Consider the following 72,089-nt stretch of genomic DNA (forward strand, 5'->3'; position numbering starts at 1 on the left):
CCAGTATGATGCAAGCCAGATATAGATTGATCGAAGAAGGATAGATTTACCATCACTGTGGATAAGAGTCATACGGTAGCTCAGTTGGTTAGAGCATTGCTCGCGAATAGCAAGGTCTCTGGTTCGAGTCCCGGTGGTGTGACTGATGATTTTTTCTTTCTTTCATATCTGGTTTGCAAGTGTTGAGTTTCGGAGAGAAAAGAGCAGTACGTGGCATGTGGCCAGTAATTTCCAAAAAACTTTGAAATTCTCCCTGGGGGAGGGAGAAAGACCCAAGTGCCATCAGTATGTGTGGCACGTGTTGTGAGCTGTCTTTGGAGTGAAAAACTTGTCAGCGCCTTCTAGGTTCAGCCCGGTCCCATAGCTCAGTGGTTAGAGCATTGCTCATGACAAGCAAGGTCCCGGGTTCGAGTCCTGGTGGGTCTGGCGATTTTTTCTCTTTTCAGGCAGTTCACTTCCCCTACTGTTCCTTTGAATTTGAAGTTCTCCCAATCCTTTCATAAATTATTTTTATTATTATTATATATACACAGTTTCCTCTGAGACAAAAATTTTTCTGTTCAGCAAAGTGAATTGCATTATAATCAACCAGCCAAAATGTCCTCTCAAAAAGAGTTTCTATCTGCATGCAGCTAACTTAAAACCTTTTTTTCATCTTTTGTTTGGAGAGGAGCACGCACACAAACTAGTGCTACGCAAGGAGTTCAATCGTTCCTGCTCGAGACGTTAAGAAAACAAAGTACCCCTGATACCTCAGTGAGCAGGTGGAATGAGAGTATGTTACCATGGGAACCTAGTGCCCTTGGTCATGACTGATGCCATCGCGAGCAGGTGGAACGAGTCATAATATTTTGCCATTGGACCTAGAACCTATCCGAAAGAAAACCGCGGCGGTTTGCGACTTGTTATCAGGATGCGACTCGGTGATTTGGTCTGACTGCTATTCGGGAACGTTTTGTAGTATCCCTGCCCGAACAATACGGAAGCAGTACGGAACTAATACGGAGCTTTGCCTGATGTATATTTAGTGTATATCCGTATGTAAGCGTACGGCGTCTGCTGCATAAAAGCGGCTGCGCATTTCTGTTTTGATGAAGATTAGATTAGATAACGACGAAAGATAACTCGAAGAAGAAGTAGTCAACCTCTAGGTGAGCACCGGAGAGATCTTGAATCTTATTTATTTTGCCGCTTCTTCTTTCACTAATAATTATATCTCAGGTGTGTACCTGAAAGTAGAATAAAAGTAGTTCTTGTTGAAGTCACCGCGCCAACCACTCGGCTACCCATTACAGTTTGACTGATCATGGGGATATGACGGGTCATGGGGACGTGACTGGTCATGGGTTGGTGGGTGCACGTATGCCAGATACTGTTGGATCCGTTGCCAACAGGCTCGGCTGCTTGAAAGTGTATCTGTCACCTTTGTTGGTTTCAGGGTTCATATACTTTCTATTTCAAACATACATACCGTACTCGCGCAATCAGGGCACGGATTTTTTCACAGATGGGGCATTATTCAAAAAGAGGTCACTATTCAGGAGATTATTCAAGTGAGGGCACAATTCAAGAGAGGGCACAATTCAAGAGAGGGCACTATTTTCTCAATGGTGGTACATTTGCGTCACCCAGCACACAAACAAAGAGAAGTGGAGCCAAAGTGTATTGTAAACGATCACGACTCGGCAGAAACATCAACAAGAACTGCGATTTTGATCCTAAAAAAACCACTGGAGCAACTGCATGGACAAGACTATTAGCAAAACAACACCACACGTTCACATACGCTTTGTTACAAGACCGGGAGGGGGCACTATCCAAGAGAGGGCTTTAAGTTTTCACTGTCTCTTAGAGACTGGGGCACTATTCAAGAGGGTACAGTACCTGTTGACTGATGGACTACTTCTGGCCAGATCTACTATTGTGTAATCAATGGTGCCAGTGAAGCCTTTGTCGGGTCAACTCTGATTTAGCCACCCACATTAGTAGCAAGTACTACCTTCACTGGGTCAGAGGTGAATGCAGTTGGATCTCGGGACGGATACCTTGATGCCGTCAGTCCCTTTTATGCACCGTGTCCTCGCCCACTTACTGAGGTCTGGTGAGCCCATAAGTGGGACCGGTTTCAAGTCCACCCAGAGTTTGGAGATTTCAGGGGGTGTCGGCCGTTGGGCGGTTCAAAAGCCATTCGAGTCATCTTTTCAAGATTTCTTTTGAATCTCGGTCCCTCTTCGGGGAGACTCGAGTGACCAGGCATGGCAGTGAGCAAATACAAGTACATGATTGTGTGTGTGTGTGTGCGTGTGTGTGTGCGTGCGTGCGTGCGTGTGTGCGAGTGCGCACATGCGTGTGTGCGTGCATGTGTGCATTTGCGTTCAGTGCACGTGCATGTGCGCTTGCATGTAAATATTCGGAGAAGGAAGAAAGGAATGGCAAGACTTACCACTAAGCCTACACAGCGAACCAGTTGATCACGTTGCATTGATTTTGACCAATTAGGATTGTCGGGCTCATACTTCAACTGGAAGGAACAACAGACAGGATGAGAATGATAACACTCATTTTTGATGTTTGCCTGAACTTGTGGAAAGGTGTATGTGGTGTGTGCGCATGTGCGCGCGTGTGTGTGTCCCCAGGTTTCTGGGGGGGGGGGGGGGGTATCAGGCAGGTAGAGCCAGGTGTAGTTCATTAACAAATGAATGTGATTGCACATCGTGCACGACCTGTTACGTTGGTCTGGCATCGCAGACTGTGCGGCTCAACTGGACTGAACCAGCACAAGCTAATGATAGAACACGAGGTCAACGCACTGGATTGTATTCATGGGAAAGGTATGTCACAGCGATCAGCATGGGAAATCCTCCTTATTGGCTACCAGCATGGGCAATTCCCCTCACTCCGTATCAGCAAAGGGAATCCCCCTCATTGGCTATCAGCTTCATTGGCTATCAGCAAAGGAAAGGTTACTACCAGAAACTTAATCCCCCTTGTTGGCCATCAGCATGGAAAATCTCAATCAGCATACAGAATCCCCTCGTTGGCTATCACCATGGGGAATCCCCTCGCTAGCTATCAGCATGGGGAATCCCCCTCGTTGGCTGTCACCATGGGGAATCCCCTCGCTAGCTATCAGCATGGGGAATCCCCCTCGCTGGCTATCAGCATGGGGAATCTCCCTCGTTGGCTATCAGCATGGGAAAGGTACAACACAATCAGCAATGAGAAACCCCTTTATTGGCCATCAACTTGGGGGAATCTCCCTCATTGGCCATCAACATGGGGAATCCCCCTCATTGGCTATCGGCATGGGAAAAGGTACCTGCGAGTTATCAGCAGGAAAACCCTCCTACCGTATTTTCCGGAGTATAGTGCGCACTTTAGATGTGCTATTTTAGGCCCTAAATCGAAGGTGCGCACTATGCTCCGAATATGAAATGCATGCACTTCAATGAAGATTGAAGGGCGCACCTCCAATGAAGATTGGGGGTGCGCGTTATACGAAGGTGCGCACTATACTCCGAAAAATACGGTAATTATAGTAATTGGCTATCAGCAGGGGACAGAGCTGACCGTGGCTGCATTCATACACAGATAAACTAGCATACACAGATAAACTATCCACCGAATGACCCACCCAATGCCTGCACTTACCTGAGAAAATTGATCCAAGATGGTACCATGTACAACAACACGGAAACACACACACACACACACACACACACACACACACACACACACACACACACACACACACACACACACACACACACACACACACACACACACATGCACACACACACACACATGCACACACACACACACACACACACGCGCACACACACACACACACACACATGCACACGCACGCACACACACGCACACACACACACACACACGCACACACACACGCACACACACACCTGCACACACATGCACATGTACACACACACACACTCACACACGCACACACGCACACACACACATGCACACGCACACACGCACACACATGCACACACACACACACACATGCACACACACACACATACACACACACACACACACATGCACACGCACATGTACGTGTGTGCATGCACACGTACACACGCACGCACACGCATATGCGCACACGCATGTGCGCACGCACTCACACACATGCACTCACACGCACGCATGCACGCACACATGCACAAAGACACGCAAAACATGTTAACACCCACGCAATGAGCAACCAGTTTGGGGAATAGGAGGGTTTGTCAATTGCTTTGCAGGCTCCGAGTGAGTGACAGATCTGACAGTTAGAAAACTGAGGCTGAGTGAGCCGTACTAACCCCTTGAGAGTGTCTGATGATGTACTTGAAGCACGTCAGCGGACATACTCAGTACCCCCGCGCATTAACCCATTCAGCACTAAGGACGTATATATAAAATAATACGTCATTGAAACTTACACTCAGGCCCGAGGGACGTATCTATACGTCTTTTTCAATGCCAAATAAGTAGTGCTGAGCCTGGGCGCCATGACCTGAAGCCTTTAATTAAAATGGCGTATTTAAAAGAGACTGAGTGAACCGAGGCTGAGTGAGCCGTATTCAGAGACTGAGTGAACCGAGGCTGAGTGAGCCGTATTAAGAGACTGAGTGAACCGAGGCTGAGTGAGGCGTATTAAAGGGGCACTCCGGCTTCATTTTCGACGCCGAGTTTTCGATGCCAAGACGAAGGTTGGTGAAAGAGAAGACGCCTCGAACAAGAACGAGTCTCCAGAAGCGATCGAGTCGAGCAGGAAGACGACTTTTGAATTTCGCCGAGCGAGCGCTGATGACGTAATGAGGGATTAGCTTGCCAGTGGAAATGCATCTGCGCACATACATTTCGCATACTTTTTGGCCAATTTTCAATCGAAGAGGAGGTTGTTTTCTATGTTCTCTCAACGTCGTGAGCGATCCCGTCTTCTATATCCTTCCAGGTACCCTGAAGGTCCTCCAGAGGAGAATTTATCTCCAGCAAAGCGTTGTTGATCCGCTAAATTCGTCTTGAGACATATTCACCCAGTGCAGTGCTGATAAATGTAGAATGTTGAATCTGTGATAATTGTCGACGATGGAGAAAGAGGTTGATAGCCGCTGTCGCAGGGAAAGTGAAGCTGCTGGAAGTAACAACGGGGAGTTTGTTACCATCACATGAGCATCCAGACTTCAAAGCAGCTTGACGGAATCGGGGAGTACTGACTATTTGTCTCGCCCTCAGTTTAGTGAATTTTATGACCAGGAATTATTCGATCAGGATCCCTTCTACAAGATATGTAGTACAGGTGATTTCTGAACTTGACGATATGGAGACGGACTAGTAGACCTACCAACAACGTGTACCTGCAGGAGATTCACCCAAGGATATTGCTATCCTCTTCAGTGGCTGTTGTTTTTTAGTAAAAATATGTTCACTTCTCTCAACATACTCCTGCATGGCAGCAAGAAGGTGCGCTATGGAATTCAACGCCACAATCTTCGCCCAGCTGTGGATGAAGCATGGTCAAGTCATGGCAGTACGCATACTTGAAACAGATGAGAAATTGAAGTTCATTTGTGATGGGAAGTTTGACAGCCCCAGTGACTGAGTCAAGCATTGTCTTTTGCCGTGGCACAAATTGCTGAAGAATCCGAGATGGTCTTGGAATTATGCACATGGATACTACCAGAAATAATGGTACATGAACCATTGTGGAATGGGACAGCTCACGGAGAATACTGGAATAGCTCAAGTATCTCTAGGTGATTGTAAATCCTGTTCTGGCTGATAGCTTCGGCCTGCTGCGCCCGTCCATGTACAATGATGGTAACATGCATTTCTGTTTTCTACATATTTGCTGGCTACTGTACTGTGGTATTACAGTTGCAGGTCCCTTATATATAGAAATATGTTCACCCCCCCCCCCTCCCCCTCCCACATTATAAATGAACTAACAATTTCACTGTTGGACTTGCCGGCGGCTACAATATATAGAGAGCAAAGGATTAATTTATAGCAAAGAAAAGGACCAGGGGACTACAAGTTACGCTATAATGTCCACGAACAATTTCACTGTATTTGAAATAATTTTGTTTGATACCCTGAGAACTCTGAAACTTTGCAGCACTGTGGATTATATGTGGATACAACATTTATGGAAGGAAAAGTGGAATATTCTAACACATTGTTCAAATAATTATAGCACTGTTGAGATTGTGAGCACATTCAAATCAGCACTCTACATATTTATAAGCGGTGGCAATCGTTAGGAATACGTCATGAGTTGTCAGAGTGCTCTAGTATATGAGAGAATGTTTTGTTTGTCTAATCGACGGCTCGTTTGAAGCCAGAGTTGTTTAAACATGTTTCAGTCGACTTGATTCTAGACCGCAGTCGAAGGAGTACTATGAAGTATACACCAGACGTAGTCCAAAAGGTATCTCGTGAGAATTCCGTCGGTACACATCAGGTATCAGCTTGCAAAGATGGCTCCTCTCTGTTTCTTGAAAGCCTGTATAGTTGGACTGTGGCTCCAGCGATTTCCTTCTCAGAGCAGGTACCATACCCAATACGGTCAATGCATATTGGACAGACCTGTGTGCACAACAGAAATAGTGGAGAGAAATCTCTCAGCTCATGAACACATCAGTGAAGTTTGAACTGCCGTTGTTTGTGGCCATCAGTATAAACCTATCGACTATAAGAATAATGTGCAAGAAAAACCTCGACCGTAAAATCCCGCCAGAGCGCCCCGTCTCTCCCATCCGCCCCTCCCTGACTTCTTGTCAGGGACGTGATTGATTGTATCCTCGTATGACTCTGTCGCAGTCTGTGATGCCGTACTGCACTGCAGACGTGTGCTCGACCCCGTTGGAAATGTATGCAACAGTGCCCACCCTCCTGACCAGGGATCGCACAAACCCTGCGTTTTGTCGGATCTGTTCGACTCCTGGCTCTCAGTGACCTTTGGTCGGTGTATGAGATGCACGAACAGTTTTCGTAGGGCGAGTACTTTTTCATGTGGCACTGAATGCGGCAAGTAGGACTCGCCCATCCGCCCCTCCCCACCTGAAGCGTCGAGGAGGTAGGGGCGCTCTGGCGGGATTTTACGGTATAACTACAGCTGGGGCAATGGAATTATAAAGCATCTAACTTAGGGAACTGCCGATTCTGGTCTGAGTTGCGTTCGAGGCCTGGAATTCATGATGGCTATCGTATGTTGCATTGACCAGAGATCATATAAAACTTCCAAAATGCCACATTGAAACACACACCACTTTCGAGTACTTTGGTATCCCCCACCAAATGGGCATTCGTTCCCGGGGTGACAGGCGTCACCATTCGTTATGCCTGGATCAGATTTCATTGACCCCAACTGTCATGAAGAATCATTAATTTTTACTTTGACTGGATTTCAGTACAAGTTGTAGAACTGCAGAATCAATTTTGTTGTATTTGGGCAACCATTTCTCTACATTTCTCTATTTGGAAACTTATGATAGAATTTTTTTATAAAATACATGTCCAAATTCCATATCTACCCAAATCGGAATACTTGATCACGTATTCAGTACTAAACGGAATGTTTAGAAACCGCCAGGGAATAGGAATGTGCTAACGAGAACTCCAGGCCAGGGTACTAGCATACGAACAAAACAAGATAAAAACTCACCAGTATACTTGTAGTAATTCATGTCGGTGTAATATTCACGATAAGCAACGAGGCGCCCTCCGATTTGGTCAAGCTGCTTCGAAGTCTGGTTGTTCAGATGATACAAACGGGCTCCCCATTGTTACTTCCAGCAGCTTCACTCTCCCTGAGACAGCGGCTATCAGCCTCTCTCTCACTATCGTCGACAATTATCACAGATTCAACATTCTACATTTATCAGCACTGAATATGTCTCGAGACGAATTTAGCGGATCAACAACACTTTGCTGGAGATAAATTCTCGTCTGGAGGACCTTCAGGGTACCTGGAAGGGTAAAGAAGACCGGATCGCTCACAACGTTGGGAGAACATAGCAAACAACCTCCTCTTCGATTGAAAATTGGCCAAAAAGTGTGTAAAATGTATGTGCGCAGGTGCATTTCCACTGGCAAGCTAATCCCTCATTACGTCATCAGCGCTCGCTCGGCCGAAATTCAAAAGTCGTCTTCCTGCTCGACTCGATCGCTTCTGGAGACTCGTTCTTGCTCGAAGGGTCTTCTCTTTCACCTACCTTCGTCTTGGCATCGAAAACTCGGCGTCGAAAATGAAGCCGGAGTGCCACTTTAAGAGACTGAGTGAGGCGCATTAACCCATTCAGCGCTCGCTCGGCGAAATTCAAAAGTCGTCTTCCTGCTCGACTCGATCGCTTCTGGAGACTCGTTCTTGTTCGAGGGGTCTTCTCTTTCACCTACCTTCGTCTTGGCATCGAAAACTCGGCGTCGAAAATGAAGCCGGAGTGCCCCTTTAAGAGACTGAGTGAGGCGCATTAACCCATTCAGCACTAAGGACGTATATATAAATACGTCATTGAAACTTACACTCAGGCCCGAGGGACGTATCTATACGTCTTTTTCAATGCCAAATAAGTAGTGCTGAGCCTGGGTGCCATGACCTGAAGCCTTTAATTAAAATGGGTCCATCTCATCAGGTGATCAGAGGATGGAAGAGCAATTGGATGACGAAACGGTTGGTGAGGAGACAGAGTGGTGAGGAGACAGAGGACGAGGCAGATGATGGTAGTGATGATGATCGTGAGGATGACGAGCGGAACGAGGAAGAGGATGATGAGATGGACGAGGAGGAGTCGGGTGGGAAGGAGCGAGATGAGGCGGATGAATGTGTTGATCATAAGAAGTCAGCTGTGTATCTACACTTGTTATCTCGTCCTGACTGTCTTAGTGTGTATGATGACTCTCATTTTTCTGTACTGTGTCGTGCGCGTTATGTCCAACAGTTGAAAGTCCTCGAGGCAGTTTGTATACGTATTCATAAGCCTGTTTTGTGTAAGCAGAAGGAGCACGTTGTTGCACTGAAGTTGTATTCGTAGGTCGACACTTCGTTTAGTGCCTTCTCGCCTTTGGTCACGTAATCTTGTTACCTTTTTGCGTTTCCTCTAGTGGTTTTATTGCACTTGTATCTTGTTGTTATTTCTAACACCTTTCTATTTACAGTACTTAACTTCAGTTTCTTTGGTTGTATCCTTAGTTCCGTATTTTCCCACTGATGATAGGAACAAGAAAATCGATTATGGGTTTTCAATAATATTTTTGTTATAAAATACACAGTAAATACATGTCAAACAAAGAAACGTAGTTGCGTGATGTCTGCGGCCTTCATCCTATTCATAGTTTTAATATCTCTTTTCCTTTTAGTGATTGGTGTAGCCCAGAGACCGTTTGGAGAGTGAAGATATATGGATAAAATATTATTGCGGAAAATACGCAAAAATAATCACAAATTGCCCAAAAAAGAGAGATTGGCTTTGGCTGGTTTGGTAAGTATTTTGGTAAGTACAATCATGTATAGCCTATGCTAGTATAGTATAGCCTATGCTAGTATAGTATAGCCTATGCTAGTATAGTATAGCCTATGCTAGTATAGTATAGCCTATGCCAGTATAGTATAGCCTATGCTAGTATAGTATAGCCTATGCTAGTATAGTATAGCCTATGCTAGTATAGTATAGCCTATGCTAGTATAGTATAGCCTATGCTAGTATAGTATAGCCTATGCTAGTATAGTATAGCCTATGCTAGTATAGTATAGCCTATGCTAGTATAGTGTAGCCTATGCTAGTATAGTATAGCCTATGCTAGTATAGTATAGCCTATGCCAGTATAGTATAGCCTATGCCAGTATAGTATAGCCTATGCCAGTATAGTATAGCCTATGCTAGTATAGTATAGCCTATGCTAGTATAGTATAGCCTATGCTAGTATAGTATAGCCTATGCTAGTATAGTATAGCCTATGCTAGTATAGTATAGCCTATGCTAGTATAGTATAGCCTATGCTAGTATAGTACAGCCTATGCTAGTATAGTATAGCCTATGCTAGTATAGTATAGCCTATGCTAGTATAGTATAGCCTATGCTAGTATAGTATAGCCTATACTAGTATAGTATAGCCTATGCTAGTATAGTATAGCCTATGCTAGTATAGTATAGCCTATGCTAGTATAGTATAGCCTATGCCAGTATAGTATAGCCTATGCCAGTATAGTATAGCCTATGCTAGTATAGTATAGCCTATGCTAGTATAGTATAGCCTATGCTAGTATAGTATAGCCTATGCTAGTATAGTATAGCCTATGCTAGTATAGTATAGCCTATGCTAGTATAGTATGGCCTATGCTAGTATAGTATAGCCTATGCTAGTATAGTATAGCCTATGCTAGTATAGTATAGCCTATGCTAGTATAGTATAGCCTATGCCAGTATAGTATAGCCTATGCCAGTATAGTATAGCCTATGCTAGTATAGTATAGCCTATGCTAGTATAGTATAGCCTATGCTAGTATAGTATAGCCTATGCTAGTATAGTATAGCCTATGCTAGTATAGTATAGCCTATGCTAGTATAGTATAGCCTATGCTAGTATAGTACAGCCTATGCTAGTATAGTATAGCCTATGCTAGTATAGTATAGCCTATGCTAGTATAGTATAGCCTATGCTAGTATAGTATAGCCTATGCTAGTATAGTATAGCCTATGCTAGTATAGTATAGCCTATGCTAGTATAGTATAGCCTATGCTAGTATAGTATAGCCTATGCTAGTATAGTATAGCCTATGCTAGTATAGTATAGCCTATGCTAGTATAGTATAGCCTATGCTAGTATAGTATAGCCTATGCTAGTATAGTATAGCCTATGCTAGTATAGTATAGCCTATGCTAGTATAGCATAGCCTATGCTAGTATAGTATAGCCTATGCTAGTATAGTATAGCCTATGCTAGTATAGTATAGCCTATGCTAGTATAGTATAGCCTATGCTAGTATAGTATAGCCTATGCTAGTATAGTATAGCCTATGCTAGTATAGTATAGCCTATGCTAGTATAGTATAGCCTATGCTAGTATAGTATAGCCTATGCTAGTATAGTATAGCCTATGCTAGTATAGTATAGCCTATGCTAGTATAGTATAGCCTATGCTAGTATAGTATAGCCTATGCTAGTATAGTATAGCCTATGCTAGTATAGTGTAGCCTATGCTAGTATAGTATAGCCTATGCTAGAATAGTATAGCCTACGCTAGTATAGTATAGCCTATGCTAGTATAGTATAGCCTATGCTAGTATAGTATAGCCTATGCTAGTATAGTATAGCCTATGCTAGTATAGTACAGCCTATGCTAGTATAGTATAGCCTATGCTAGTATAGTATAGCCTATGCTAGTATAGTATAGCCTATGCTAGTATAGTATAGCCTATGCTAGTATAGTATAGCCTATGCTAGTATAGTATAGCCTATGCTAGTATAGTATAGCCTATGCTAGTATAGTATAGCCTATGCTAGTATAGTATAGCCTATGCTAGTATAGTATAGCCTATGCTAGTATAGTATAGCCTATGCTAGTATAGTATAGCCTATGCTAGTATAGTATAGCCTATGCTAGTATAGTATAGCCTATGCCAGTATAGTATAGCCTATGCTAGTATAGTATAGCCTATGCCAGTATAGTATAGCCTATGCTAGTATAGTATAGCCTATGCTAGTATAGTATAGCCTATGCTAGTACATAGTATAGCCTATATTTAGTATGCCTTGCATTCATGCCAGCAATGCTTGACAGGTAGATTTCCGTCATTGACATTGTACTTGTCGCACGGTCCGTGCAGCCAGCATGTCTTGGGCAGTAGCCTGGACAGCTGTGCATGTGTGATTTTACGGTATATGCAGCCTGAGCGGCGCTACGTGTAGCTGTCAAGTTGGCGCATGCATGACCCAAATCTCAAAACTAGTACTAGTACTACACTGAGTCACTGTGTTTACTACTTCTTTGCGTAGCACGCAAAGAGTCGTGAAAACCTGAATGATAAACCCGTACCCATACAAAATGAGCCGAGCATACAGTATGATACTGTATGTAGGTCCTTCTACTTTTTGAGCCGCATGCACTCTGCTCAGCGCTATCGCTGTCGACTCCGTCAGTGCAGTAGCTGCAGTGTCAATACAGAATGAAATAATTATTATTTGATTTTACCCTTCGCCACGGAGTTGCAAAGCGCTGTGTACGTGTATGCATCGTTGTTGGTTCGTCCGCACCTCCGATCAGGCATTAGCCCTACCATACTGATAGCTTGTCACACAGCTCTCAGTTTGTTGCAGAACGAGAGTGTAGGGTCTGGACAGCTCGTTTGTTCGGACACGCGCATCAGCATGCCCTTTGTAGACTACAACTGATTCAATTCGATCGGTGTTGGCAGAGTGTTCTAGGCGATGCACTCAGCCAGCGGTATAGCCAGCGGTCTTGTAACATATTGAGCGGAGAATTGCACCATTGGGAGAAGCCATAAAGTTAGTTTTGCAGCTGGCAGGTGCGCGGTAGTGAACCGCGCGGGAACTACACACCGTGGTCTCCACCTCCTTCGTGATCCACATACTGTTGACGAGGTACGGTCCGAATTTGCCTGTTTTATAATTATAATAATTCCATTCAAATCATGAGATCGGAGTTTATCAGGCAGAGTGTGAATTATTTTGAAGGGGATGAAATGAAACGTTGGCCAGCTTGTCTACAGCAGCGGTGCTTAGTTTATCTATCCCACAAAGTGCATGGTCTGTTGTCCGCGCCATGCACGCTAAAACAATACAAGCATTAGCAGTTGCATGGCTTGTACATGTACATATTTACATGTTTGAAGGATCCGAGTTGTCATGTAGCGCCATCGCACAGCTGTCACGGAGGAGCAAGTTCGGCTGGAAGTTGCGGCTAGTGGCCGATTCGAGCGCATCTGTATTGATGCACGGGTGTTCAACCCTTTCGCGTCTTCGAGTCGTGCCACCTCCCTCGCTGCTAGCTACAGACGCCATGAACAGGAAAAGCGCCGGAAGTACGAAGAGCGAGTACGCGAAGTCGAGCATGCCTCCTTCGTGCCCGTTGTGCTTTCTGCCTCTGGTGGCTATGGCAAGCATGCCAATGCGCTTTTCTCGCGGGTCGACTCTCTCCTGGCTGAGAAGAGCAAGGAACCATACGTGCAGATTATCTTCTTGCTGCGCTGCCGCCTTGGGTTTGCCCTGGTTCGTTGTGGTGCCATGTGCCTGCGTGGCTCAAGGAGCATGTTTGCTCCTGCCGTGCCTGAGTCCCCTGCAGTGCTGGTGGTGGCTGAGGCAGGCATTCAGTGAACCTGCAGTGATCCGTATAATCATTACTATATCCCATGATTCGTTTTCTGCAATTGTGTTCATGCTGCAGAAATGTGTTATTTCGCCCGTACAAGAGGCTCAAGGAGCTCATTCCTAAAACAATTGTCATGTAGTAAGAATGTTGGGATCAAGACCAGCCCAATTCGAAACTTGCATCACTATAAAAAATTTAGGGGTGAAACTATTACACTTTTCAACTATCGGTTAACCTACCCTTGTATCAATTCGACTATCGATTTTTGGACTGAAACAATTATATCGGTTATCCGTCTAATCGATGATTACAACGAAGCGATTTCGATTATGCTGTCTGTTTCGATTACACGATTCTAAAGATAAAAAAAATAATAAAAACACTTGCGCAAGATTGTCATGTACTGTCGCGGATATGGAAATCCAGTCGATTGACCGAGGCCGGTGTCCTCAGGGCGTACAGAACGAAACGTGGCTGCAGGCAGTGCACATGATCCGTTGCGACCAGCGCGCTGCAGCGCATAAATGAATGTGTGAACGGACTCACGGCTACATGAACACCTGTATCTGCAGTAGTAGGATACGATAATTGTTTTTTTACGTACATTTTAGATCAACAGTGCATGTACACATGTGCAATATACCGTATTTTCCGGAGTATAGTGCGCACTTTAGATGTGCTATTTTAGGCCCTAAATCGCAGGTGCACACTAGGTTTCGAATGTGAAATGCATGTACTTCAATGAAGATTGAAGTGCGCACCCCCAATGAAGATTGGGGGTGCGCGTTATACAAAGGTGCGCACTATACTCCGACAAATACGGTACTTTGTCCTTTTCCTCGTTTCTTGTTATGCACATGCTTTCAATTCTAGTAGGGCTGTGTATAGTAAAAAAATAATATAATAATAATAAACTGACTTTCTGCACCCGCACATTTCTAGGATGCAGTAATCGATATCATAATCGATATAGATACAGCTCTAAACTTCTGTCCTTTCCTCCCTCCCTTTCTCCCGACACCTTTCACCATTACAGCTAGCCTACACGCATACACACATTTTTAGCTCCTTTTTTCCACACTCTTCTCATCGCCTTCCTACAGCACCACACTGCATATCTACTCGTTTCAGTTTTTGTTGGCATTAGTTGAATGCTTTCACCCTGAGGATGGGCCATACCCGAAAATTTGGTGAATTCAATTCTTTATTTATCTTGAAGTGACCTGTGCAACGAAGAGATCGTATTTGGAAAGTTCAAGTTGAGGTACCCAATTCTAAAAGTGGTCAATTAAGTTAAGTTAAGGGATGTAGCGGGTTTTGCCTTCCAGCTCTTCACATGTACAGTAATGACCATGATGAGCTCGTGAATTTATCTATCTACATGTGTTCAACAAATACCACATCTGCTGACATGACAACTGACTACCAATAATGACACTGGTAGGTTGGCTGAGAGCCAGTCATGGCAGAATCGAAAGCCATCACAAACCATGGAAAGCGAGAGAGAAAGAAAGAATATAGAGAACAAGATCAATCGGAAAATGGCGTCATTACAAGGAGCAATTGCACGCTTTTTCCAGCTAACGCACAAAACAGCAGTGAATTTGAAAATGAAACTGCCTTGGTTATTGGGTCCTCAGAGCACAGAGGCTGGTAGGAAGCAGTTGTAACATATTGTATGTCTCCTGGTCTTCTGACTGCCATATTTCCTGCTGTCATGGTGTTTCCAGATCTGTGGAAATTGCACCATTGGGAAGTGGCTGATTGGCGTGTCAGATGTCGGGTCAGTAAGCTTTCGGTATGTTCATTAGTGATTTAGTTCAAACTCCACATGCGCATTGTACACCAATTGTATGGCCTTCAAATTATCACTCATGTTGCTAAGAGTCCACGTACGTCGTGCGCATACGCCGTTGCATCATGCATTTTTCAGGTACTGGAAGCCCGCAGCCACGCCCCAAAGATAACTTTTTTTCGATTCTTGATTTTCCTACTGCAATGCATACCTGAAATCCTAGAGCGCACAACTGCTATGTCGTGATTCTAGTCATGTACGACGAAACATCGATGCACATGTAAAACTTGCGTGGTGGCCCCCGTTCTTGTACCTTGTCTGAAGGTGTTTCAGTGAGAATTTTTGGCGATGTTTTGTCTTGACTAATACCTTAAGAAAAGGTTTTCTCGACCAAACGGTCATAGTGGGTGAATGAGGACGACCCAGAGATAAGAGGAGCCAACTTGGAGAGAAAATATAGTTTTTGCCATGTCCGGTAATGCTGGTAGTGTATTGATGTTGTTCAAAATTGAACGGCTGTTTCCTACCAGAATCATGTCAGTCCCGAAAAATGGAAGGATTGAAACACTTTGTAGAAAAGAAAAAGGACCAAGGGACTACAAGTTGCTCTTCAGGTACTCCCTCATTGTAACGAGTCCGGGTGGTACATAAACCCCATTAGTAAATAGAAATCTGAAAGTACGGCTGAAAGTCTCAGCTGTGAAGGACGTTGGCGGATGTTCATGCATGTCAATGACGATACTGGCAAGACCATTGGACAATGTTATCATATAACTTAGAACCGTCCAAGTTGGAAGGCTGTTGGAGTGCGCATCCAAGATGTGTTGGAGCTGTTAGGTAGTTAGTTGTAGAACGTCAGTACAGTCGGTCAGTGTCGTGCAATGTTATCGCATGAGCTGATTGTTTAGTTACTGATGGTGTTAGTGGACATTACAGCGTAACTTGTAGTTCCTTGGTCCTTTTTTCTTTTCAATCAGTTTTCCTTTGCTCTTCATCCGAGTCCATTATCGAAACACACCTTCATAGTTAAACCCTTATTTGAAATTGGACTTGCATGGAGAGCCAAGGATTAATTTATTTAGAAAAAGAGCCAAGGAGCCACAAAGTTACAGATAGCACCAGAAACTCCTGGGCGATCGTTCTCGATTCCCTCCTGGTGTATTGAAATCGCTGGAGTCGCTGTTTCCTGGGTAGAATTTCAGCAAACACATCATGCAGAAACTTGTTCAGCAGCACAAGCATCGCGTCATCCAGTTCGTGGGAACGCCGGGTGAAAAGCCCGACAGCCACCTTTCTCGCAGTTGCACTGCGCGCGGGAGATGCAAAGGCGGTCGTCAAAACCGGGCCTATGGATTGAAAAAATCAAGGAAGGGCAGCATTGCTTGAAGGAGATAAAAGAACTGTCGGTGTTTTGCAGGGTGGCGCAATTGCCGATGCGCACGGAGACACCAGCAGCGATGGAAACTAGAAGGTCCGCCCAAGAGATAATACAGTAGTTATCTATATACCGTTTCTTGGTTGATTTTTTAGTTCTAGTGCTCATTTGTACAAATGCTTGAGTTTTGAAGTGAAGCGCACATTTTAATAAGTCGGACCAAGTAGATGATAAAATCAAAATCAAATCAACGACCCATCAGCATAGATAAATATTTAAGCAATGCTATAGACAGCAAGCTGTTTCGGCCATAAAGGCCTCACCAGTACAGCTACGAGCACCACAGACATTAACCCTTTGCGTGCTGAGTACGAGTTAACTCGCATTTTATGCATGACCTGATCCACTATGTACGAGTTTACTCGCAAAACATTCGCGCGATATATCGCAGTGCATAGACCAGTGTACAAACTTTCGTAACTTCGTCAAACATAAATGCATCGCGACAATCAATACACCGTTGGAAAGGTCTTGACCTCATCTTTCCGGCGATATAACGTTCTTCGCAATAGGATAAGAATTCATTGAGCGGCGACAAGATGAACACGGAAATCACGGCCCAGAGTGAACCTTTGGCACGGCGCATGCGTGATTGACATCAAATGAAGCGCTTGGATCTGAGCTTTGCATTCTTGTTCGGCAAGAAGCCGAACAAGAATGTGAAATTGAGTTGTTGTGCCGTTCCGAGGCAGGGTGGAGTAGTTTGGAGAGGACGTGGAAGTGGCCATGATGTGTCTATGGAGCTGAGAGCTGCCAGGATGGATTCGCTTGGTCCTGATCTTTCCAACGAGCCAAGGACGATGAAAATCCATCAAGGTGGAGTGAAATGAGAATAGATTTCGTTCGGAGCTGTGAGTGCATACTCCACCAAGAGAGTCAGTGCGCTGGAAAGCCAGTGGATTGGAGAAAGGGGGCTCAGCATGCAAAGGGTTAAGAGAGCACGTCTGATTATTATTATTATTATTATTAGTGGTATGCACGGGTAGTCGGGTACCCTTGCTACCCGTGAGGACCTCGGGTAGACGGGTACCGAATCGTACCCGAAAACCTGAAGTCGCAGTTGACATCATGTAGAATGAGTAGAGAGAGAGGTCTACAGTGCACGTGTGTAAATAATTCACGCATGTCTACCCAGTCTGTAAGGGAAGGGGCCGGTGTGCATTGTGGTCTTACCATGGGAACATTACCCGATCGGGTACCCGTGCTACCCGTGCAAAACTACCCGGACCCAATACCCGAGGAAAATGCTACCCGACTCAGCCCTAATTATTATGCTTTTTAGGAATGAGTTTGCTCCCACACTGGAGCTCGCGCTATTCCGCCGACTTGACTTGACACTTGACTGACTCACGACTTCCATCCAGTCCCTTGCTACCCGTGAGGACCTCGGGTAGACGGGTACCGAATCGTACCCGAAAACCCGAAGTCGCAGATGACATCATGTAGAATGAGTAGAGAGAGAGAGAGGTCTACAGTGCACGTGTGTAAATAATTCACGCATGTCTACCCAGCCTGTAAGGGAAGGGGCCGGTGTGCATTGTGGTCTTACCATGGGAACATTACCCGATCGGGTACCCGTGCTACCCGTGCAAAACTACCCGGACCCAATACCCGAGGAAAATGCTACCCGACTCAGCCCTAATTATTATGCTTTTTAGGAATGAGTTTGCTCCCACACTGGAGCTCGCGCTATTCCGCCGACTTGACTTGACACTTGACTGACTCACGCCTTCCATCCAGTCCAGAGCACACGAGAAATCCATCGAACCTTCGACTTGGCAAACCTGCAAGAAAGCATCACTCCCTGCTCAATACACAGTGTTTCGGGGATTTCACCCCTCATCAGTTGAGCTTGAGTAGGCTGAGGAAGATTGTGCCTGAAGAGCACCACTTATTTAGTGCTCTCGAGGCACAAACATCACCAGGGATACAAATTTACAGAGACGCCCCGTTTCCAGCGCGACAAACACTTCGTGAACACCAGATAACAGCGTGAGTCAGTGTCGCTCCTGGAGGGTGAGAACAGACGTAGAGGGCCCTGGACCATTCACAACGCTGTCACCTCCAAATCAGCTAGTCGCCAGCCCGAGCTGGGCACAATACAGTGTAGAAGGAAATAGTGGTTGCGACTTCGGCGATGATAAGTGGTGCTCTTCAGGCACAATCTTCCTCAGCCTACTCAAGCTCAACTGATGAGGGGTGAATTCCCCGAAACACTGGGTATTGAGCAGGGAGTGGTGCTTTCTTGCAGGTTTGCCGAGTCGAAGATTCGATGGATTTCTCGTGTGCTCCGGATGGCAGTCGTGAGTCGTCAGTCAAGTGTCAAGTCAAGTCGGCGGAATAGCGTGAGCTCCAGTGTGGGATCAAACTCATTCCTAAAAAATCGTCGCTGAAGTCGCAACCTCTACTTCATTCTATTATTATGCTTGTTCCCTTTAACATCGCCAAGCCAGCTTGGCTAGCCTTCGCATAAGCCAAATGAACAAAAGAAAAGAGGAACGAGCGAAGCCAATGAGGAGCACACACGCATGCAACTGCAGGATAGGCAAAAGGGAATGAATAAGACAATCCTAAAAACACACCAAATGTCAGCTATTTACTTCAACGAGAGAGCTTGGAAGCTCAGGGCCCTACACTATGCTTTTTTGCCTTGATGACCTAGGCAAAAAAAAAGCATAGGGATGTTATCATTTTTTTCAAGACATAACCTGGGATTCGAAGCCGCACTTTCGCCCTGCATCAGGCATGCATCCCCCGATACACTTCGCATACATACTAATTCTTCCAAGTTGCTTCACGTTATGATCTTGCATTTGAAGGCCCTATTTGAATATCGTGGCCAGCTGTTTGTGGCCAGCCGTTTTTGTTGGTACGGGACAGGTACGGGACAGGGTAATACGACACCGTCTACCACCTTGATGACCTAGGCAAAAAAGTATAGGGATGTTATAAATTTTTCAATTCTCCTATTTTTTTTAAGGCATAACCTGGGATTCTAACCCGCGCTATCGCCCTACATGCATTCCCCATTCATACACATTCTTCCAAGTTGCTTCACGTTATGATCTTGCATTTGAAAGCCCTATTTGAATATTGTGGCCAGCTGTTTGTGGCCAGCTGTGTTTGATGGTACGGTACGGGCCAGATACGGGATAGCGCCAGGCGTGACACAAACAAACAAATACCAAATTAAAGCTGTGTGGACCCTGGTTCGCGCCAGACGTTACTGAAGTAACGTCTTCTGCATAGCTACGGGAATAAATATAACTGGAAATGGCTAACTACAAAATATAAACTATTTGGGCCAGTGCATGCAATACCGTGTCTAAGGGCAAATTTTTGGAATTTTTTTCTTTCTTGAGAATCAATCACAGGGGTCTAGAGAACACCTCTGTGGAAGATAAAGTTGGATATCACATTTGAAAGTACATAGAGACCATGATTTCTATGGCATTGTCCAACATAGAATATGCCTTGTATGTATCTATTATTGCACGATTAAAGAGGTCAATATATGAAATATGGAACGAGTAAAAGACCGAGGTCCCCCGAGGTCTTTTACGAGGTCTATATTTCATATATTGACCGATTATGAGGGCAATAATAGATTTAACACAACATAGCATACCTAAAACTGTTTTTGCTTTGCTATAGGAAGAAAGGAATACTATTGTAATAGTATAATAGTATGTACATATGCCGTTTACATTGGACATTACTTCTGTGTAAACCAAATTTTTCAGTTGTCTCTTGTAGTATGTTCCCCAAGTTCTTTGACTGAGAATCTGACAGTTTGGGTTCAAATCCTAGCATTTGGCTTCAGATTTTTCTTCTTTCAGTTCTGATTTTTTTCTAAGTTGAGGAAAAAGTTCTAAGTCCTCGGGCTAAGTGGTCAATAATAAGTGGTCAATATAAGCGGTCAATATATGCTGATATTTGACCGCTTAGAGATCACAAGTTTCTGTGGGGGTCAATAATAAGAGAGTGATAAAATGCATTATCTACAGTGTCACTGAAAGAAGCAACAGTTTTGCATATCAGCCTTTAGAATTGGCCAAGACATTTCATGAAGGCTGCCGTGTTCTCCAGTCAAAACTGGGCAACATTGTCCAGCAAGTTCTTGTGACGTTGAGCTAACAAGAACTCGCTTTCTTTTTGTGCAAAGACAACATGGTCACGGAGTGGCTCTGTTGCAGAATTCTTTTCATCCTATGCACGAGGCGAACGAATATCGTCCTGGGGCAGCTCACACTTGTTGCACATATCCATCCGTCGAGTCATCAACACGATGGACTTACACTTCTTAGTCCACAGATACAAAAATATACGGTAACCCAAGATTTGCGATTCACCAGACTGCTCGACATGTTCCTAAAGGACAAACTTGTAGGCGACAGATGTAGGTAAGTTTATGGGAGATCCCCCCCCCCCCTCTCCCTCTTGGTGCAGCAGACAGCGGGAGGCTGAACTCTCAGCTGTAGTTCAGAATAAACTGCTTTGCTCTGTTTCCCACTTCTGCACTAAATTTATTCCAAGGCACATTGCCAGATATCCATGTGCACCAGGATTACAGCTATTGTTCTCCTTGTCCACTTGCACACAGTTAGGTTCTGCCAACCACAATCATAGAGCTGAATAAACACTGTTCCACCCACAATGTATCCCATCACAGTTTATCCAAATGTGATGAGCGTCTGTTCCGTTGTGGAAGCTGTCGACTGATGCACGACAGTCGACAGGATCGTCATGAGTGCAGCGCAGCCAGCACACCAATATAAAAAAATGCCGAGGTCCTTGGATTTCATCGTCGTAATGGAGGATTGCGCTCGACGGGAAGCTGCTGAAATGGTAGTTTCGAACGCAGCCACAGCCTTCGAGAATCAGTGAGTCCACAGAGGCAATGCTCTGAAGCGCGTCCTGCTCATCGTCGCTTGCAGAGTCCACAGAATCTCCGCCTAATTCATCCGCTCTCGACTCGCCTTCAACCTCAACGCAGGAGTCTTTCACTCCCGGACGCTTAGCTGGGGCTTCGTCAGAGTCACTGTGAGCAGTACAGCTGCTAGTTTCCCACTGCTCCGACTCACGACTCGCCAAATAAATAATTGTCGTCTTTCTCGTCGACAGTAAACCTTGCCGATGTCTTCGGACGTGCCGACGATAATCACGCGAGCGGCACAGCTCAACCGACGTGCTGCTCGGCGTCTGCCGCGAGTGTGTCTACTCCGAGTCCCTTCCTCAAGTGCTACTTCCAACTCCTCCTGCGCCGCCACGTCCATGATGATTGCTGCAAGTCGATCGCTTGTCGTTTCTCTTGTCGTCTTGAGATCGATTAGGAATGTAGACAAGATCCGCGATCGAGCCACAAAAAAATATAACTCTTCCTTCTGGGCGATTTTCTCAAAATTCTGAAAGAAATCGGTTCCCCCCGAAGACACGTTTTCGCATGCACTGGCCCATTTACCTTTATTTGTTTAAAAACAAATACCACAGGAAAAGGATGTATATAGAATCATTACAGCTGACGGTATATACATGTAGTAGCGCAGTGACCTAATAGTAATACAAGTGTACATGATAATAACTACAGCCGCGAACCATGAAGTGGGGGGGGGGGGGCATTTTAGAGGTAGCTCGTCGCTTTAGCGCCAGAGTGGTCAAACTAAGAAAAGTAGCCGGCAATAAATGCTTTAAAGAGAACATTGATCTGTTTTTGTTCAGGCTCACAGAATGGCATCTTTCCAAAATGAGCTTGTGGACCTGTGCGTACGGGACAAGGCTGAAGAGATAGAGGCCAAGCTTCTTGTGAACGGCCAGGTTATTGATCTTGCTTTCAATGAATACCATCGAAGTTCCAGATATTCCAGAGTGTCATTTCTGGTGAGTATGAAGCATATTCCGTAAATCCGTCCGCAGCCTGCACATTTGCATTTCTTTTCACATGCATTTGTTTTTCTATTGGCAAGAAAGCCAGAGAGCGCATGTGGTGAAGGTGGAATTGCTTTATTGATAAACAGCCCGAAACCTGCTGCTTACCAAGAAAGGACAAATATATAACATTTACTGCAGAAGTTTTCCGTCTGAAGTAGTGTTCAATGGAATACGAGTATGAGGTACGCTATATTTGTTCTCACGAATGAGCCGGATAATCTCTCACTATTACCAGACATGTGCTGAGACTGTCGTCAAGGACATGTGTTGGGGCTGGTGTTGTTAGGTCTGGTTGTGCGTCTTTGAGTGTGTGTGTGTGTGTGCGTGTGTGTGTGCGTGAGAAAGAGAGAGAGAGTGTGTGTGTATGTGTGTGTATGTGTGTGTGTCTGTATGTGCGTGTGTGTGTGTGTGTTTGTGCGTGTGTGTGCGTTTGTGTGTGTGTGTGTGTGTGTGTGTGAGAGAGAGTGAGTGTGTGAGAGAGAGGGAGAGTGTGTGAGTGTGTGGGGGGGGGGGGGAGGGGAGGGGGAGGGTCTGTGTGTATGGGGGTTGGGGTGATATCTATGTACCTCTCTATCTCTCTATCTATCTGTGTATCTCTCTACCTATCCATCTATCTATCTACTTCCTCCGGAAACAAAAACTTTGTGACTTTTTCATTGATTTTCGCTTCTGTTCTGTCGCTCGCTGTGTGGCTATGTCCGCCTGAAACATCAACAGATGACATTTTGGAACAGTAGGAAGGCATGATTCACATCATGTGAAAAAGTCACGAAGTTTTTGTTTCCTGAGGAAGTACAAAGGAGTAATTTTGGCAATTGCTGGCAACCTACCTACCTACCTATCTGCCTGCCGGCCTGCCTGCCTCCCTCCATCCCTCCCCCTCCCTCCATGCATCCATCGAACCATCCATTAATCCCTCCATCTTTCTATCTTTCTATCTACACGGAAAAGAGAAATAGGCCCAGTTTGGATTTGTCGTGACTGAAAGTTTCATGCCACTGCAATCATCAAACGACTGATAATATAAATTTTGAAGAAGGGCTGAGGCTTCCTGCAGCTTCATCTGTGAAAAGAATTCGGGTGGACACACCCATTCCCATAGCCCTGCACACCACATCCAAACCAGTTCCGTTATTTTTACAACGTTTCGGCATTTGGCCATCGTCAGGTAATAACAATGAATACCGTGGAAGCCACACAAGAGCAGTATATACGCAGAGTGTAGCGCCCAAAAAGATGCGAATTATGTCACCTAGTATGCAGAAGGGGGGGGACAGAGAGAGAGAAAAGGCGCAACTAGCACATCACGGAGGAGAAGCAGCAGACGGTAGCGCGCATTGTGCTCTGTGAATGGCGTTACGCAGAGTGTAGCGCCAAAAAAATAAAATGATGCCAGTTTTGTCACCTCTATACAGAGGGGGGGGAGAGAAGGTGCAACTGTGCACATCACGGAGAAGAAGAGCGCGCCGTTGTGCTCTACGAAGTGAGGGTACATGCCAAATAATTATGGTGTTAATTCTAGCACATTACAGGAGGGGAGCACGGAGCCCCATGCGTCAATGCACTATGAGGTTAAACTTCCATGCCAAACTGTTACCACCAGGGACGCGACGAGGCATCAGGAACAGAATGGATTTGAGTGACCTGCCTCATATCATATTTATTCAGTGATATTGAAGTAGCATCAGGGGAAGCTGAGAAAATTCACAATAAATCCCATCCGGTGCTTATGTTCACATGGGGCTTGGCATCACGAATCTCAATCGCCTCGCGCAGTTTGCGACGGGCTTGATCAGGCTCTCTTCCTATTACTTCAACTGCAGAGAATGCACTTTGCCCATAGTTAAGCTTGCATCCAGGGTGAGTGGTACGAAAATGTTGGCCCCATGGCTTGTCGAGTTCCTGTCGTCTTGCCTCATCATTATGTTCTTCCAGGCGAGTTTCCAGAAAGGGACCAGTCTCCCCAACATATTGTTCCGGACATTCTTTGCACTTCAGCTGATATACAACATTCTTCTGCATACATACATCCTGTCCCCCGGATATGCACGAGATACACTGCCCCTTTGGGCGACCTCTCTTTTTCGGTTGTAGCGGATTTGCATCCTTGACACATAGAGGAGGAACGAGGGCGGAGTGACACAATGTGCGCCTCAGGCAACCAGTGTGCTCATATACGACTCTAACCGGAATTATATACTTTCTGATTGCTTTATTCACTGCTTGATGTACTTTGTCTGACTTATATGGAAGCTTTAGAAATGCGCAGCATGGGTTGGCATGGCGACGACGCTTTGGCCTTATGGAGGCAGTGCGTGCCTCTTCAATGATTCTCTCTGGGTAATTGTTCAATCTTAATTGTTCATGAACCCTCGCTTCACTTTCTGCACGCATTCTGGTATTCGATGAGAGCCTCTGAGCTCTTAGGAATTGTGACGAAGCAACTGCCAATTTGATATGGTGGGGAACTGCCGAAGTATAATCAATGAGTAGACCACTAGCACATGCCTTCTGGTACAGCTTGTATGCCAGCTTGCCTTCCTGGATCATAATTGTGATATCCATATAATTTATGGAGCCACTCACCTCGCTGAGCTCATAATTATGTGAAGCTGATACTTGGGTGTGCTGAGTTAAAATGCTGCACAAACCGCATCAAGCTCTCTCTGCCGTGGGTCCATAGCAGAGGGATATCGTCGATGTAGCGTTTGTAGAGGAGCGGTACTAACGGAGGATCCTGCAGAAGCCTGGCCTCAACCGTATGCATGAATAGAATCGCAAATGGGGGTGCAAGATTGTTACCCATTGCAACCCCGTCCACTTGGTGATAGATCTGATGGTCAAATCTGAAATAGTTGTGGCTGAGAACAAACAGCAGCAGATTCCGTACCCCGCTCACACTCAGCCCAAACATGTCGATCCGCTGTGAATACTGCTGCAGCACATCCACCACTGCCTGAACGCCCTCCCGAATAGGTATGCTCGGATATAACCCGACTACATCCATGGACATAACAATGGTGCCATCGGGGGCGTTCAATCCCGGACATGCGTCACAGATGTGGGTTATTGCTTCCGTCGTGTTAGCCAGGTGGGCCGGGACAAATTGAATGAGCTGCTGTAGGATGCGCTCCAATACAATAGATACTCCAGTCGTTGGGCTGTCGCACGCTGCTACCACGGGTCGCAATGGTAAGTTCTGCTTATGGTCCTTTGGAAGACCGTACCACTCGGGGAATTTGGTACTGCTTGGTAGGATTGACTTTAGGAGTTTTGAATCCATGTTCTTGCACTCTGACAGTATTACTTTTCGTGTGTTGGTTTCGTAGGACTCTATGGTCAAATCTACGTTCTCATACATGGTCATATTCGATAATATGTCTTCTGCTTTCTGCAAATACAGCTCCTGTCTCATAGCAACGAGTTTTTTACTTTTATCCGATGGTTGATGATGGTTTCTTGGTCTGTGCGAAGTCGCTTCAGCTCCACCTGCGTCAGATTGGGATTAGAGGGTGTGTGTCTGTCATAAGCCCGTAACACCTCGTCGCGGAAGTTGGCCATGTTCCTTTCGTCTTTGTCGTCCATCTGTGGGGGCTGCTTAAAGCCACGCTTCATCAGCTTCCACAATTTCTTGTCCTGTCTGATCTTTGGCGGTGGGTCCTCCTCTTTGAGGTCCACACCCTGAGGCTGGGGCTGTTGCCACCGGAGGGTGAACGCCATCCTCTCTACCGATGTCTCAACATCTGTTCGTTCTTGCTTGGTGAGCCTCCCCGTCGATGGGACAAAGCTAGGTCCATGTTCCAGCAGACGCCTTGTCTGGTCGGACACACAGTCGTCCACCACCAATGCCCGCTCATGGACTGGCTCAGCATTGGCCGTATGCCCACTGGGTGATGCAACACCAACGGCGGCAACAGGAGTTGGGCCGCGGGGTGAGCTGTTGGTTCCCGCCACACGTTGATCCGCCTCTCGAAGTCCAGAAATCTTCCGATTTAGTCTGGCGTTGGAACTTATTCGTTCTTCGGTAACCACTGCACGTTGAAGAGAACGGATCAATAGGTAGTCCGACTGTGTAAACGTCCACAGTTGCTCTCTGGACTGTTTGTATCGCCTCCCGCGGTAACCTTTCTCTGCGCATTTGTCTTCGATGGCATCGCAGAGAAGGCGGCGGCAGTACTGATGTCTCCTGTGTTCTCTGGTCGTCTTGTGTCTCGTTGATGCTGGCTTCCGCACACAGTTCGAAATGAATCTGGGGATCAATCCCTCTCGCCGGCTCTGCAAAAGAAAAGACAATTGACACTCGCTCCTCTGCAGCTTCCAAGACCATTGTACAAACCGCTAGCTGCCTCGCTTCGGGAAGAGGAGAACCAAGTTTGAAGAAGGGCTGAGGCTTCCTGCAGCTTCATCTGTGAAAAGAATTCGGGTGGACACACCCATTCCCATAGCGCTGCACATCACATCCGAACCAGATCCGTTATTTTTACAACGTTTCGGCACTTGGCCATCGTCAGGTAAAAACAATGAATACCGTGGAAGCCACACAAGAGCAGTATATACCTAGCACTAGGTGCTAGGTGACAAAATTCGCATCTTTTTTGGCGCTACACTCTGCGTATATACTGCTCTTGTGTGGCTTCCACGGTATTCATTGTTATTACCTGACGATGGCCAAGTGCTAGGTGACATAATTCGCATCTTTTTTGGCGCTACACTCTGCGTATATACTGCTCTTGTGTGGCTTCCACGGTATTCATTGTTATTACCTGACGATGGCCAAGTGCTGAAACGTTGTAAAAATAAAGGAACTGGTTCGGATGTGGTGTGCAGGGCTATGGGAATGGGTGTGTCCACCCGAATTCTTTTCACAGATGAAGCTGCAGGAAGCCTCAGCCCTTCTTCAAACTTGGTTTTCCTCTTCCCGGAGGGAGGCAGCGTGGCGGTTTGTACAATGGTCTTGGAAGCTGCAGAGGAGCGAGTGTCAATTGTCTTTTCTTTTGCAGTGCCGGGGAGAGGGATTGATCCCCAGATTCATTTCGAATTGTGTGCAGAAGCCAGCATCAACGAGTCACAAGACGATCAGAGAACACAGGAGACATCAGTACTGCGGCCGTCTTCTCTGCGATGCCATCGAAGACAAATGCGCAGAGAAAGATTACCGCGGGAGGCGATACAAGCAGTCCAGAGAGCAACTGTGGACGTTTACACAGTCGGACTACCTATTGATCCGTTCTCTTCAACGTGCAGTGGTTTCCGAAGAACGAATAAGTTCCAACGCCAGACTAAATCGGAAGATTTCTGGACTTCGAGAGGCGGATCAACGTGTGGCGGGAACCAACAGCTCACCCCGCGGCCCAACTCCTGTTGCCGCCGTTGGTGTTGCATCACCCAGTGGGCATACGGCCAATGCTGAGCCAGTCCATGAGCGGGCATTGGTGGTGGACGACTGTGTGTCCGACCAGACAAGGCGTCTGCTGGAACATGGACCTAGCTTTGTCCCGTCGAAGGGGAGGCTCACCAAGCAAGAACGAACAGATGTTGAGACATCGGTAGAGAGGATGGCGTTCACCCTCCGGTGGCAACAGCCCCAGTCTCAGGGTGTGGACCTCAAAGAGGAGGACCCACCGCCAGAGATCAGACAGGACAAGAAATTGTGGAAGCTGATGAAGCGTGGCTTTAAGCAGCCCCCACAGATGGACGACAAAGACGAAAGGAACATGGCCAACTTCCGCGACGAGGTGTTACGGGCATATGACAGACACACACCCTCTAATCCCAATCTGACGCAGGTGGAGCTGAAGCGGCTTCGCACAGACCAAGAAACCATCATCAAACCATCGGATAAAAGTAAAAAACTCGTTGCTATGAGACAGGAGCTGTATTTGCAGAAAGCAGAAGACATACTTGAGTATTATCAAACATGACCATGTATGAGAACGTAGATTTGACCATAGAGTCCTACGAAACCAAGACATGAGAAGTAATACTGTCAGAGTGCAAGAACATGGATTCAAAACTCCTAAAGTCAATCCTAGCAAGCAAGCAGTACGAAGTTCCCCGAGTGGTACGGTCTTCCAAAGGACCATAAGCAGAACTTACCATTGCAACCCGTGGTAGCAGCGTGCGACAGCCCAACGACTGGAGTATCTATTGTATTGGAGCGCATCCTACAGCAGCTCATTCAATTTGTCCCGGCCCACCTGGCTAACACGACGGAAGCAATAACCCACATCTGTGACGCATGTCCGGGATTGAACGCCCCCGATGGCACCATTGTTATGTCCATGGATGTAGTCGGGTTATATCCGAGCATACCTATTCGGGAGGGCGTTCAGGCAGTGGTGGATATGCTGCAGCAGTATTCACAGCGGATCGACATGTTTGGGCTGAGTGTGAGCGGGGTACGGAATCTGCTGCTGTTTGTTCTCAGCCACAACTATTTCAGATTCGACCATCAGATCTATCACCAAGTGGACGGGGTTGCAATGGGTAACAATCTTGCACCCCCATTTGCGATTCTATTCATGCATACGGTTGAGGCCAGGCTTCTGCAGGATCCTCCGTTAGTACCGCTCCTCTACAAACGCTACATCGACGATATCCTGCTGCTATGGACCCACGGCAGAGAGAGCTTGATGCGGTTTGTGCAGCATTTTAACTCAGCACACTCACGTATCAGCTTCACATAATTATGAGCTCAGCGAGGTGAGTGGCTCCATAAATTATATGGATATCACAATTATGATCCAGGAAGGCAAGCTGGCATACAAGCTGTACCAGAAGGCATGTGCTAGTGGTCTACTCATTGATTATACTTCGGTAGTTCCCCACCATATCAAATTGGCAGTTGCTTTGTCACAATTCCTAAGAGCTCAGAGGCTCTCATCGAATACCAGAATGCGTGCAGAAAGTGAAGCGATGGTTCATGAGCAATTAAGATTGAACAATTACCCAGAGAGAATCATTGAAGAGGCACGCACTGCCTCCATAAGGCCAAAGCGTCGTCGCCATGCCAACCCATGCTGCGCATTTCTAAAGCTTCCATATAAGTCAGATAAAGTACATCAAGCTGTGAATAAAGCAATCAGAAAGTATAAAATTACGGTTAGAGTCGTATATGAGCACACTGGTAGCCTGAGGCGCACATTGTGTCACTCCGCCCTCGTTCCTCCTCTATGTGTCAAGGATGCAAATCCGCTACCACCGAAAAAGAGAGGTCGCCCAAAGGGGCCGTGTATCTCGTGTATATCCGGGGGACAGGATGTATGTATGCAGAAGAATGTTGTATATCAGCTGAAGTGCAAAGAATGTCCGGAACAGTATGTTGGGGAGACTGGTCCCTTTCTGGAAACTCGCCTAGAAGAACATAAATGGTGAGGCAAGACGACAGGAACTCGACAAGCCATGGGGCCAACATTTTCGTACCACTCACCCTGGATGCAAGCTTAACTACGGGCAAAGTGCATTCTCTGCAGTTAAAGTAATAGGAAGAGAGCCTGATCTAGCCTGTCGCAAACTGCGCGAGGCGATTGAGATTCGTGATGCCAAGCCCCATGTGAACATAAGCACCGGATGGGATTTGTTGTGAATTTTCTCAGCTTCCCCTAATGCTACTTCAATATCACTGAATAATTATAATATGAGGCGGGTCACTCAAATCCATTCTGTTCCTGATGCCTCGTCGCGTCCCTGGTGGTAACAGTTTGGCATGGAAGTTTTACCTCATAGTGCATTGACACATGGGGTTTCGTGCTCCCCTCCTGTAATGTGCTAGAATTAACACCATAATTATTTGGCATGTACCCTCACTTCGTAGAGCACAACGGCGCGCTCTTCTTTTCCGTGATGTGCACAGTTCTACCTTCTCTCCCCCCTCTGTATAGAGGTGACATAACTAGCATCATTTTATTTTTTTGGCGCAACACTCTGCGTAACGCCATTCACAGAGCACAATGCGCGCTACCGTCTACTGCTTCTCCTCCGTGATGTGCTAATTTCGCCTTTTCTCTCTCCCTGTCCCCCCCCCCTCTTCTGCATACTACAGTTGTGGCAAGTGAAATCCGACCCTTGGCATTGGGGACAGCGCCACAAATGGACACCAATGATGTAATGCACTGCACCTACTTTTTACTATAGAGCCGTATGCATCACAAACAGATCGAAAGGTCACAGCGTAGATACACACAGTTCACAAACATGGTACACATAAGGAGTATTGGTATCCAATCCCCATTCATTTTTTCCAGAACCTTTTGAACCTTGAGTGTGATGAGTACGAGTTTTGTCATCAGACAGATAAAATTGTATGTAACACATGTACTGTACGTATGCAGGGCTGCAGGGACTGCAGACTGCATGGTGCAATCCGTTATGTCAAGTGTCGGATTTCACTTGCCACAACTGTAGGTGACATAATTCGCATCTATTTTGGCGCTACACTCTGCGTATATACTGCTCTTGTGTGGCTTCCACGGTATTCATTGTTATTACCTGACGATGGCCAAGTGCCGAAACGTTGTAAAAATAACGGAACTGGTTCGGATGTGATGTGCAGCGCTATGGGAATGGGTGTGTCCACCCGAATTCTTTTCACTGATAATAAAAACCTAAGACTAATCATTATGAATCAGATCATGCGGGATACTTGGCGCTTAGATTGTCATTACTCTGCGCGACACACGCATGAAGGCCATTATCACACAGATGTTATGGATGATGTAAGGGATAAGTAATGCCATAATGTTGGCACTGACGTATGCTAAACCAGGCATGGTTGTGATGGTTATTAGATATAATACTAGCATTGATATTTGCCAAAAACCAGTCAAGACGGTGGCGGGTACTGTCCTCGCGCGGCAGTTGCGACTGGCTGCTGCTTGTTTTACTATGTCACACCAGGTGTGAAGTTTTGTATGTAGGAATTGATTTCATGGCGTCATTTTCGACGCTAGTTCGTTTCTTCTGTTCAGTCTCTTTGGGTTGTTGACATTGTTCAATATTGTAAGCTTCCCGATTCTGCGTAGTTGCACCTTTTTGACTTGTTGGAGTATGCCTGTATCCTTGTGTGAATATGCCACCGAACAGAGAATGGCGTCCCCGCACGCTTCAGGTTCCAAACATTGTTTGACAGTTCAGTCTTGTTCTGATACCGTTCGTGGCGGAAGCTCATTGTATGATTATTGTACCGGTCCTTGAAGGGAGGCTCGGTCAGTCCGATGTACTCTTTGTCGTCATTTACTGTTGCTTGATACACTATTGATCTCGACAGGCAATCACCATCAAGGAGGCACTGTGCGACATTACGGCAGTTACATGTCTTGGCAGGGGGTTGTTGCTGGCTTGTAGTCGCTGTGAGAACTCGTTTGTTATTGGTATTGATAATGATTCAGGCGCGTGCACCGTATGAGTTTTTTTGGAGTCTGGAAACCACCTTTTTCCGGGCAATCTTGCCGAAGGAAAAGCGCGCCTACTGGATTGGTTATCCTGCATACGCGTCGATCGACGGGCAGTTTACAGTACAGTGACTATGTCCTTATTTCAAGGTGAGAGAGAGTTGCTTTGCATGTAGTTCAAAATGCATTATTCTCTCTTTCTTCAGTGGAGAGTAGCGACAGAGAGATCGATCTCTAGCTCTGGTTCGCTAGTGGATTGGCGATGACGTTCAAGAAATCCGCTCTGTCTCGAAATTTAAGTCAAGCACGCGCGATGCAAGTCAGTTCATGTATATGATTGACGATATCTCCTTCCAAACTGTTGACTCAAATCAAGATCTCCACAGCCTTTCGTTCTCGCTCATGTGCGCAGCAGAGATGTTCGTCAAAAACGTTGTCGACTGAAAGACGTAAAAATGTGCGTCCATGATCCACTTGCGCTGCTTCATAACGAAGCGCTGCTCCGGCCGCGACTCAAGGACGCGGGGCTCTGCTTTTCTTCCGCGAGCTTCCATCGAAGCAAGGCCCATAACTCTTTATTGAAATCATGTTGAACATTGCCAATACATGCTGAAAACTTCGTCATTAGAACAGAAAGAAAGATCCGTCGAATGTAAGCAGTGTTTTGATGAAACAAACATGCCTAGAGTGGACTGGTGAAGTACCATAGACATAGTGTTATACTAGTCTTATAGACTGAAGTCTACACTGAGTGTAGTGTAGCCTGGGCGGCTAGGCCTATCAAACTTTTACGTGTTCAATATGACAAACATGTGATTGTATACGAGTACATAATCATTGACTTTTGCACCCTCTTTGCAAATGCTTTTTGAAGTGCTGGTATGTAAGAGGTAACCCGTTTAATCCTGTTACCGGTTACACATGTACCAACATTTCCATGCAACATCGTCCCCTCCCTCCATTCCTCTTATTTCTATCCTTTCTACCCCCGGTGTACCTGGTTCCCTCTCTGACGCGTTTGTGCCGGCATGATCTGATGATAGCAGTCGGACGAGCCCCGCATCTCATCAGCACCAGTGTTCATTGGTGCCCTGCACCCCTGATCTTGAGTCCCCTCCCCCTCCCTCCTCCCTAGCCCTCGCCGTTATCTCCGACGGGATGTTCGGGGATGCGCATGTGCACAAATACATAATTATACAGTGGGGTCTCCAGAAACAATTTACCAACTCTAGAAACCCCCCTTTCAAGACTCGGTGCACGCCACTGCTGATTTGTATATTTTGCATGCAGCTATAGCTAACCTTGACCGTGTTCCTGTTTGGGAAGTGTTTATCAATAAGGTGTAAGAAATTTCCGGCCACATTTGTTTGTATGTTTTTGCTGAACGGAGGGTTGAACCATGTGACGTTGCGCTGATGGTTTCTCCTCATCTTCTTCTGCCCTCCTTTCCGTTCGCTTTTGTATTCCACCTCCTCGTCATATCCAGTGGCATGGAGGGCCTCATTGAAAAGAGGGGCGGCCTGATGAAATGTCTCCTCGTCATGTGATAGGTCTGTCACCCGGCGACTTATAGCAGCAGGGAGTTGATCTATGATGTTGGCCGGATGATTGGACTTGGAGTGAATGTATACAGGGTTATCATTGGGCTTTCTGCACGGGTACTGTTGACCAGTATTCAAGTTGAGAGTCACATCCAGATAGTTGAATATCTTCCAGTTTGTCTCGATTGTAATACGGGGCCCAACTCGTTTAATGTTTGAATCATCCTTTTCCTAGAGCGATCGGCCTCACTTCCGGTGTTGCTGTGCAATACTACAAGTCCGTCGTCACGATACAGGCCAATATCATCTTTCTTCAAATCCTGCGTCAGCTTGTATAGCGCGAAAGTGAAAATTAGCTTGCACACCTCTGCACCATCAAAACATCCCATTGTATGATCTGATTAATAATGATTAGTCTTAGGTTTCTATTATCAGTCGCCTGATGATTGCAATGGCATGAAACTTTGAGCCACGACAAATCTAAACTGGACCTATTTCTCTTTTCGGTGTGAAACGCTCTGCACTTTTTGCATTGAGCACTTTGCCGGCAATTGCGAAACTTACTCCTTTGTATCTTTCTACCTATGTATCTATCACGCGCTCACTCTTTCATGTGCATGTGCGCATGCATTTCCCCTCTCATTTGCTTTATGAGCAAAGACATTTTTATTCTCAAGAGACGCAAAGTAATCTCTTCCATGGACTTTAATCACTGCAGGTTTATCTGGGCTGGACAGCTTGTCAACAAGATTCGCAAGACGTCCTACAATTTCTCCTCAAAACCGTTTCCCATGATGTCTTCACTCAGCCTTGTGACAAGGTAACAAATACAACCATTGATAATATTTTTTTCACTCAATCTGCGAACAGAATTGTTTCGTCCTTTGTGGACTCATGAGCGCAGCACAGCGAAAATGAAGCTGAACCTGATAGCAATGACATAAAATTTCCAAAGCCAGATTGAAAAGGGGAGTTAAGCCTAAAATCAAATGTTCACCAGTTGTAGTCTTCGGGGTGGTGAGTCGAATAGTCTTGGTCCGAGGAAGCTGAGACGCTCCCTTCCTCCTTTATTCCCAATCTAACTCGCGCACTTCCACCAAAACTGGGTGACTGCGCCCTACTAGATGGGGATTTGTATGCAAAATGTCACTAAAAGCGCCATTTCGTTCTTATGAAAGCACTGATGACCGCAATTGGCCCATGTGTTGTAGTCTTTTCGACGCTGAGTCGACTGATTTTGGTCCGAGATTGATGCGATGCAGCGTTCTCCCCTAATCCCAAATAAACATGGCTGAACAAGCGGTCACATGCTCCTGCGTACACCAGTCACCTGGTCACCGTGCCTGCGGGGTACGACTTACAGCCTGTTTGGGTGCGTTCCTGTCACTCTAGTTGAGCCTTGGTGTGAAAATTGTGCCCTTCAGGCGCGGTGACCAGGTGATTGGTGTATGCAGGAGCACGTGTATGCCAGCCGAAAATATGGAGTCCGTGTGTAGGTATTTGCACGATTCTAATCACTGCATTCTGAGGAGTGGAGGTGGAAATTACTACACTCGATATCGTGGCTCGTGCACAGCACACTGGAGTGACATAGAGAGTTGCAGAGTGATCATAGCAGAGGCGCTTGTTGCAGCTGAAGCAGCTCTATCCGCACTTTCGTTCGACAACAGCTACAATTCCGAAGTTGCGATCTCCGAATAATAGTAGAATGATTTACACTAACTGATGTCTCTAATTAACCTCTTCAGCACGCATCACGTAAATGTACATGATCCTGGATGCTACCGGTCCACGGATCACGTACATATACGTCATACGATCTACATCACGTCGTACAGTTGCTTTGGCTTCCGTGTAGTAGTACCAGGCCTGTACCGTGGTCACGCGGAGCTAGGCCTGTTCAGGAGACGTATTACGACAAATACACATGCAGTTCGCCATGTATCACGGCAAGAGTAGGTTGTGCAGTGCAAAAATATATCAGAAAGAAATTTGTTGACAATTTGTTAACATTTTCAACCATCGCACAACGTAGATACAGCGCTGAGGAGATCGACCAAGTTTTAGAGCAGGTCCCGCTGAGTTTGGATAGCGATAATGAGCCAACCGTCTCTGAAAGCGATTTTTCGTCGGCAGATGAGTCTGTGTCTTCATCTCCGGAACGATGTGCGTCGCCAGAAATTGGCGATGCTGCTGACGATGTTGAGGTGATGGAGAGCGCGGAACAGGTGGTACGGAGGACACCAGTGCTGGTGACAAGGCCATGTCCTTGAAGTCACATGTGGAAGCTGTCGAGGTTCTAGCTGCAGGTGACGATGGAAGCGAAGGTGAGTTGGGTGCATTTACAATTTGAATTTTTCACTAATTTTGAATTTTGAAATTTCAAATATTCATGTACTGTTGCATGCTGTTGACTATATTTTGCAAAGGTGGGCTAACTTAGTGGTATTTTGAATTGTAGATATTTTTGTGCCCGTTCTAGCATGTCACTGTTGATGTTATGGACACCAAGTACTGAAGTACAAATAAATATGCAACAGATATGTGAATTGATACTGAAATACACATTATCTGCATTATTGTGCTTACATGCATCCAGGCATATGGGTGAAGCGGAGTATTGCACATACCGCACTGCCATTCACTGGCAACTCCGGTCTCCAAATGCCGCTTCCCGACGATCCAATTCCACTTGACTGCCTGAAATTGTTCTTGAATGAAGATTTCTTTGAGTATCTTGTGACGGAAACCAATCGCTATGCACGCGCATTTATTGATGCCAACCTACATACTCTGCCGGCTCGCAGAAAATGTGTGTGTTCTATGCCAAGGGGAAACGCCGAGATGTGCGGCAGATGTGTGCTGATTGCCCGAAGAACCCAGGGTATTGCCTTGAGTGCTTCGAGACATCGCACCGAGGAAAATAGCTGTTCCACAATTGCCGAGTGGTTCCTAATCGCAAATTTGTTCGAGTTTGCGGACATGTAGCGTGACCTATTATTATAAACAGATGTAAATATGTACATATTGAGGGTGAACCATGAGAATACATTATATATTTATTATTTTTTCATTCTGACTAGCAATTGTTGATACCTGTACTTAGAAGCGATACTGCATGCAGTAAACCCTGTACAGGTCCTCCCTCATTATAACGAGTCCGGTTAGTACATAAACCCCATTAGTAAATAGAAATCTGAAATCTCCTGGCGAAACGTGGTCTATACAACTGTTTACAGGTCCGGTTACAACATAATCCGTTAGTACATAAAATCCGTTAAAACGACCCTTTGCCCAGGTCCCTGGAGTGCCAAACCCTCAGTATAAGATAATATTGACCATGCAGGACCAAGGCCAAAACATGTAGGATAAAGTAGAACGAGGAAACGTATGATGTCTATGTATTCGTGAGTATGGACGATCCTTTGGATCCAAGGAAGAGTTATGTTGGAGATTTTCAATTATCATATAACGAGTTGAAGCATCTATAATTTATGTTGTATCGAGGGTAGCCCCGGTAAGTACGAAGTAGTGCCTATTTCACCTTTAGCTGCAAGTCCTCCTACAAGATAAGTCTTGTTATAAGATAACTTTTTCGATGGCCCAGAGATTATCTACTAACGAGGGAGGACCTGTAATAGCTGTCCTACTTTTATAGATGTGCTGGAAATACGTAAATTTGCTGCGCTGATTTGCATTGAAATCTATGCAATAGGGTATGTTCACATCGACTTTAATGCTGAAATAGGTCATCACAATGATAAATGCACATTGTTAGGTGAAATTCACAAGCTAGAAGGCGAAACAGCTGTCAGAAGGAAATGTTTTACCCGTGACCCCTTCGTTTTTTGAAGTTATTGGTGTGAGTAATGGCTACCGAGGGTAGCAATGGTCGGCTTTAGAGCGCATGGAGGAGGAGAGTTAGTTTCTTGTATTATTCAACAGCCGAAAGGTACCATTCAACAGTTTATTGCTATTCTGTATACTACATTCTTTTTCATGCAAACCTTCCACCCACCGGATTGACATGTAAGACATGGCTCAAGCGGGAGGCTTCGTCTCCTACGCTGCGTAGTATTCGGCTCCTTGACATACTGGGGTGGAGACTGTGCTGAACAACATAATTGATTGCGGAGACTGCCCGAGTGCTCATAAACTACTCTTACCGGCAGTTTGTACTTGCGAATGGCCCTGTTTACCCTAGGGTGTACTTGATCCGACTTAAACGGTACAGTCAACTTTGCGAATAACGACATTCGGCGGGGCATCAGAAAAGTGTCCTCATTCGCGAAGTGTCCTTATAACCGAAGTCCCATTTGAATGTATGTGAACCCATATTTTGTATAGTATGACATGCATATCAAAATGAAGCTCTTTTCTTGCTCTATGTCAAGGTGTACTTTATTTCATATTGCAGTTGAAAGGAACTATAAAGTCAATAATACTATGACTCAATATGCAAGGGAGATAAATTTAAAAATATGCCTTTTTGAGCCATCTACAGGGCCAGGGACATGATGTATGATGATTACTGTACAATCATGTACAACTACATGTAGGTGTGCTGGTAAATCCAACAATTTTGAAGCAAAGGAAAAGAGGAAGAAACCCTCTCCCTAGACTTGGCTGCATTTTCTTGCATGTGTGCCTTTATCCGGGCCATCACCATGGATTCTGTACTTCTGCATGACAGGTACATGTACTTGACTGACAGGTACTTGAAATAGCTGTCAAAAGCCCAGAAAATCGTTATTCAAGCAGTGAATATGACCTCCGGGCACTAAAAGCATGTCGCTATTCGCGAATTGTCAGTTATTCAGATAGTCGTTGTATCCGAAGTTAAATGTATACAGTTAGATGGGACTTTGCTCTGGGCATGGATAATTCTGTCGTTATTCGCGAATTGTCGTGATATCCGCAGTTGTTATTAGCGAAGTTGACTGTAGTTTAAGGAATGCACAGCGTGGGTTTCCTCTGCGTCGACGTCTAGGCTTCCTTTCCGCTTCTCTTGCCTCTGATATGACGTTTCTGGATAATGGTTCAGGAGTAGTTGTTGGTGTATCTTATGTTCACTATCAGCCCGCATCTGAGCATCGGATGAGAGTCGCTGTGCCCCCAAGAAGTGCGACTGTGCGACGGCCAACTTGACATGAGTAGGGACTGAAGATGCGTAGTCAACTAGCAGACCACTGCTGCACGGCTTCTGAAATAGTCTATATGACAATTCGATTGACTATTGAACAGCGATGGTGACATCCATATAGTCTAGGCAGCCCCTGTCGCAGCTCAGATCATGGGTGAACTTGATTCGAGGGTGGACGTTGTTGAATCGGCCAATCAGCTCCATAAGTCGCTGTTTTCCATGGATCCAGAGGATAATGATATCATCAATATACCTTCGATACAGAATTGGTGCAAGGGGTGAGTCCTGGAGAATGCGTGTTTCTATCGTGTGCATAAACAAAATTGCAAATGGTGGTGTAAGATTATTGCCCATAGCTACCCCATCAAGCTGGTGGTAAATTTGGCGACCGAATCTGAAGTAATTGTGAGTAAGAACGAATCTGAGCAAGCTTTTGGCTTGGCAGACACCGAGGCCGAACATGTCTAGTTCTTACTCACAATTATTTCAGATTCGGTCGCCAAATTTGCTAACAGCTTGATGGGGTAGCTATGGGCAATATTCTTACACCACCATTTGCGATTTTGTTTATGCACACGATAGAAACACGAATTCTCCAGGACTCACCCCTTGCACCAATTCTGTATCGAAGGTATATTGATGATATAATTATCCTCTGGATCCATGGAAAACAGCGACTTATGGAGCTGATTGGCCGATTGAACAACGTCCACCCTCGAATCAAGTTCACCCATGATCTGGCCTGCGACAGGGGCTGCCTAGACTACAGTCGACCTACCCTTATAACGATAACCTCTATAACGATATTACCCTTATAACGATATTTTTCTGCCAAACCAAATCACTTCATTGACTTGTGTGTACAATGCCTTACCTCTATAACAATACCGCTGTAACGATACTACCCCTATGACGATATAAAATGGGCTGACCAATCGACATTTCCCATTTTATAACAATATCTAGCACGGATTATTATGTGGAGCTCACTATTCGGGTAGAGCAAGCTTCACTTGATACAATATCAGTTGATGGGAAATGACGAAATACAATGGGGCACCAGTGGGCACCTTGCTGTGCACATAATGTGCAGATACGTCAGTTTTGTATACTATGAAGAGTGAAAAAATGAACAAAATCCATGCATTATGACGTATGTGTATGAAATGGACCAGTTAACCCTATTACAATATTACCCATATAACACAATTTCTTGGTCGGACGCAAAAGTCGTTATAGGGGTAGGACGACTGTATATGGATGTCACCATCGCTGTTCAATAGTCAATCGAATTGTCATTATAGACTATTTCAGAAGCCGTGCAGCAGTGGTCTATTAGTTGACTACGCATCTTCAGTCCCTACTCATGTCAAGTTGGCCGTCGCGCAATCGCAATTCTTGAGGGCACGGCAACTCTCATCCGATGCTGGCTGACAGTGAACATAAGATACACCAACAACTACTCCTGAACCATTATCCAGAAACGTCATATCAGAGGCAAGAAAAGCGGCAACGAAGCCTAGACGTCGACGCAGAGGAAACCCACGCTGTGCACTCCTTTAACTACCGTTTAAGTCGGATCAAGTACACCATAGGGTAAACAGGGCCATTCGCAAGTACAAACTGCCGGTAAGAGTAGTTTATGAGCACTCGGGCAGTCTCCGCAATCAATTATGTCGTTCAGCACAGTCTCCACCCCAGTATGTCAAGGAGCCGAATACTACGCAGCGTAGGAAACGAGGTGCCCGCTTGAGCCATGTCTTACATGTCAATCTGGTGGGGAGAAGGTTTGCATGAAAAAATAATGTAGTATACAGAATAGATTGCAAATGGGGTACGGAATATTACGTTGGAGAGACAGAACGATCACTAGAGACCCGTCTAAAGGAACATAATGGAGAAGCACGTCGAAGGACTCGCCACAAGCCTTGGGGTGACCACATGAGAAACGAGCATTCGCTCAGGGAGATTGAGAGTGCGAGATAGCGCCTTCACAGCAGTATCAGTTCTCGCTCGAGAAGGCAACAGAACTAGCAGGAAATTGACGGAGGCTGTGGAGATCAGAGGTTTGGCTCCAAAGATAAACACTAACGCTGGGTGATCATTGCTGTGATTTTTATCGCCACTCACTTATTGTCTGATTGTCATGACATTCGGCGCTGAATAAAGTGTTGTTTTTTTTACCTCAGCTGTAGTCCCCTCCACTGATAGTCGATGTTAGCGCTATTAGGCCAAGTAAAAAAAAAAGCTAGATGATCGTCCCCGTCCGCCCCAGTTTTTGTCAGCGCCCCAAGAAATATTTTATTTTTTAAATCGTGAGTTTTTGCCGAAATCGTTGGTTTTTTACCGATCGCGGATGCAGGAAACATGTGCACGCTTTGTTTAATACTTTCTTTACTATATGGACCACATACTACTAGTATATCACAACGTCAGTATCGATCTGCTGAAGAAAGAAAAAGAAAAAAAGAAAAAAAAAGAAAAAAAGAGAAAAAAAACCTTGATGTTGTTGTGTACACTGTGTGCATGAGAGGGTAAAAAGTAAAAAAATAAAAATAAAATCCTCCCGCCCTCCCCGATTTTTCCAAAAAAAAGGACGATCATCTAGTAATTTTTTTTACTCGGCCTTAGCTGAACTCTTTTTCGCGCTGCTTCTCATACCCTCTTACTGACAGGGGAGTTGTTGGCCTTTATCAATGCTGGTTTGGGAGCTTGCACATCATCGTGAACCTGATGAAGGCAATTTGCCGAAACGTTGGAATGATTATTGTGAAATGAGTTGAACTATTGCAGTGTCAATGGTAGAGAGCGTGTAGGCTCTACTATTACTGAGTACTATGGACTGATGTCTCTAATGTCACTATTAAGAGAGTATGTCTGAGAAAACCAGAAAAGGTGGGCTGGGCCATCTCTCCGATGTCGTTCAAATTTTGCAGGTAAGTTTCCTTTGGGGTCTACAACAACCATGCAAAAGGACTCGTTGCATATCTGACGGATACCTTGGAACTGCGGACCGCCTCGAAATGGGCCCAAAATGCGACTGAATATTTGGTCCAAAAACGAGCGCTGGTACAGCGTACACGATTGAGCTGAGAACAACCACCACCATGCCAACATTACCTCACCTGAGTAGTTTTCACACCACCACCACATAGAGCTATGGCTAAATCCAGGAAAGCAATGGCCATCATCTCCAAATATCACCAAATTGCATCGCTAAAATAGCTAAATTTCAAGGGCCATAGCGGGAACCATTTACGACGTCTATTTTTCTGAACCATGCCCTGCAGGACAGTGGACTATCTCCACTACCACCCAGAACATGTATCGTAAAATGTGTTCCACGTTCTCTGGGAATAAACAAATTTGAATATTTTCACTTCACCACGTTGCAACACTGCCAATTTCCTACCCCACGACGAAAAGCGCCTCCTCAAGCTCCAACAACAGGCACCGCTCCAGACGCCAGCATGCCAAACACTGCAGCGTGGTCACCTCTACCGAGTCTGACAAGAAATTTGAACTGACAACCCTTGTCACTCCAAACAACAACCATTTCCTTCCCTGAACGACTCGAATTTCACTAGCAGCAAAGCTCTGCAAATCTGATTTGTGCGATCGAAGCTAGGGCAGTAGGGGTGCGCGGAATATGCTCACACGCACCCGATAATATTAAGCTTTCGGGCATTTCCCGCGGAACTTCGAAAGTATTCTCTCAAAACATCGAAAAAGTTCTCCAGAATTCCCCCCCCCCCCCAAAAAAGAACCCCAGCACGAACCGTGCCTTGCGCATGCTCTTTAGCATGCAAAAATGGACGGTCAGGCACGTGATCACTGCATGCAGGATCTACAGTACATGTACAACTGTACTAGCAAGAGTACATAACCCGGGGGGGGGGGGGGGGTAGGGGTATGTACTCTTAGTCTTGGTACTACTAGATCTACATGACTGTCCGGGTGTTGCTGCATGTACATGTAGATGTACGTGCGTCCATGGATGCGCGCTTGTTTTCTGGCAGGTCAAAATTGACAGAATTCCCCCAAAACTCTTCTGAAGGTCCATGGATGCGCGCTTGTTCTCTGGCAGGTCAAAATTGACAGAATTCCCCCAAAACTCTTCTGAAGGTCCATGAATCTGGCAAAAGATCGATAGAATTCCCCTAAAATTCCCAAATTTTTCTCATCCAAATTATTCCGGGAATAATTCCCGCACCCCTAATCGAAGAATGCTATTTTTGCGTCCTGAAACTGGCCATGCGCCGACCACCGCGTGACATGGCAGGTCGACGGATCTGATCGATTTGATCGACAATCAAGATCAGAATCAAAATCTGGATGACGAAGGCTGATCAGCCACACGAATTTTGGGTACATTTACCCGAGTTGCCGGAGTTTGCAGAACGCAGCGAGGTGTGGGTTTTCCTCAGGTTCGGTGAGGAGTGAGCATAAGTTTGCTTGTTGTAATTTTCTTGTCGAGCAACTCTTTGTCTCCAAAAGGTCGACACTCTAATCAGTGACAATGCAGGGCTGGTTGACCACGCAGTGTTTGGTTTCAGCACAACTTCATCGACCTGAGAAGGAGGATATTTTGAAATTCAGCTCGTAATGAAAATTCGATTTCTAGGACTCGGATGACTATACTCAAAACACCAATAATGTGTTGAGCCCATCACGTTATCTGGTTGCAGGAATATAGATCAGGTGGGAATGGAGACATTATGTCGATAGAACTCAACAATGTTCTCATTTTCGAGCTATGTCGCTCCGGCAACAGATGTCATCCATGCGCGCTAACCAAAATTACTGTTGGCATCCTCAAAAAATGCACGAAATACACAACCAACTTACCAGACACACGAAATAGCCGTGGATGCATTTCTGCACCACAAAAGGTCGATCTCGCCGGAGTGCACCTGAAAAGCAGGTGCTCAAACCCGTGGCCGAAATGTGGAATGAGTTGCCTGGAAAACAGGTTGCAGCTAGATCCCATATCGTGAAGTCCAGGGCATCGTGCCTCTTCATGGTTCACTCAAGCAGCATGCCATCATAACCGTTACATCATAGCCTCGTAAAAATCATGTTGCTGATCAACCTGATCATCTAGATTTGATTCTGATCTTGATTGTCGATCAAATCCGTCGATCTGCCATGTCACGTGGTGGTCGATGCACGGCCAGTTTCAGGACGCAAAATATCGTGCTTCGATCGCACAAATCGAGATTTGTTCAATTTTTTTGCACTTCTGCAGAGCTTTGCTGCTAGTGAAATTCGAGTCGTTCACAAAAGGAAATGGTTGTTGTTTGGAGTGACAAGGGTTGTCAGTTCAAATTTCTTGTCAGACTCGGTAGAGGTGACCTTGCTGCAGTGTTTAGCGTGCTGGCGTCTGGAGTGGTGCCTGGTGTTGGAGCTTAAGGAGGCTCTTTCCGTCGCTGGGTAGGAAATTGGCAGAGTTGCAATGTGGTGAAGTGAAAATATTCAAATTTGTTTATTTCCAGAAAACGTGGAACACTTTTTACGAGACATGTCCTGAGTGGTAGTGGAGATAGTCCACTATCCTGCAGGGCATGGGTCAGAAAAATAGATGCCGTAAATGTTTCCCGCTATGGCCACCTGGATTGGATTGGATTATATTCCCCTAGCTATGCAGAAGACGTTACTTCAGTAACGTCTGGCGCTAGCCAGGGTCCACACAGCTTTAATTCCCGTAGCTATGCAGAAGACGTTACTTCAGTAACGTCTGGCGCTAGCCAGGGTCCACACAGCTTTAATTTGGTATTTGTTTGTTTGTGTGTTTGTTTGTTTGTTTGTTTGTGTCACGCCTGGCGCTATCCCGTATCTGTCCCGTATCTGTCCCGTATCGGTGACTACAAATGCTCTACAGGATTGTACATAACAGCTGTCCACAATATTTGCGGGCTCCTGTATCTGTCCCGTACCGTACCAATATTCGTCGTATTATGCATACGACTCCCTGATGTAGAGTGGGATTTGGAAAGAAATAGGGAGACGAGGAGGAAATTAAATTAGAATAGACGCCGATTAGGTGATAGGATGCGTCAGCATAAACATACTTTGGAAGAGAGATCCCGTCGTCTCCAAAATAAGCGTGAACGAGCGATTCAGTGCCGGTCACAGGAAACGTCGGAAGAGAGATCCCGTCGACTCCAGAACGCCCGTGATCGGTAGAGTCCGGCGGTACCAGGCAACGTTAGGACAGACATCCCGTTGAGTCCAGAACGCCCGTGATCGGCAGAGTCTAAGCCGGTCCCAGGAAACGTCAGGACAGACATCCCGTCGGGTCCAGAACGCCGTGATCGGCAGAGTCAGCGCCGGTCCCAGTAAACGTCAGGACAGACATCCCGTCGATGCGCAGAAAAACTAAATCTGCAGCCTCTTTTGCCGTCGAACAGGATACGTATTTATATAGGAGACTGTAAAGTTATGTAATGTCCAAATTTCGACGTGAGCAGCAGGTCACTCGAGTTGATTTTTTCGACGTGCGAGCCAAATAACGCGAGCTGAACTTTCGCGTCGCAGACATCCCGTCGACGCGCAGAAAAACTAAATCTGCAGCCTCTTTTGCCGTCGGACAGGATACGTACGTATTTTAGGAGACTGTAAAGTTATGTAATGTGCTCCACAGGCAACCATGCATTCGGCGTTGTCATTGGCTCAACAGGTCAATGTAGATGTATTACTACAAAAAGGCCAGAAAATCCGATTCCTGTATTAAAATCAACTAATGTTCGCTGGCGATTTAATTTCGCTGATTTCGCCGCTTGGTACCAACCGGACAAAGTAAATCGCAGGCCAACGTTTGTCATATAGGCAAATGATGCATGATTGAGCAATGGATGCATGTGAGAGCAAAAATACCGATCGATTTCAAATTTGACGTGAAACTGCGCGTCACGTCGGAAATAACGTGCATCTTAACCTCTCTAATCGAGAGGTTTCTATTTCTCATCGGCCAAAATTTGTTGATTTCCAATATAAGGAGATAAAAATTAAAGAAGGAGCAAAACAAAAGTAGATGATTATCAGAGAAACAACAATCCGCAATAAATTCTGCAAATACTTTTGCCTAACTCATAATATTCAAACCGATTGAAACGTTTTTGCAATACAGTGATGTGGCCAATGAACGGAAAAAGACAATTCCATCAGTTCTTATAACATGTACGATGAGCTAGGCAAAAAAGCATAAAAGCATAGCGTAGGGCCCTGAGCTTCCAAGCTCTCTCGTTTGGTGTTTGTTTGTGTGTTTGTTTGTTTGTGTCACGCCTGGCGCTATCCCGTATCTGTCCCGTACTGTACCGTACCAGCAAAGACAGCTGGCCACAATATTTTTGTTTGTTTGTGCCATCGACATGTCTGGCGCTATCCCGTACCTGTCCCGTACCATCAAGAGTACGGTACCATGAAGGGAATGAGTATATATGCGAAGTGTATCGGGGGAATGCATTCAGTGCAGTAACATTTTGTGTGGATTTGTGTGCGAGGCCGAGATCCCACTAGCAGGCTGGCTGGGCGGCCTGTCGACCAGCCCGGGAATCGCATGTAGGCCGATAGCATAATAATTATAACGTATATACAGTCATGTAGATGTATAGCAGGGAGTCATATTATGTAAACGACTTCCTGCTGTATGGGGAGATTTTCTGGAAAGAAATACGAAGTAGGGAGACGAGTAAATGCAATCAGAATGGATGTTAGTTGCCGTCAGTATAGTAATGATAAGAAGAAGAACGCCCGTGATCGGCAGAGTCAGCGCCGGTCCCAGGAAACGTCAGGACAGACATCCCGTCCACTTCAGAACGCCCGTGATCGGCAGGGTCAGCTATGCAGAAGGCGTTACTTCAGTATCTCATTGAAACGTTTTTGCAATACAATGATGTAGCTAATCAAAGGAAAAAGCATTTTCATCAGTTCTAACAACATGCACGATGAGCTAGGCAACAAGCATAGCGCAGGGCCCTGAGCTTCAAAGCTCTCTCGTTTGGTGTTTGTTTGTTTGTGTCACGCCTGGAGCTATCCCGTATCTGTCCCATATCTGTCCCGTATCTGTGACTACAAAGGCTCTACAGGATTGTGCATAACAGCTGGCCACAATATTTGCTGGCTCCCGTATCTGTCCCGTACCGTACCATCAAACACAGCTGGCCATAATATTCGTCGTATTATGTATACGACTCCCTGATGTAGAGGAAGATTTAAAATAGGGAGACGAGGAGGAAATTAAATTAAAATAGACGCCGAATAGGTGATAGGATGCGTCAGCAAAAACGTGCTTTGGAAGAGAGATCCCGTCGTCTCCAAAATAAGCGAGAACGGGCGATTCAGCGCCGGTCACAGGAAACGTCGGAAGACAGATCCCGTCGACTCCAGAACGCCCGTGATCGGCAGAGTCAGCGCCGGTCCCACAGAAACGTCAGGACAGACATCCCGTCGACTCCTCGCTACCTTGTCATTGGGAAGAAATTCCCGTTTGGATTTTGCAAAGTAAAATAAAGTTCAAAAAAAACAACAACTCCAGGACGCCCGTGATCGGCAGAGTCAGCGCCGGTCCCAGGAAACGTCAGGGCAGACATCCCGTCGAGTTCAGAACGCCCGTGATCGGCAGAGTCAGCGCCGGTCCCAGGAAACGTCAGGACAGACATCCCGTCGACTCCAGAACGCCCGTGATCGGCAGAGTCAGCGCCTGTCCCAGGAAACGTCAGGAAAGACATCCCGTCGACTCCAGAACGCCCGTGATCGGCAGAGTCAGCGCCGGTCCCGTAGCTATGCAGAAGACGTTACTTCAGTAACTAATTGAAAAGTTTTTGCAATACAATGATGTAGCTAATCAAAGGGAAAAAAACATATCCATCAGTTCTAACAACATGCACGATGAGCTAGGCAACAAAGCATAGCGTAGGGCCCAGAGATTCCAAGCTCTCTCGTTTATAGTGGTGACTATAACAGACAAATGCCTAATAACAATAGACCCACTCAAAGGAAAGATGCAAAAAGATATGAATAATTAATATAATAGACTATTGGATAGGTGCTCATGTTCGCGATAGAACGAATGGTTGAGGCAACAGACGATGGGCGCCCAACCTTTTCATAAATTTTGCATAGCTGAAAGTCATAAGTACTAGCGTGAAAATGCAAGGCACGGGGGGTAACAGTTTCTTAAAACGGGCGGAGTTATCCACACAGCGAGCTAGAGGGTGTAAATCATTCCACAGCTTAGCACAATGGAAGGAAGCGCCATGACGGGCAAAGGCAGTTCTGAGCACGGGCAACTTAAGACTAATATATAAAGAGTGCGTACTACAAGGCTGCCCGTTGCAAGACCATTATTTAAGCGCTCGAACATTGGACTTAATGTGACACTACAGCCTCCGAACGGACCACCTCCGACCGGACCACCTCCAGCCGGACCACCTCCGACCGGACCACCTCCAACCGGACCACCTCCGACCGGACCACCTCCGACCGGACCTCCTCCGACCGGACCACCTCCGACCGGACCACCTCCGACCGGACCACCTCCGACCGGACCACCTCCGACCGGACCACCTCCGACCGGACCACCTCCGACCGGACCACCTCCAACAGCGATGCTACGCGCCTGGACCAGTGCCACAACTCTTTCTGCTATCGTGCCCACGTGTGCCCCCAATGCAGTGGAAAGCACCCAGAAGCTTCTGGCCCTATGTCATCTACAGTCCGTTTCAAAAAGATTAGCAATCAGGTTTTGGTCTTAAGGGAAATTTGGACAACAAAGTACATAGAATGGCTTGCTAGGACACGGCAAATTGTTCTGTGAATGTTTCGGAACAATTGGACCAGCCGTTAAGGAGTTAGAATTTCGGCCAGGTTTCAGGCCTTTTCCCATGGTTTAGAATTTGCCCTGGAAGCCAGTATCGATTTGTTATCAAAGCCCACGATTTTTCTCGCTCCGTATATACTGGCAAACACAGAGACATGGGCAGCAATAGCGACACCAGACAAAGTGAAGGGTAGTTGGCCCCAGCCAGATGTGGACAACAAAGTACATAGAATGGCTTGCTAGGACACAGCAAATTGTTCTGTGAAGGTTTCGGAACAATTGGACCAGCCGTTAAGGAGTTAGAATTTCGGCCAGGTTTCAGGCCTTTTCCCATGGTTTAGAATTTGCCCTGGAAGCCAGTATCGATTTTTTTATCAAAACCCACGATTTATACTTTCCTTTTTGGCTATGTGGTTATGAGTGCTGCGAGAAGTTGTGAGTTCAAATCCCAAACTATCTTCAAGTCAAACTTTTTTTGCATTGTTTTGGTGATCACGCTGGTAGATCTACAAAAAGTACAAGCCACAGAAGTTGGCTGAGCCAAACGACTTGTTGTTGTTGGACCTCACGTTTCCTGCCGAACTATTACTTACTGACACTTGACTGGTTCACGCCATGTGAACACACCCACAACACTGAAACGGTGTGAGTGAACACGGAAGTCATTGCGCTGTAGCTACGTGTTGTTGAATATCGATCGATTTCTTTTTGAGAATTATTTCAGTATTTCAAAATCGCCAATTTATTTGAATTTAGGAGTCGACGCCGTCTTCTACCAGCTTTCACAGGCGTCCGTTTTTCTCAAAATGTCGTCGAAGTCACACGGATAGATTTGCCGAGTCATGGCCTTGGGTATGAGTCTGTGTCGATGTTGTTTTCGTCACATCGCGAGAGTAGATTGCATCGCAGCTCAAAGAAAGTGAGCATGAAACGAATTGGGACCCATCCCGCTCATCAACATTTACCGCACTTTCGACATGTCCTCTCTGACTCCATATCGATACGAGGAAGAGCTCGTTTGTTGTAAACCAGACGCACGTGTACCGACGTGAGTGAGTTGTCATTTTTCATGCTTTCACGCAGATTATTTCTTCGGGTTCACAGTGAGTTTCCAGCTCTCGAGCAGGAATACGGTAATACTGGAAACTCCCCGGGCGATCGCCAGGATTGCTAATCTTTTTGAAATGGACTGTAGTCTCTACCACACTCGACATTGGTTGCGTTCTCAAACGCGAACTCGCCTCACTCCTGGGCCACCTCTCGTTCGCTTCCCGAGCAATTCCTGCCGCCCGTACATTCTCACGTCGCCTCTATGACCACGACAAGGCCACATCCGAGATGACATCTCATCGAATGCTGAGCTTCTCAGCCTCACCCGAGGACGCCCTGAGCTCCTGGCACCAGCCCCGGAACAAGATGGAAACCTCCAGGACCTTCGCTCCCACAGCTGTGGAGCAGTCTGACACCTTGGTCTAGCCAATCACTGAATAGTTCAAGGTCAGTAGCCCAACTTCCAAGTAGGACATTCACCTAGGATTCTGATAACTTTCTCTGTCGATCCTACTCCACAGTAATAGTCTGTCCTTATGCCTCTACAAGTAGTACAATGCTCTTGTACATCGCTGTCTAGACAGTCTTCACTCCTGATTATCATACACACGTCTCACTCTCGTAATACGTACTTACCATCTATATTGGTTGTCTCACCCGCTATCTCCTCTGTCCCAAGTGGGAATGTCGGCATGGGCACTCCTCCGTAATTGGCCTCCGGCGCACTACTATTAAACTGGCATGGGTCACAAACCGCTCCTGCTCGATGCAGGCCGACCCACTTGGTCATATACAGCTCCTGCCCTCGGTAGGCCGACCACATGATTCGTTAACGCGCACTCAATTGAGGCCAGCTACTCTACTCTACATTCCCATTACTCCAAACTCACTCTCTTCTCTCTTGGTGTGCCGCGTCTCGCACGCGCGCGTGTGTCTGCTCTATACTCTAGTATATGGAGTAGAATGCTAAATGTTCGATTAGAGAATGAGTTAACCAGTCACGTACCATTGCTCCGCTATTGGCTCTTTATAACGTGTAACATGACCCTGTTTACGTGTGTGCACAATCTTGCTCTCTCTACATACTGCTGTGTTTCATGGACATCACATGCTCGCACGCTCTGCAAATGCGCAGATTTCTCGTGCGCACAACAGAGCTTGCTGTGTTTTCCAGTTTCCTTGCTTGCATACAGCTTTCATATTCTGACCCACCCTAGTGTACCCTCCTCATCCCATTTCTTACTCTTACACTATACTGTAAAAGCCAGTATTTTAACGAGGCGCATATATAAAGATTTCCCAAATTGACTAGTTTACGTGTACCAAAGATAACGATTCTGTCTCATTCTCAACGCTCAATAGGACAGTATATGTATCGATTCCTGTATAATGATTTCTATTTTAACGACAGATTGCTCCTCGTTAACTCGTTAGAGTTAGCACTTCGTTTTATATATATGGCTTTTACATTACTCCACATATTTTGAAACACACGGATGCGGGCACTGCTCCATAACTGGCCTATGGCGCACTACTATTTAACTCGCATGGGTCATAAACCACTCCTGCTCAAATCACGCCGACCCATTTGGTCATATACAGCTCCTGCCCTCGGTAGGCCGATCACACGATTCGTTAACGGAGTTATGATCACCCTGTCGGGATTTAAGAATGGGGTTATATATTTTTTTGGAATGGGTTTGCTCCCACACTGGAGCTGGCGCTATTTTGCCGGCTTGACCTGACACTTGACTGACTCACGACTGCCATCCAGTGATATTAGCGATTTTAATAAGATAAGGGAAAGTCGAAGATTGAAGACAAGTATTGAAAAAAGGCTGATAAAGAAGGAGCAATAACATTCGATGTGGCCTTCAGGATACTGGGAGGAAGACAATCCGGTTCTGGTGCTTTGCTGCTGTCGAGGGAGGCAAGCCTTGCCCTGAGGTCTGTTACAGTGACGTGCTTAAACATACCAAATGCAGATTGAGGCACCGGTCTATCTGGGATGTCGTACCTGAGGTTGAAATCAGTCACTATCTTGTGGAAGAAGGTGTTCGACTCGTCAGCCGCAACCGCAGGTGGGGCGAGGGAATGACATCGATTAGTGATGTGGTTGATGGTGGACCACAACAGCTTTGGGCTCTGCTTATATTTTGGGCACACATTCTGGAAACGGGAATTTCTAAGTTGACGGTAGATAATTATTGTTGCACCGAGTTCTCAGAGAGGTAGAACATCGCTGTAATGTAGTGTCAGTGCAGCCACTTGCGCGATATCGATGAAAAGCTGATTTCCTCTGGCGGATGAGTGCCAAGAGCTCTGGGGTCAGGAACGGACAGTTCTTCTTGCCCGGTCTTGTGGGTCTACCAGGTTGTTTGTACGGCGTGACCATATCTAGAACGGGGTTGAATTTCCCCAACCATTCATCAAGCATTAGATCGACAATGGCAGACAAGAACGAAGACAAGTTTGCATGCTCAAGCAGACCTATCGATTCTGGGAAGTTGATGTTCCTATGGTCGCGGTCTTTAAGGTAGCATCGTAAGCAGGTAGTTGTATATTAGTCTTTACGTCCAAAGCTGCATAAACCAGATCATGATCGGAGAACTCCCAGGGAGACACTACTTCGTCTCTGACTGCAGCCAAATTTGTGAGGATATAGTCAATTGACGAAGCAGATGAGGGGTGGTCCGTGTCGCAAAAAACTGTTTGGAGGTTAAGGGGAAGAGGTAGCGATGTGTTTAAGCTTTGATACACCGGCCTATTGGAAAATTGGAATTACATTGGAATCAATGTTCAGGTCGCCTAGCAAGATAATATCTTAGCCCTGGATGTGGTGGACAAGCTCCTGCACAGAGCTCCACAATTGAGCATCAGCTGAAGGAGGACAATGCAAACAACCAAGAAGAAATACTCTCCCAGTCAACTTTTCTTTAGAACTCAGCCAAATCATCTCCCCTCCATGGACAAGTACACTTGCTTTGTAGATATTTGTTAGGGTGTAGGGGAAATATCTTCATTTTTCCTTTTTGATAATGATAGCACATCAATACACATTGTGGTCAAAATGTGAGGGCTTTTGTGCTAGTTTCAACAGCAGCTCAATGATCTGCTCTGTGGGCTTTGTGATAAATTTGTTATCGCATGTTTGCTGCGGGCCTTATGGCATCTTATTACCCCTCGAGGTTATCCTTCTGGCCTACGGCCCTCAGGCTAACCTCTCGGGGCAATATTATGTCATAAGGCCCTCCCAGAAATGACATCCCTTTCGATTTAGAAGTGTGAGTTATTTCGAGTTATTAGAGAGGTTAAGTTACACGTTTTTTTAACTTTTTTCAAAGCGCGTTGAAAATTTCATGTTGTATGTAAATTTTAGAGGTTAAGTTACACGTGTGACATGACGTGAAATATTGCCGTGGCAAGATTTGGGTTTTGTTTGAACAGCAGAATTTCTCAGCACAATTTTTAATATCAAATCTTCCAACAATCTCGATAAAACTACGGATACTTACACAAATCCGATCGGGATGACCAAACGAAACTTCCAAAAACCCACGTTACGAAACTACGTGCGGTATAAGTCAACTCACAATCAACTTTCAAACAGGTAAAAAAATTGAAATGACTTTTGAATTTTTGACGTAAAACTTCACGGACATAAGAATTTTACGTGAAACTTAACCTCTCTATTGAAGTTTGAAAAAAGCGCCACATTTCGCTTGCCTGAGGAAGTAGTCACATGAGAACGACATGACAAAATCCATTCAGCTTGTTCTTCTGGTGTCGTGGTACGTATGCGTTCACTTTTTTTCTATCGAAAGTAGCAGGCAGGTAACTGTTATAGTGGGATAGTCTAAGACCATGATTGAGAACGAGAAGGTACCAGGGCAAGTCCTGCTTGGAAGTGGAATGATTTTTTCCAGCCGTGCTGCGGCCCACAAGGAACCCATTTAGCGCTACTGGGCCTTGCCTATGGTACTCTGCATATAAATGCTAAAAACAGGGCAAATAGCCAGTTCTAAAACTCCAGGGTTCTGGCAACTGGGGTCCTCAAATATTTTGGAAATGATTGCCAAGACTATCAACCACAGGGTGACAGAATCGATACAGTCTCCAAAAAGAATAGCGCATCACGATAGGGGACGCAAGTTTGCTCAAATTGCGTGAAATACGCCAAATGCGTGAAATTGCAGCCGAAAGATCGCTGAAAAGAGAAGAATAAAGGACGCATAGTGTTTCCAAGCGGGATTCATACCAACGACCTATCTTACAAGAGGCAGGATCATGATTCAACTGACTAACATTGCTTTTACACACCAGACAGTGCCAGAAATCAATATACATGTATATCCCATGACGTCTATAGACGTCATCAGCGCATGGGGAGCATTTTCAATGACGTCTATAGACGTCATCCGCGTTCAATGGGTTAATTGGGAACTTGTGGCCTGGCACGAGGGAAACATGAAGGCAGTTAATGGGATTTCAGTCTTTGACCACTTTGTGGCAGGTCTGATCTACTCACCTCCCACTGCTTAGGAGCTGAATCTGCGCCTTGTTTCTAGAGGGTGGCCGCGTTCTTACTAGGAATGCGGAAAACTCGGCAGAACCGTGACTTTTTTATGTTTCATGTATCTTTGCTGCCTTTTTTTTAGGAGGATCTTATGATCACTTATGACCTTTCAAAGAAATTCCTTCCCTCTGTTTGCTTGTCTACAGAGCCGGACTGCAATTCATGCTGCCACTCTTCAGAAACACTTGGAGTGTCTGAAGTTGTTGTGTGCTGCTAATTTGAATCTTAATAGCCTCGATTATGTAAGTAGTAGTTTCAGTGAACTGCTCCTTATCTTAAAAGAATGTGCTTAGTTTAGAGAGAATAGAGAAAGGACCAAGGAACTACAAGTCATGCTATAATGCCCACTTACACCACCAGCTACTAAACAATCACCTCATGCGATAACATTGCATGACACTGACCTATTTTAGAGGGGACGGTTCGATACCGGAATGGTTTGAAAGCCAAATTTGTAAAGATCCAAACCGATCATCAGCGTGGATAGTTCACTCGAAATATGTTTGTGGAAGGAAACTGGCATGATAAAGTTTGCTCTGAGGCCAGAGTCAATCGAACTGAGCCACTCCTTTGCATTGGCCCACTGCCTCCAAGTTGCCCAATTTTTCGCTTCAAATCAGAGGTGGCTCCAAACTGGAAAAGTTTTAGAGTGCATGTCAAACTCACTCTGAGTTCTGAAATTGGGTAATTGCTATCGCTTCTTGACGGCTAGTACAGAGTAACAATAAGCCTTGTTTGTTCTTCCATACGTTTTCATTGGTATAAGGTGCTTTATTGGAGAGAGGCCATCCACTGTTTACCTGTGACAAGAAGTTGATTTTTCGAAAGACGTAAAACTTAAGGTGGCAGCCTGGTCGTAAAATCCCTGAAAAATCGAATTTGTTAATTCAAATCGAGTGCTACATCAGTTGAAAGAGCATTAACAGCTGCAAAATCTCTGAAAATTGTGTCTCGATCCGACCAGCCGTTCAAGAGTTATGGCCGAAAATGAGCCCTTGCAAGGAAAGATTTTTTTGTTGCATGCTGTCATTTGCTGGCAGCACTGTATTTGAATGTGAGCAGACCGTGCGCAACTTGTCGTATCATGGAAACACGCGAAAGTGTGCAGAATTTTGCTCCAAGTCCAAAAAGTCCAAAAAATCACGTTAAAAAACTACGTATTGGGCTGCAGGACTTTTGCCAGCACCCTCGTGACGTTGCAGATATGTGGCTTGATTACTGTAGTTGACGTTGATTTATTGACTTTGGCAAGTTTGAGTCTTGTCAAGAAATCAAGTAGGATTCAGTACTAGGCAGTAGTGGAAAGTGAGTGGTAGTCTTTGCCGATTTTGGAGGGTATCCTGGATTCGGTTTGAAGCGCTGTGGAAATGGCTTGCTGTGGAGGTCCGAGCACTGGATGTTGTATCAAAGGTACGACCTCGTAGCACGCCCTGAACCTAAAAAAATCCAAAGTTGACTTGGGTCTGTGGGAGTCTGTGACAGAACGGCCACTTGTTCCACTGTGACAGATTCCAGGGCCACATTGAAGAACCCTATCCCACCACCCATGGCTGCTTCTGGACGTTTTTTAGGTTTGGATCCTACGCATGGACAGAATTGGCTAGAAAATGTGAAAAAATTGTAAATGTATTTGTTTGGCTCCTGGATGGCTCGCCAACCGTGGCACTTTGCTGGAATTTTGAGTTTTTCCGGCCTGTAAAGCCTGTCAGTGAGGCGCAAGAACTTTTAAATCATGTCCAGAGGGCCAGCATAGCGGCAGGAGTGTGTGGTGCAAGTTTCACTCAAATCCATTGAGAGACACCAAATTTACGGTCAATTGAATGCCATATGCAATTTAGGACCAGGCTGCTACCTTAAGAGAGCATGTCTGAGAATACCAAAGTATGTGTGCAAGTGGATCTCTCCGATTTCGCTCAAAATTTGCAGGTAGGTTGCCTTTGGGGTGTGGATCGACTGTGCAAAGCCCTTGAAAAAGTTTCTGAAAGGAACCTTGAAATTTGCATACCCCTCAAAAATGGCCGAAATATAACATTATTTATGGGTCTAGAAACGAGTCATGCCACAGCGTATACGAACAAGCTATGAACAAAACTCCATCAAGCCAACATTGCCTCACCTTAGAAGAGTTCCTGGAGCAGTACCGCTTAGCCACGCCAGCATCCCAAAAGACGAGGTCCACCACCCCCTGACGCCACAAATGATCGTCTTGAAAATAGCCAATTTACAAGCGCTGGCAAAACAGCCAGCTACGTCCTCAATTGGCCAGAACTATACACCGGCAGATAGTAGAACACCTCTTCTAGCGCTGAGGACATGTCTCCCATCTTCCTTTTGGGGTTTTATTGAAATAAACTTTTTTGAATTTTTCCACTCGACCATGCTGAAATACGGCCAAAGTCATACCTGCGCAGGAAAGCTCGCCCCTCCGCGACGTCTCCTCAGCAATTTCCACTCCAACACTACTCCCAAGGCCGCAGAACAAAGTATAGTGTTGACTCTGACAAGGAAAAGCAGCGGTGATCACTTGTCACTCCAAACGACAAGCTTCTCCTTGCGCCACCAATAATTTTTTGTGCGACTGTTGATGCAAAAGTGACTGAAGGCCTGAGCGCAGTTTTTGAATTTTATTGCAAGATGCACGGTGAGATCGCGTGCTCTGTGACGTAGGATGACGCTTCCTGCATCACGATACGCGGCCAACGATCGTGAAAGTGCCTGGAACGCTACTCGGAACAGACCATGATGGCAGAGGTAAGATGAGCTTCATTTCCTGCTTGAACTGCTGAGTACCCCAACAAACTGTCCTAGGAGTGTTGCAATGGCAGCAAGCCGTTGAAATATGCCCCGTACAGCATGGAGAGTTATTCGTCTTTCACACTTACCTCCTGCAATCCCGAACATAGTCCAACTGTAAAAGTCCCTTGTTTTCATGTCGATGCTCGACAAAAGCGGCTAGCTCGGTCCCTGTGTTGACTGGCACGCGAGTAGCACTGACTGCACGCACTTGTCGCGTGAACTGCATGAGAGATTTCTTACGTCATAAAGAATGTGATTTCATCATCATTTCACTGGTCTTCGACCTACATGGTCAGGGAAAGTCCCGGTTCGTAGGCCTACAACACTCCCAGCGTGTTCTTGAGCGCAGTAACAACACGAGTGGGATCACTTCCAGACCAACGGGCGTTCAAGGCGAGTAACAAGCGCACTTGACGAAGGTGACTCTGAAATCTCGTGAGCCGTGGCCACGCGACTTGGCATTCTTGCGTCACATGCACAAAGCACGTGATTTCACCGTGCATCTTGCAATAAAATTCAAAAACTGCGCTCAGGCCTTCAGTCACTTTTGCATCAACAGTCGCACAAAAAATTATTGGTGGCGCAAGGAGAAGCTTGTCGTTTGGAGTGACAAGTGATCACCGCTGCTTTTCCTTGTCAGAGTCAAAACTACACTTTGTTCTGCGGCCTTGGGAGTAGTGTTGGAGTAGAAATTGCTGAGGAGACGTCGCGGAGGGGCGAGCTTTCCTGCGCAGGTATGACTTTGGCCGTATTTCAGCATGGTCGAGTGGAAAAATTCAAAAAAGTTTATTTCAAGAAAACCCCAAAAGGAAGATGGGGGACATGTCCTCAGCGCTAGAAGAGGTGTTCTACTATCTGCCGGTGTATAGTTCTGGCCAATTGAGGACGTAGCTGGCTGTTTTGCCAGCGCTTGTAAATTGGCTATTTTCAAGACGATCATTTGTGGCGTCAGGGGGTGATGGACCTCGTCTTCTGGGATGCTGGCGTGGCTTAGCGGTACTGCTCCAGGAACTCTTCTAAGGTGAGGCAATGTTGGCTTGATGGAGTTTTGTTCATAGCTTGTTCGTATACGCTGTGGCGTGACTCGTTTCTAGACCCATAGATAATGTGATATTTCGGCCATTTTTGAGGGGTATGCAAATTTCAAGGTTCCCTTCAGAAACTTTTTCAAGGGCTTTGCACAGTAGATCCACACCCCAAAGGCAACCTACCTGCAAATTTTGAGCGAAATCGGAGAGATCCACTTGCACACATACTTTGGTATTCTCAGACATGCTCTCTTAAGTCGCAGTGAGAAGCAACACGTCCAAAACTCACCTGCTTGGTATGGCGCTTTTGATCATCGCAGAGCCATTAAATTTTGGCTCGGAATAAAATACATGGTAGTCTCACTGTGACATATGTTTTCTAATTAAAATACAAAGAGGGAAAGTGAATATTGAGTCCGTTCCGGTTTGCAACCTATTTCCTATTTGAAACCGTCCCCTCTAGTGACGTTCTACAACTAACTGGCTATAACCTCTAGCACATCTTGGATGCGCACTCCGACAGTATTCCAACTTGGAAGGTTCAGTTAGTTGTAGAACCAGTTAGTTGTAGAACGTCAGTACCGTCGGTTAGTGTCGTGCAATGTTATCGCATGAGCTGATTGTTTAGTAACTGATGGTGTTAGTGGACATTATAGCGTAACTTGTAGTTCCTTGGTCCGTTTTTGTTCTTCTATATAGAGTTTGTCAAAAATATAGATAGAAAGACACAACATTTCAACATAGTTGAGAAATTCTTAAAGTGGTGAAACTCAAAAACAGCAGCTACAAGTTGTAGACAAACATGTTCAACACATCTGGAAACAGTTTACATAATGTAAGTGGTAGTTTCAGTGAACTGCTTCTTATTTTAAAAGAATGTGCTTAGTATAGAGAGAATTGAACTCGGATAATGATCGGATATTGAGCCAGTGTTAAGGACGTTTAGCAATCGGAACAACCCGGGCAACCTTCCACAACCTCGGTTGCACTTGCTGCCAAAAGCACAAGGAGAATAGCCGGGCGGCATGCAAGCAGAGCTCGTTGGCACAATTCTTCAGAGCCTTGTGGCTTTCATGGGATTCAGTCTTCTGAGCTCTCTTCTGACAGTATCCGTTCGAAAGTGGACGGTAGTAAGCCGAAACTCGGTGCGGGGTGTTATAGGTGGCAGATCGTCTGATAGCAGGTGGTTTGGAAAGTCATCTGCTCTGAGGCTGCACTTTGACAAAAAGAATGTACCAAAGCGCTCTGCTTACTGGGAGTTGGCCGTAACCCGGACGCCGTTAGTGTCAACAAGAGTTGGTATGGTTGTACTGCGCCAACTACCACCTGCTTGCTTCAGTGTTGACCACCAATCTCGATCAGACATGCTGCCACGTGAAAGTTTGTCCCTCGGCATGGCAAGGCGTATTGCCTGCGCCTGGCGCAGATAGTGAGTGCAACGTCTGTCCCCGGAAGGGTCCTCAGTCGTAGCTGTGGACGAGGAGTCGCGCAGGAGCGGTCCTATGCTTCCTGTTTCGCCTTCGCCTGTGCTGAACAGGCAGGAGTCCACCAAGGAGGGTCAGACGGGCGGGTTACAAGGTCACGAGATGGTGTGAATTGCTTCATGCCTTGTGAAATGATGTCGGTGACATTATGACATGAATTTTGTTGGGACATTGACTGATGGCTGCGGTCTAGTCAGATTGAAGATAAAAATGAAAAAGTCGAGGCCAGTCCGCTAGGTTGTACGGCCAGAATACTCGTTTCGTGTGACGTTCCTCCGACACTTGCGTGGGAAATTCAGCCATCAGAGTTACATCCGAGGCGCCAAAGGGAGGTTTGCAACGGACTGTTACATCAGAAAGATAGTCAGACATAATCAGATCCAGTATATTGTCCCCTCGGGTTCACATCGTAACATGTTGTTCCAGGCCGTGGCTAACGCACCTATCCTCAGGGAAAAATCCTTTTTGCGTGGCTTTGGAGCGAGTTAGAAATGGCACAGTAACGTAGAGGCTTGAAGTTTATTGTCTCAAAAATAATTTGGAGCACCAGCAAATTGAATTTTCGAGTGAAATTCGAGAATCGTCACTACAGGCACTCAAAGAGTCGAAACGAGGGCTTCTTTCGCCTGAAAAAGGCCTGCAAACAGAAAAGTAGTTTTGCATGCAGCTCGTGCGCTCCATACACTAGTACATGGAGCAGTGGTCTTGCACGGAGCTACAGTAACGTTACTAGTACATGATGGAGCAGTACAACGGCCGCGAGAAACACCAGCAACTCTGTGCTATCACGGTGATCTTCAGCCAGGAGGAGAAGCGAGTCCAACCAATCGACTTGCTATCCTGCCATTCAAAGCTTACGTACTCTTTCTATAATACAACAACCACAGCGCATCTCAAAATGTTTGCTTCTCAAGCTCGAGAAAAACTACAGACTGCAGTACTTACTAGAGTGGGGGAGTCAAAAATTGCTGCTACATGCTTAACCTCTTTTTCATTCGAATTTTCGCACAGTCTTTCAATTTGGCTTGTCCGTAATGGAAGCGAAATTTGATTTGCTGATGCTCCGTAGTATGTGTGCATTCTGCGATGGATGAGAGTGAAATGGCGTCGATGGGACGAATTTACTTGCATACCAGGCTTGGGGACGACTTTGCTGTGTTCCTGCGCCTGGTATGTGGAGGTTGCTCCATGGAACCTGGTATCATCGCGTTGTTCTCACCAGGAGCTTTCCAAAGAGCACAAAATTGTGAAAATCGAGTGAAGGAAGCTAAAGTTATGACCTCAGTTTGAAGGTGAAAATTGTGCTGAAATTTCTAATTGTACTTCAGGCTGTGCTGGTAATCAATGAAAAAAAGACATAATCAGATCCAGTATATTGTCCCCTCGGGTCTTCATCGTAACATGTTGTTCCTGGCCGTGGCTAACGCACCTATCCTCAGGGAAAAATCCTTTTTGCGTGCCTTTGGAGCGAGTGAGAAAAGGCACAGTAACGTAGAGGCTTGAAGTTGATTGTCTCAAAAAAAATTGGAGCACCAGCAAATTGAATTTTTGAGTGAAATTCGAGAATCGTCACTACAGGCACTCAAAGAGTGGAAACTAGGGCTTCTTTCGACTGAAAAAGGCCTGTAAACAGAAAAGTAGTTTTAAATGTAGCTCACACACTCCATGCCCTAGTACATTGAGCAGTGGTCTTGCACGGAGCTACAGTAACGTTACTAGTACATAGTGGAGCGGTACTCGTATCTGCGTACATGAAACCCCCCAGCACTCCGGTGCAGTCTAGTACAAGGAGCAGTGGTCTTGCACGGAGCTACAGTAACGTTACTAGTACATAGTAAAAGATATGATAATAAGTCCATATTGTTCGTGTTCCGTTGCATCCACAATATCTGCAGTTCACTCCTCTCTGACATGTTCTCCCTTCGCCGTGACTGCGCTCACACAGACAGAGTAACCCGCGGCCAAGTCAATTATTCCCTTTCCTTACCCATTGTGCAAGCTCAAGCTGGATACAGATCTATTTCATTCCTTGGTGCTGATCGCTTTTATGCGCTTCCCGAATCCCTTCGCACAAATCATATCCCCAATTCATTTCGCCAGGAACTTAACAATTTCATTCATCTTGGGCACCCACAAATCATATCCCCAATTCATTTCGCCTGGAACTTAAAGGGGAAGTATACCCTAAAATCAAATTTTCACCAGTTGTAGTCTGCTGAGTCGAATGGTCTTGGTCCGAGGAAGCTGCGACGCTCCCTTCCTACTTGCATCCCAATCGAACTCGCGCACTTCCACCGAAACTGGGTGACTGCGCCCTACTAGATGGGGATTTGTATGCAAAATGTCACTAAAAGCGCCATTTCGTTCTTATAAAAGCACGGATGACCGCGATTGGCCCATATGTTGTAGTCTTTTGGACGCTGAGTCGACTGGTTTTGGTCCGAAAAGGCTGCGATGCAGCGTTCCTCCTTTATTCCCAATCGAACATGGTTGAACAAGCGGTCACGTGCTCCTGGGTGCCCAAATCACCTGGTCACCGCGCCAGCAGGCGACAACTTTCACACCAAGGTTCAACTCGAGTTCAACTCGAGTGACAGGACTGCACCCAAAAAAGGTCAAACAGCCTAGTAAGTTGTACCCTGCAGGCACGGTGACCAGGTGACTGGTGTACGCAGGAGCACGTGACCGCTTGTTCAACCATGTTCGATTGGGAATAAAGGAGGAACGCTGCATCGCAGCCTTTTCGGACCAAAACCAGTCGACTCAGCGTCCAAAAGACTACAACATATGGGCTAATCGCGGTCATCCGTGCTTTTATAAGAACGAAATGGCGCTTTTAGTGACATTTTGCATACAAATCCCCATCTAGTAGGGCGCAGTCACCCAGTTTCGGTGGAAGTGCGCGAGTTCGATTGGGATTCAAGTAGGAAGGGAGCGTCTCAGCTTCCTCGGACCAAGACCATTCGACTCAGCACCCCGAAGACTACAACTGGTGAAAATTTGATTTTAGGGTATACTTCCCCTTTAACAATTTCATTCATCTTGGGCACCCTTGGGCACCCTGTAAGAAGACCTTAGGGTCTGTTGGGAATGCCCAAGTAAAATAATAAAATACAATACAAAATACAATACATAGTGGAGCGGTACTCGTATCTCCGTACATGTACCTGCCCAGCGCTCCGGTGCAGTCCAGTACATGGAGCAGCTGTTGTAACACACGGCACAGTCGTGACCTAGCCCAAGTAACCACCAACTAATGTTACTTTTTTAGCAGAGCCTCGACAGAGCAAAAACGGTTGATGGCAGTCTCTTCATCAAGATCAGCCAAAGAGATCTGATCGCCAATGGCCTCAACCAGATGAAGCATCCGTCGCTTCGCTTTGTCCTCAACGGCCACGAGAAACACCAGCAACTCCGTTCTATACAGGTGATCTCCACCCAGGCGGAGAAGCGAGTCCAACCAATCGACTTGCTATGCTGCCATTCAAAGCTTACGTACTCTTGCTATAATGCAACAACCACAGTGCATCTCAAAATGTTTACTTCTCAAGCTCGAAAAGAACTACAGACTGCAGTACTTACTCGAGTGGTAGAGTCAAAAATTGCTGCTACATGCTGAACCGTTTTTTCATTCAAATTTTCGCATAGTTTTTCATTTTGACACGTCTGTAATGGAACCGAAATTCGATTTGCTGATGCTCCGTAATGTGTGTGCATTCTTCAATGGAGGAGAGTGAAATGGTGTCGATGGGACGAATTTACTTGCATATCAGGCTTGGGGACGACTTTGCTGTGTTCCCGCGCCTGATATGTGGAGGTTGCTCCATGTAACCTGGTATCATCGCGTTGTTCTCACCAGGAGCTTTCCAACGAGCACAAAATTGTGAAAATCGAGTGAAGGAAGCTAAAGTTATGACCTCAGGTTTAAGGTGAATATTGTGCTGAAATTTCTAATTATGCTTCAGGCTGTGCTGGTAATCAATGTGCAAAGGGTTAAAATTCCTTTTCAGTCACTTTCAGATAACTGAGTGACATGTCAGTTCGACCTGTTCTACAATATTTCCACTTTATAGCTACCCAGCTTATGTTACTACTGTACTAGTCATTCATGTTTTGAGTATTTTGTACATCATCATGAACATTCTTGAAAAACGGCATAAATGGCGTCAAAAACAATAAAGGTTCTTTGTCTCAGTCTTACAGGTTATAAATGTTAACCGACCGTTAGGCTAACAGTTAACTGTTAGGCACAAATGTGTCATCGTTTCAGCCCTACTTATCATCTTGTTACAGTCGTGGACCCCTTCGCTGCATCTGCTGCATCGCTGCATCTGCCGCTAGGGTTTACCGGGTGTTAGCGGCCGTTGTGAGTTCCCTTCGGGAATGGACACTATAATTTACTTTTTTTTACAGTCGTGGATAGTTGCTTCATAACTCGTTCCCATGTGTTTTCTTCTTCTACTTCACAAAGAGAGAATGCAAATACTTTAACGTCATTTTTCAGGGCTGGGAGTGAGTGTCATGAAAGTTAATTTGAATGTTACACTCTTTTGCTAAGGATCTCTAGAAGTCCTTTTTCCCCTTTTCAACTCACTCAACCAATGTGCGTCTGATACATTCGGTTTGTCAAGTACAGTCGTCCCTCTCTAATCCGGCACTTTATAATCCAGCACCCTCGATAAACCAGCACGATTTTCAGTAGCCAAAATGTCCTCTTCATGCACATTGCAGCAGTAAATCAGATTTGTTAATCCAGCACCCTCCCTAATCCAGCAGATTTTCGTGGCACAAATGGTGCCGGATTATAGAGGGACCACTGTACTAGCAGTAGTTTGGGATTGAGCTAATCGAAGAGTGTGCCTATATTGGGAGCTGAACCCCTCCCATCCTCCACCCTCCCCTCTTCCCCCCCCCCCCCCAGCCTGGGTAGTGTAAGAGGAAGTGTGAGCTTTTTAGGCTGAATACATTATTGAACCGTCTTTGCTGAGATGACACCTATACCATAGCTCCGTGGTTAGAACATCACTGGTCTAAATTCGAATCCTGGTAGTGGCAGTCAATTTTTCTTTAGACTTTTGATCCCTTTTCAGCACCTTCAACTAATGAATAGTCCTGTTGGTGACTGTTTGTGTGCTTTAGCGGCGCCGTACACCTCTCCACCTAGCCTGCGAGAATGGCTTTTCTGAGTGTGCTGAGATATTGGTCAATGCTAAAGCGCAGGTTAATTTGACAGACTGTGTAAGTATGCATATGTCGTTGACAAGAACTGCGGGACATTTGAGAGCTGTGAGTGCACCTATGCAGTGTCTGCACTAGGATTTCAACCCAATCAGGTTCATTTGTACCTGGTCCAACCCATGAAACCGGGCCAGCGCCGCGTCCGGCCAAGTGTGGCTACTGCATTACGGAGTTGTAACTATTTAGGACTCCCCGATGTATAATGACTAAATATTCCCAACTGGGTCACAGGTGACCCGGTGTTCTTTTTCCAAACGGGTTCAAGTATGCCCAAACCGGTACACCGACTCGGCTGACCCAGCTCTAGAGCAGACAAAGCTATCCAGTACCGCACTGAATGGGGGGGGGGGGGCAAATATATCTATTTTCATTTAACGCAGGTGGCAGTTTCAGCCAATGAGTTGCGCAACCTGTACTCTATGCTTACTGAAAAGTATCAGATCCTACTCCACAAGAATATCACCAAGAAATACCCTTTTTTTAGATGCGGCCTACATTGACATCAATGCCAAAGCTATGAAGACCGCTACGGAGCTTGGCTTAGATGACATGAGATTGGTTACTTGCTAAGACACAGTGTTCTTTTGTGACATGGAAAGACAACAAGACCGGGTTCACAGACTTCCTCCACTGCCAGCTAAAACCTCCCGCGACATGTGAAATAGGCATGGTCAGCCAGGCAGTTTCAGATGGGATAGTTGGCATGCTCCGCAGTACCGTCAGCCCCACATTGTGGCACAACAGATAGTCGGTCATTAACTGGCTCCGCTACTTCAACGAGAAGTCAAGGAATTTCTCGTGTTCACTTCAGCGAATTTGTATCCATCAATCACCAGATAGCTCATACTAGAGGCATTATCTTATGCCAGGTTGTATGTCAAAATTCCCCAGATAGATGGTGACATAATACTGCAAGGCAACAATTCCTTGCATTTTTACTGCGGGCGAAGCCTGGATGAAGAAAGAGAACAATAACGCTTTTGAAGTAAAGATGGGATCGTTTGATGTCGCCAAAGTGTTCGAGTTGGTAGGTGAATACATCCTAAGTAAACTGAGGCTTCTTCTTCAGGAAAGAAGCGTCGAATTATGCAGCTATGATGGTTTCGCCATCCTGAGACACACCTCCGGGCATGATGCGGAACTCACCCGAGTACCTACCAATCTTATCGCAAACCGAATAGCACCCCATCATATTATGGACTTGCAGTCAACCCCCCTCCCCCCCCCCCCCCCCCCGCCACCAAAAATCCTGAAGATTATCCCTACTGGCGTAATGAAGCGGATAAGCAGCATTCCGTTTAACGAGAAGGTTTTCGAAGATACCAAACTGCCATACCAGTATGCCTTTGTCGCCAGCGGTCGTCCACAGTAAATGCAGTTTGTTGATAATGCAGCTGGTACAAAGAAGGTGACCCAGAGGGAGGAGGAACACTGAGTCCTTTTATATTTTTACTAAAAGCCATGTGGTGCACGCAATGGGAACATGCAGCAACCATCGTGGTGGAGGCCAGGCGCTCCGTCGACCAACTTGTCTAGACATCGTCATGCTCTGGAGGCACCAGATAAATGGAAGTTTGAGGGAAAGAGAAAGAACAGGGGAAGCGGGAGGGGAAGGGGTGGGGGGGGGGGTAGATTGAGAAAGAGAATACATGAGAGCGTGTAGTTCAGCAAGTTCATGTAGCAAGTTTACAAGCCTTGCTTGCATCCAGTTGGAGAGTTTCATGCGCTCAGCCCGCAAGCAGGGAGAGCATTGGCCATGGTTGAGCGGGAACGACAAGGCAGGCACAACGGAAAGTCGTGTCACTGGCGTCCCTGGGCGGAGAGACGGGTGTTGGGGGTTTCATCTGCCAGCTGGAGAGGTTTGGGCATATTTGCTTTCAAGTGGCTCATCGGTGGGAGGAAGCAGAGCTTGTACAGGAAGCTCAGGGTCACCACCCTGCGCCTATGCTCCAGGCTTGGTACGGAGACACCAGGGCCTATCAGCTTAAGTGCCTGCATTGTACAGCGTCCAGGCGGGCCAGTGGTATCGAACAAAATCCCGAGGAGCTTGATCTTGCCCGCTTCAGGCACCCTGGTACCGTTGAACAGTACGTGGGGAAGAGGTGTTGCCGGACGGTGAAAGCCAATCGTGAGCGCCAGGGACTTGGTCGGTTAAAAAGTTATTTTCCACTCAGTACCCCATTGGGCGATAGGGTCCACGGCAAGCTGAAGCTGGGTCGCACTATCTGGGTTGCCGCACGAAGCCGCAATGCATTGGTAGACTGTGGTGTCATCTGCGTATAGAGCCAGAGAGGTGCTATCCAGTATTTCTTCCTCACAGTCGTTTACGTAAGCCAGAAACAGGGTTGGACCGAGGATACTGCCTTGGGGGGACCCCAGCAAGCACAGGGTATTCTGATGACGGCATGTTGTCCTTCGACTACAGCACGTAGTTGCCGACAGCAGAGATAGTTTGAGGGCCAGCGAATGAGCGGATCACTGATGCCGCATGCCTCTGGTTTATGGAGTACACCTCGATGTGAAACCTTGTCAAACGCCTCGACGATGTCGATGGCCAGTACATGTAACTCCTTATTCCATGGACCTTTGCTGACTTGGCTCCTAGACTAATGTACCATGCCACCGCTCGCCGCAGTGGATGACCAGTCGTTGTGCAGCTTGGTTAACAGATCATATGTACCGAGTCCCTTCCGGAAGCCATATTGTCGAGAGGAGATTACACTGTGCTTAGAGAAGAAGTTTATGATACAGTGGTTGCAGATTGTTTTCATTGTCTTGGAATAAATGTATGGGAAAGACACCAGACGACAGTTGCGCAGGTCTAATCTAGCTTTCTTCTTGTGAATCGGAACAACTCCGGCGACCTTCCATAGCCTCCGGTGCACTTCCTGCCGAAAGCACAAGGAGAACAGCTGGGCAACAGGCAAGCAGAGCTCATTAGCACAATTCTTCAGCACCCTGTGGCTTTCATGGGATTCAGTCTTCTGAGCTCTCTTTTGACAGTATCCGTTCGAAAGTGGACGGCAGTAAGCCAAGACTCAGTGTGAGGTGTTACAGGTGGCAGATCGTCTGATGGCAGATCGTTTGTAACGCCGTCTGCTCCGAGGCTGCACTTTGACGAAAAGAACGTGCCAAAGCACTCTGCTTTCTGGGAGTTGGCCGTAACCCGGACGCTGTTAGTGTCAACAAGAGTTGGTTTGGTTGTGGTGCGCCCACTACCACCTGCTTGCTTCAGCGTGGACCACCACTCTTGATCAGACATGCTCCCACGTGAAAGTTTGTCCCTTGGCGTGGCAAGGCGTATTGCCTGCACCTGGCGAAGAGAGTGAGTGCAATGCCTGGTCGCCTGAAGGGCCCCAATCGTAGCTGTGGCCAAGTAGTCGCGCGGGAGCGGTTCCAAGCTTCCTGTTTTGCCTTTACCTGGGCTGAACATTCAGGTGTCCACCAAATTGGGTCAGACAGGCAGGTTACAAGTTCACGAGATGGTATGAATTGCTTCATGCCTTGTGTAATGATCTCAGTGACATGACATGATTTGTTGGGACGTTTACTGATGGCTGTGGTCTAGTCAGATTGATGATAAAAATGAGAAAGTCGAGGTCAGTCTGCTAGGTTGTAGCGCCAGACCACTCGTTTCGTGGGAGGTTCCTCCGACGCTTGTGGGGGAAATTCAGCTATCAGAGTTACATCCGAGGCGCCAAGGGGAGGTTTGCAACGGACTGTTACGTCAGAAAGATAGTTAGACATAATCAGATCCAGTATATTGTCCCCTCGGGTCTTCATCATAACAATGTTGTTCCAGGCCGTGGCTAACACACATATCCTCGGCGCATTCCCTCGCTGGAGTAGTTTTATTGCTTCCTAACCACAAGCCGTTATGCACATTGAAGTCGCCAGCAAGGATAGCAGGGCTGGCACTTGCTCCGATTTTTCTGAAATCGTCCGATTTTTGATCGCCTGTCGGACAAACCGACCGATTTTGTTCCCAGGTCCCAGGTTCCCAGGTCGCGTTTTTCCAGTCATTGTATATGTACATGTACATGTAGCTGTAAAATGCACGAGTTCTTGCATGTGTGTGGACAGTTAAAAATGTGTTCACGGGCCCCAACAGCAAGCCATTTTCCTAGAAAAACTTTACCGGGGGATACCTCCCGACCCGAGTCAGATGTTTCTCCCTCCAAGTGTGGAAAGCCCTGGGATAATCTTCGACCGATGCTGCCTAACTCTGTCAAGAGTTGCATCAAGGTGCTCGAAGAATTTGGTGTCAGTGCCCAGACAGGAGCCTGGCCTGTAGGCAGCGCCAATGACAGTGTTTGTATGGGGGCCGTATAAACAGATACCCAGACATTTTCGTGAACACCACCGTCGATGTCATGGAGGTGCTGAAAGGCAATGCCATCCCTAATCCAGATTGCAACTCCTGCTCCATGAGCTGTGCAGTCTCGACAATTGGGAGGGGCATATCCAGGTAGTGAGACTTCCGCCAACTGTGTCTGCAGTGAGCTTGGTCTCTGTCAAGATAATAACTTCAGGCTTCGAGATCTTCACTGCGTGCTGAAGCTAACCAAGTTTGGACAGCAGTCCAAATGCATTGGTCATGTAAAGACAAAGTCAGGGAACGGAAGGGCGGGGAACGAAACCTGCTGCAGAGGGGTTAAGTCGGGGAGAAGGCATAATGATAATAGATAGATAGGCTAATGTCAACACTAGAGAGAAAGATTACTAGTACTCACGCTCGGGGAGTGCAAACGAGTTGGCTTCTGTTTCCTGGGTCATCTATTCTTGACAAGAGTAAATCTGCTGTGGTGTTCTGGTGATATCGATTCCCGCTGGCCCTTGAACGACTTCAGTGCATCAAATACCGTCCCTGTTCCTTGTGTATGTAAATGATGCTGATAGCTGCCTCGCTCCAGGGTCTGAAATGGGAACATTTGCAGACGACACCACGCTGTATGCCTGCGTCAATACACGCGATGATGCCATATGCCAAGCTGACAGTCTCCAAGCTTCCGTCAATGCGTTACATGCATGGGGAACACAGTGGCATGTTAAAGGGGAAGTATACCCCAAAAACAAATTTTCACCAGTTGTAGTCTTCGGGGTGCTGAGTCGAATGGTCTTGGTCCGAGGAAGCTGCGACGCTCCCTTCCTACTTGAATCCCAATCGAACTCGCGCACTTCCACCGAAACTGGGTGACTGCGCCATACTAGATGGGGATTTGTATGCAAAATGTCACTAAAAGCGCCATTTCGTTCTTATAAAAGCACGGATGACCGCAATTGGCCCATATCTTGTAGTCTTTTGCACGCTGAGTCGACTGGTTTTGGTCCAAAAAGGCTGCGATGCAGCGTTCCTCCTTTATTCCCAATCGAACATGGTTGAACAAGCGGTCACGTGCTCCTGGGTGCCCAAATCACCTGGTCACCGGGCCAGCAGGCGACAACTTTCACACCAAGGTTCAACTCGAGTTCAACTCGAGTGACAGGACTGCACCCAAAAAAGGTCAAACAGGCTAGTAAGTAATTAGTTGTACCCTGCAGGCACGATGACCAGGTGACTGGTGTACGCAGGAGCACGTGACCGCTTGTTCTACCATGTTCGATTGGGAATAAAGGAGGAACGCTGCATCGCAGCCTTTTCGGACCAAAACCAGTCGACTCAGCGTCCAAAAGACTACAACATATGGGCCAATCGCGGTCATCCGTGCTTTTATAAGAACGAAATGGCGCTTTTAGTGACATTTTGCATACAAATCCCCATCTAGTAGGGCGCAGTCACCCAGTTTCGGTGGAAGTGCGCGAGTTCGATTGGGATTCAAGTAGGAAGGGAGCATCGCAGCTTCCTCGGACCAAGACCATTCGACTCAGCACCCCGAAGACTACAACTGGTGAAAAATTGATTTTAGGGTATACTTCCCCTTTAAGTTTGAACCATCCAAGTCGCAGCTCCTTCGAATTTCCTGCCATCGACAGCAGCCTTGGCCTGTCCCCGCAATAAACTTTGGAGGGGAGGTTATTCCACAACAGCCACACCTCAAGCTTCTCGGAGTTATGGTTGACTCCAAGCTATCCTTTTCCATGCATCTCCGGTCAGTTGCTGCCAGGGCAAATTCACGTATTGGCCTCCTACGTAGAGCTGCTCGCGTTCTGGACTGTCGTGGCATGCTGGCCGTGTATCACGGCTTCGTCCGGCCCCTGCTCGAGTACGCTCCCCTTGTCTGGATGGTAGCTGCTCCCACCAACCTTCATCACCTTAACCCTTTATGTACCAGCCCCATCTCGAACCGTAAACACAGTTACGGTTGGGCGCGCCGCGCTTAGCTGCGCCGTCACCCGGGATCCTACGCGTGATTTTCACGCGGTTTGTTGCAACGGGAAGCTGAGATCCCACTGAACATCATAGCGTATGATAGTATAGGGGTTTGCATTTGATTTTTTTGCGCTACACAGCGCTGGACTTGAAGAAGAAGTTGCAGTTCGCCATGGCCGCGCAACCAGTACAGCTTGAAGACGCGATCGCCTTTGTGCTCGATGGAGGCGATTCAGACGCCTCAAATCTTGATTCAAGCGACTGTCCTCTCTCATCTGATGAGGAGGAAGATATCGATCTCGCTTTGCTTGGCGACGAACTCAGCGAGGGCGAAACTGAAACGGCTGAAGCGATAGAAGTAGAGGAGACGGCGGAAGAAATTTTTGGAGATGCAAGCAGTTCTGGAGAGGACAATGCTGACAATCAGCAATCAGCTGATAGTTCAAGTGGTGACGAGCCTGCAACTGCAAGGCGTGAATCTCGCCGCGCCACACACTCTCGTGGCACTGGTCGTGGCAGTCGTCCTGGTGCTCGCCGTGGAGTTGGCGGAAGTCGCGCGGGTCGTGGCGCAGCCATACCTATCGCTGCAGCAGCAGGAGCCGGAGGAACGCCAACTCGATCTTGGGATGATCAGGACAGCGCCCCAGCTCTTCCCGTATTCTCCCCGGTTCGTGTGCCAGGATGCCACTTCCCTCCCCAGTTCAAGCCAACACGTGAGGTAGATTTTTTCCAATTATTTTTTTCTAGTGCTGTAGTTTCTGCAATTGTACTTTTCACAAATAGTTATGCTGACCGCCACATTGCTTCTCGCCAATCCTATGCAACCAACGATGGGCACTGGCAAAATACAAATGTAGATGAGATGTTCAACTTCATAGGGCTGTTATTGTACATGGGCATTGTTAGATTGCCTAGAATCCAGCATTACTGGAGCACAGCGCCGCCTTTGCACGGAACCTGGGCGCGTGCTATGATTTCAACTAGGACTAGGTTTCAAGCTCTGCTGTCATTTCTGCGTGTAGTTGACCACACCTTAGAAGACCGTAGTGACAAATTGCACAAAGTTAGATATTTGTGCGATCACATATGTACTACTAGCTGTCAACTGTTCCAACCAAGCCGGAATATCGCCATAGACGAGCGAATGGTCAAGACGAAAGCCCGCTTTAGCTACAAACAGTATATTAGAAATAAACCAGTAAAATTTGGAGTGAAAGTATT

At 46.3% G+C, this 72,089-nt stretch overlaps 1 protein-coding gene and 1 long non-coding RNA gene across 3 annotated transcripts in view; both read left to right on the forward strand.

Annotated features, from left to right (window-relative positions):
- The first annotated feature begins 12,209 nt into the window (after positions 1 to 12,209).
- LOC135821908 (uncharacterized) lies at positions 12,210 to 34,243 on the forward strand. Of its 2 annotated transcripts, XR_010554405.1 has the most exons (4): positions 12,210 to 12,608; positions 15,066 to 15,133; positions 22,284 to 22,442; positions 34,142 to 34,243. It is a non-coding gene; the product is annotated as an uncharacterized LOC135821908 (long non-coding RNA). The 2 variants fall into 2 exon arrangements; XR_010554404.1 differs by lacking the exon at positions 34,142 to 34,243 and having other exon boundaries at positions 22,284 to 22,722.
- A 30,038-nt stretch (positions 34,244 to 64,281) lies between these two features.
- Positions 64,282 to 72,089, forward strand: part of LOC135820958 (uncharacterized) — a 124,941-nt gene continuing 117,133 nt past the window's right edge. The window contains exon 1 of the mRNA XM_065334017.1: positions 64,282 to 64,558. The gene's annotated coding sequence lies outside the window, so the exon portion shown is untranslated. The remainder of the gene's footprint in view (positions 64,559 to 72,089) is intronic.

The sequence above is a fragment of the Sycon ciliatum genome, chromosome 7 (assembly GCF_964019385.1).
Source record: "Sycon ciliatum chromosome 7, ocSycCili1.1, whole genome shotgun sequence".
Taxonomy (NCBI): Eukaryota; Metazoa; Porifera; class Calcarea; order Leucosolenida; family Sycettidae; genus Sycon; species Sycon ciliatum.